General features: G+C 43.9%; 1 protein-coding gene across 1 annotated transcript; it reads right to left on the minus strand.

The window, feature by feature from the left end:
• Window positions 1–804: 804 nt before the first annotated feature.
• LOC122946705 (cytochrome P450 2F2-like) lies at window positions 805–38,746 on the minus strand. The gene is made up of 9 exons (XM_044306484.1): window positions 38,519–38,746; window positions 38,107–38,269; window positions 32,244–32,393; window positions 27,562–27,722; window positions 27,304–27,480; window positions 26,900–27,041; window positions 24,906–25,093; window positions 1,949–2,090; window positions 805–1,108 (listed from the first exon to the last, which is right to left on the minus strand). Exons 1-9 carry the CDS (start codon window positions 38,690–38,692, stop codon window positions 927–929), a joined length of 1,479 nt encoding a protein of 492 aa, XP_044162419.1. The 5' UTR covers window positions 38,693–38,746; the 3' UTR covers window positions 805–926.
• Window positions 38,747–72,089: the final 33,343 nt, after the last annotated feature.

Consider the following 72,089-nt stretch of genomic DNA (forward strand, 5'->3'; position numbering starts at 1 on the left):
AAAATGTTGCACGTTTACTGGTGTGTTTGAGGTTGTTGTCTTGTTGGAACACCTATTTCAAGGGCATTTCCTCTTCAGCATAAGGCAGCATGACCTCTTCAAGTATTCTGATGTATTCAAACTGATCCATGATCCCTGGTCTGCGATAAATAGGCCCAACACCGTAGCATGAGAAACATCCCCATATCATGATGCTTGCGCTACCATGCTTCACTGTCTTCACAGTGTACTGGGGCTTGAATTCAGTGTTTGGGGGTCGTCTGACAATTTGTCTCCGGCCACTAGACCCAAAAAGAACAATCTTTCATCAGTCCACAAAATGTCTCTTTAGGCCGGTCAATGTGCTCTTTGGCAAATTGGAACCTCTTCAGCACATGCATTTTTTTCAACAGTGGGACTTTGCAGGGGCTTCTTAGCTTGGCTTCGCATAGGCGTCTTCTAACTGTACCAGTACTCACAGGTAACTTTAGACCTTCTTTGATCTTCCTGGAGCTGATTGTTGGCTGAGCCCTTGCCATTTTGGCTATTCTTCTATCAATTCGAATGGTAGTTTTTCGCTAGTAAATTATTTGCCATGTAGAAATATAAACAGTGATTGATCAGGTTAGTGATGTCTGACTGCTATTATTTTGAACACAACTGATATGCACCTACCTGATGGGCTGGCAGTGTGCTCATAAACTATGTGCCAGGTTTATTCTTTCATTGCTCCTAGTAGCAAAATTGCACATCTTTTTATGCCAATTTGGCTATTAGTAGTACAGACCTGTAGCTATGCAATGATAAATTCCATAAAGAAGCATATTATGATGACAGATCCGCTTTAATTACAGGGTCATTTTTAAAAGCTAGTGTAAATGAGAAATGCAGACAACATGGTCTATACAAAAATCCTACAGTACAGTATGTCTACCTATCTTATATTCTCAACGAGGAATAAGGCATATTTTGTAAGGTCGTGGAAGATTTCCCAAACCACTGCTCTCAGGAGTAATGTCAATTTCTGCAGGGTCCACAATAGGTTTTGGGTTGAAGTTCTGGAGAATTGTGGTAAAGAAAATGAACAGCTCCATCTGGGCTAGACCTTCTCCAAGGCAGACACGCTTCCCTAAAAAAAAGTCAGCAATAGTATATTTTCATGTCAAAACATTGGGGGTCAATTATGAATAGATATATGCCAATCTTTGGTTTATATCTGTCACAGATTCTGTCGCAAAAGGGGATTTGTGGCCGAATCTGGGACTTATTTCCTAATATCTATCTATCTATCTATATTTGTCTATCTGTCTGTCTATCTATTCACCGTATCTATCTATCTATGTATCTATCATCAATCTGTCTATCTATCTGTCTAGATACTTTCTGTACCTGCAATGTATATTTATATTATTCTTAAAAATAAATTTTCCCATAGCTTCTATATTCTCTATGCTGTATAGATAATTTCATTAAATATTTAAAAATTCCTTAATACATATGAGTTGCAGGCTGCTCGGCCTGTAGCAACAAAGATACACTCTAAAGTTGATTTAAAATAAATACATACAGATTATCATTATCTATATAAAAATATCATATAAAATAGTAAATATAATATTCTCATCTGTATTAAAAGAATCTCCTTTTTGTTAAATATTTTATCCTCATTAGGTTAACGTTAATACTGAATAATAGCCTGACACTTCTCAGCAGTCATCTCATTATCCTCACAATGCCAGGTAACATTTCTAGTACAAAGCTTTAGGTATGTAATAAAGGATGCTTATGTACAGAAATAGAATAAAAATCTAAAATCTCAAAATAAAAAAAAGATTGGACAAAAATAGTTCAGTGACTGGTGCTAATTATTAGTAAAACAAAATCTAGGTGATATATTCTTTTTTAACCAATCGCTTTCTGTCTGACTTTTTATATAAATCCACGCTAATATTATCAAAATAGACAATACCTGCTGAAAATGCCATAAAGGCCTCATTTTTCTTGAAAAGTCCATTTTCATCCAAGAAATGCGTTGGGTCAAATGAGTTAGGATTTTTAAACTTCTCGCGATCGTATTGAGATGTACATATCAAAGTCATGATGTTAAGACCCTAATAAAATAAAGAATATGGAAATGGTTTTGCCAGAAATATTCAAAATGGTCCAGTTTAGTTCTATTCAATGAAGTATATAATTAGTGAACACGGTAAGAGGAGAAGCTGAAATGAAGTAGAATAGAGTTTTGCACCTGCATAGTGTTGATCACGAATATTCGAATTTTTATCGCGAATATAGGTACTTCGAAAATTCGCAAATATTCTGAATATAGTTATATATATTCGTAATTTCGAATTTTTATTGCGAATTTTTCAACTTTTAGACAAAGAAGATTATAGCACTATATTAGCTAAATTGCTCTATATTCGTTTTTTTCGAATATTCGCTATATTGCTATATATTCTTGTTTTAGAATATTACAAATATTCGAAAAAACTGTTATAGCAATATAGCGAATATTCAAAAAATCGAATATAGAGCAATTTAGCTAATATAGTGCTATAATCTTCTTTGTCTAATAGTTGTAAGTTGAAAAATTCGCAATAAAAAAATCGAATCCGAAAATTAGAATTACGAAAATTATTCACAATCATTTCCTTGCCGATTTTTTTCAAGAAAAAAAATCATGAATTTTTCGAATATTCGATGAATATTCTAAAAAATATTTACGAAATATTGCGAATTCGAATATGATCCCTGTCGCTCATCACTTCACCTGCACAGCTATGGGATTTAAAGGGATATTCTAACCCAATATCAAAGATGTTCCATGGCCTCCAAATGCTTAAAAAAAGTTTTACTTGAGTTTTACTTTGAGATTGTACTCACTTGGCCTATCCCTGCCTCTGCAGGTCCAACAGTGCCCTAGTCCTTGCTGTGTTCTATTTAAAAGGGCTTTCTGAGATTTTTTTTATTGATGACCTATCCTCTGAATTAGTCATCAGTATCTGATCGGTGGGGATCCAACACCTGTTACCCCCACCGATCAGCTGCTCTGAGAAGGCAGCTGCTCCCCTGTGAGCGCTGTGGCCTTCTCTTAGTTCAAAAAGCACAGCGCCGTACATTGTATAGCAGTTGTGCTTGGTATCACGCTCAGCACCATTCACTCGAATGGGGCAGAGCTGCTACTAGTCCACGTGACACATAATCTCCTAAGGAGGTGGTGATGGTGAGTACAATAAAAGAATTCAAGAGGGGCCTGGATGTATTTCTGGAGTGTAATAATATTACAGGCTATAGCTACTAGAGAGGGGTCGTTGATCCAGGGAGTTATTCTGATTGGAGTCGGGAAGGAATTTTTTATTCTTCTAAAGTGAGGAAAATTGGCTTCTACCTCACCGGGGATTTTTTTTTTTGCCTTCCTCTGGATTAACTTGCAGAATGACAGGCCGAACTGGATGGACAAATGTCTTTTTTCGGCCTTATGTACTATGTTACTACTCGCCTAGGGAAAGCAGAGAGAAGGCCGCAACACTACTGTGAGCGGCGCTGCCTTCTTAAACGGCTGATTGGCGGGGGTTCTGGGTGTCAGACCCCCACTGGCCGGATACTGATGACCTATCCTGAGGATAGGTCAACAGTATAAAAATCTCGGAAAACCCCTTTAATGCTGACATCTTGACACAACAGGAAATGGCTAGCAGTAACGTTCAGCCTTTCACTAGCTGAGGGGATCAGCATTGCCGCCAGTAATTAGGTGAGTGTCACAATCAGTGTAGGGGGAAACTCCACACTGAACACAGGAGGGAAGGGGAACAGTAACTGAGCCTGGAAACTAGGGAAGAAACAGGTCACCTGCTAGACAGCCCTAATCTGGGCCCTAACTATCTATCAATATGAATAGACCTTGAAGGTAGGAATATTCATATGCAGTATACTTAGGCCTTTATAGCCCTATAAGGCCCTGGAAAAGGTTAGGACCAGAGACAACCCATTCCTCCCCAGATGGACGAATAGAAGTCTCTGTCTCAGGCCCAGATACAAACAACAGGGTATATAACAAACACAAACAAACGTGACACTTAACTTCTGTAGAGACGGATGAGCAGGAACACCAGAGACAAACTCACCCCAGCTCGGCCAAGCCAAAATGAAGCTATCTACCGCATAGTCAGAAGGGTGGGGTCAGACTATAAAGGGTAGAAGTGATGACCACTGAGCAACAGCTGAGAAAAGGGTAGTGGTCATTAACCCTATCAACACTGAATCAAGAGAAATCAAGGAGGCTGTTAGATTCCTCCACCCTCAGCCAATCGCCTTGATTTCCTGACATCAGTCACCTGAGGGACCGTGACAATGAGCAGCATTCCCAGCCATTTCCTGTTGTGTTAAAGCAGGAGAAGGAATTGGAGTGCAACACGTACACGGGCACCATCAGAATGACAGCAGCAGGAGCATGGTAAGGTGAATATAAGCTTATTCATTTGTTTAACCATTTTAACCAATTGGTATCCATGTGCGATTGAAGATAGAAATGGGAGAAGGGCGGTTAGAGGGGTTCTCCCATCTGGATAATTAAGGCATATTGATGCCATAAATGTCCTATTGGTGCCCGTGCTTACTCTGGGACCCGTTCTTATCTCAAGAATGGAGCCCTACTGCAAATGGAGAGAACTGTGTGCATGTGAGGATTGCTAGTGTCCTCTCCATAAATTGGCTATGGGACTCCTGAAAATAGTCAGGCACAGTTGCTTGGCTATTTTTAGAAGTCCCAAAGCAGTGAATGGAGAGGACACTGCACATATTTGGTGTGCTCTCCATTCACGGCAGGCCCTGCTCTTGAACTGGGAAAGGGCTCCAGAGGTGGGACTGATACCTATAAGGAAGGGTTTGCATTGGCGTTATTGAATTCCATTATAGGTTTCATTATAAGAGTTATACTGGAATGTAATGGAATTCTATGACGAAACGCAAAACATAAGCCTTTAGGAGGCATTCTGCTTTGCTCCGTCCTAATACATGTCTATGGGGACACATAACGGTTCTACTTGTTTCCGTTATATATGAAGAAAAAAATTGTCCTGTCAACATTATGTAAAGCTGGCCATACAAAACAGTCTTTTTCTAAAGTGTGTCGGAAGTTTCCAACTGTCCCCCGACACTTCATGTTGGGGAGACAAGGATCAGACAAAATATTTGTGTCTAATCTCTTTGTTCCCCCGGGAGATAAGCCACTATCAGAAGTGTCTGGCAGCGGCTTTCTTCACTTTCCTTGTGGAATTCACATACACTTTCGGACGAGCTGAACTTGATCATGTATGGTGAAGTCGGGAGATAGCTGTTGGCCAAACGATCATTCGGCAGACAGTTATTAAATGTGTATGAGCAGCCAAAGAAAAGCCCACATGCACAATCATGTACAAACTTCATATGTTTGATAAAAAACATGAATTTCACCAATAGATCTTTTGTTGTAAGGTAGCCAGAGACATTAGTCATGTGCACATCAAAACCAATTACTATAAACTGAATGACCTTGGCCAAGGCAGCAAGTCCCATGATGTTTGGTTAGCTCTTCCAGCAAACATCTAATGTCTGAGACCGCCTTAAGACAACAGTAGCACATTTGTACTTTCATAATGCGAGATGATCTCAGCTCACTTCTCTTGTTAGCACAATGATTCAGATGACAAACTCAAGGGCCTGTCCCACACAATTATAATAACTTTTTGGCATCTCAGAAATCTGTACATCTGTTGGCAAACAAATAACCAATTATAATGCTAAAACGTCTTCATAGGGTGTGACACCAATATGCTGCATACTGTACAAACTGTTCTAGCTAGGGTACAACATTTGTTAGCCAAGGACATGTTGACATTTCTTTGGCAAAGCAAAAACTCTATGGTAAATATGTCTTAATGATGTCTCGTAATAATGTCCGGTATACTAATTGACAAAAAAATATAGCACAGCCAGATATAAATATCACATTGCTGCAAAACACGACATTTAGTTGTGTCTCAGGCAAATATCTTAAATCATTATTAGTTTGCAGTTTTTAGCGACAAATTCAGGTTCTGTTTGGGGTCTTCCACACGGGTGGGGTTTTAGTATGAGGCCTCATGGTGAGTACCTCAGTCCCATCTTTATTGTGGAGTGACACACTGCTCCAACAGTTGGTATGATGATCAAGGACAGTCAGTCAGTCACCCCTAGCAGTGATATGGTAGTCATTAACAGCTCGCGGTAAGTGCAGGACATCCTGCCGCAAGATTTATTGCTTCTCACGTCAGGGCTTCCCGCTCGCATTTTTCTGTAGGATATTGCTCACCCACACACAGCAAGGTTTTCCAATAATGTCTCAGCTAGTGTTGATCGAGCACAAAAGTGCTCGGGTGCTCTGGTACTCAAGTAGAACACTTTGGGATGCTCGGGTGCTCTACAGAGCACCAGAACACAATGGAAGTCAATGGAAGAACCAGAGCATTAAACCAGGCACTCCGTGCTCTGAAGAGGGGAGGCTGTCTGGTTCACAGGAAAAAGGTCAGAAATTGTTGGAAACACCACTGAAATGGTTCGGGAACAGCATGGGGAAGATGTCTGGATACATCCTGGATTCCCAGGTCGCTGCTGGGAACGATGTTGTCTGAGTAGTACACCACTTTTACACATTGACAATAATACGCACCAAACCGAAGATGAAATCTATTTTAGAGGAAAAATTGTTAGGAAACATTCTTTCCTGTATATTTACTTGTATATAAAGTGCAAGTGCTGCCAGAAATTACAAGGAAGAGGTACTCCGATACAACCTGTATATCACATAAAGGAGGGCCTCATTCACATTGTGGTACAATTGTTCAGGTAGTTGGACTCCTACACTCATAAAGCCTATGCACTAAGGGAAAGGGCTGCCAAAAATTACAAGGAACCAGCAGTCCAATGCACCCTTTATTACACATAAAGGAGGACATCATACACACCCTTGACTAATTATGATTGAAGGCCTGCTGGTGAGCCTCAGAAACATTAGGAGCAAGGGCCTGCTGGTGACCTTCTAAAACATTAGGGGCGAGGGCCTGCTGCTGATCTGACCATCTAAAAAATTAGGGGTGAGGGTCTGCTGCTGATCTGACCATCTGAAACATTAGGGGTGAGATTCTAATGCTGAGCTGAGTATCTAAAACATTAGGGATGATGGCCTGCTGCTGATCTGACCATCTAAAAAATTAGGGGTGAGGGTCTGCTGCTGAGCTGACCATCTGAAACATTAGGGGTGAGGGTCTGCTGCTGAGCTGACCCTCTAAAACATTAGAGCGAGGGCCTGCTGCTGATCTGACCATCTAAAAAATTAGGGGTGAGGGTCTGCTGCTGATCTGACCCTCTAAAACATTAGGGGCAAGGGCCTGCTGCTGGTCTGACCATCTAAACAATTAGGGGTGCGGGTCTGCTGCTGATCTGACCATCTGAAACATTAGGGGTTAGGGTCTGCTGCTGAGCTGACCATCTAACACATTAGGGACGAGGGCCTGCAGCTGATCTGACCAACTAAAACATTATGGGCGAGGGTCTGCTGCTGAGCTGACCCTCTAAAACATTATGAGTGAGGGCAGCCTAATAAGCATGTTGATATAAAGGAGGAGAATGAGAAAAGGAAGATTGAACCATATACCCTTTTTTGTGGTGGAAGGGGTGCATGGGCATACAGTGTATTCAATACACCATAAAAGACACATTTAAAGTGCCTTTATGTTCAGCCGCTTTCATCTGGTGGAGTAGAGAAGTCACGGGCAATCCAGGCCTTGTTCATTTTGATAAGAGTCAACCTGTCAGCATTTTCAGTTGGCAGGCGGATGCGCTTATCAGTTATTGTGCCCGCAGCAGCACTAAATACCCGCTCTGACAAAACGCTGGCGGCAGGGCAGGCCATCACCTCCAAGGCGTAGATCGCCAACTTGTACCACGTGTCCAGTTTGGACACCCAATAGTTGTAAGGCACAGCGTGATCATTGAGGGCGCTGACACAATCTGCTACGTACTCCACCATCTTCCAAAACTTTTCCCTCCTTGTGACACTAGGCCGTGCATCAGGGGAAGGGTGCTGGCGGGGTGTCATGAAACTGTTCCGGGCCTTGGAAAGTGTTGCCCTGCCTCTGTTGGAACTGCTGTGTGTTCCCCTCATCTCCCCTCCTTGGTTGCCCAAGAAACTATCTGCCGCCAGTGATGTCAGCTGGAAACTTTTGGAGCAATTTTTCCACAAAGACCTTCTGGTATTGCACCATTTTGCTAGTCCTCTCCATCATAGAAATGAGAAATGAGTCCTCTTTGTAGCAGGGGTCGAAAAGGGTGAGCAACCAGTAGTTGGTGTTTGCCAAAATGCGTATAACGCGAGGGTAACGGGAAAGGCAGCATAACATAAAGTCAGCCATGTGTGCCAGAGTCCCAACAGACAAGACTTCGCTGTCGTCATCAGGAGGATGACTCTCAATATCCTTATCCTCTTCCTCCTCTTCGGCCCATTCACGCTAAACAGATGGAATAAACCTGCTATGGGTAAAACCCTCCGTAGCGGAGACAACCATCTCCTGCTCCTCCTCCTCATCATCATCGAATTCGCGCTGAGAAGATGAACTGAGGGTGGTCTGGCTATCACCCTGTGTACTGTCTTCCCCCATTTCCACCTCTTCCACAAGCAAAGCGTCCTCCTTCATTGTGATCAGCGAGCGTTTCAGTAGACACAGAAGTGGGATGGTTATGCTGATAAAAGCGTTATCGCCGCTCACCATCTGTGTTGATTCCTCAAAGTTGCGTAAAACCTCACAGAGGTCATACATCCAAGCCCACTCGTCGCTTGTGAAGAGCGGAACCTGACTAGAAGGGCAACGACCATGTTGCAGTTGGTATTCCACTTCTGCCCTCTGCTGCTCACAAAGCCTAGCCAACATGTGGAACGTTGAGTTCCAGCACGCGCTCACGTCGCACAACAGTCTGTGAGCTGGCAATTGCAAGCGCTGCTGCAGCATTTCCAGACCGGCGGCAGCTGTAGATGACTTTCAGAAATGGGGGCACACATGCGGCGCACCTTCACCAGTAGCTGAGGCAAATTGGGGTAGGTCTTGAGAAACCGCTGAACCATTAAGTTAAAGATGTGGACTAGACATAGGATGTGTGTGAGGTTGCCGAGCTCCAAAGCCGCCACCAACTTACGGCCATTTTTAGACACAACCATGCCTGGTTCTAGGTTGAGTGGCGAGAGCCACAGCTCAGTCTGGTCCCTTATACCCTGCTACAGCTCTGCGGCAGTGTGCTGTTTGTCAGCTAAGCAAATTAGTTTCAGCCTGTTGCCGCTTCCCCACTGCAGTGCTACACTGCTTCCAGCTACTGACTGACGGCTGACTGGTGCTGCAAGATGAGAATTCAGAGGTGGAAGTGGAGGAGGAGGTGGGGGAGGAGAAGTGGGGGTTTGCAGCTACTAACATTGGTAGCACCTGTGCCATCCCAAGGTACGACTTGTTCCCGGCCTCCACAACGTTCACCCGGTTTGCCATCAGTAAAATGTAGTGTCCCTGGCCAAAAGCACTTGTCCATGTGTCAGTCATTAAGTGGACCTTGCCAATAACTGCATTGGTCAGGGCACGGGTGTTGTTACAGGACACCTGCTGGTGTAAGGTGAGGACGGCACACCGGGAAAAATTGTGGCGGCTGGGGACTGAGTAACGAGGGACGGCTGCTGCCATCAGGCTGCAGAAAGCCTCAGTGTCCTCAAGGCAAAATGGCAACATTTCCAGGGCTAGCAATTTGAAAAAGTGCGCATTTACTGCTATGGCCTGTGGGTGGGTGGTTGGGTATTTGCGTTTTCATTCAAAGGCCTGGGGTATGGACATCTGTACGCTGCGCTGGGTCACAGAAGTGGATGTGCTAGCTGAATGTGCTTCCAAAGTCCAGGTGCAGGGCAGGAGGCATCCAGGCCTGTGTATTGGACAGGGGATTGGCCAGCATGTAACACAGGGGAAGAGGAGGCAGTGGTGTGACCTGCAGACACTGATTGTGAACCCAGGCATTCGGCCCACCTATTAGGGTGCTTTGATGCCATGTGGCATATCATGCTGGTGGTGGTGAGGTTGCTAGTGTTTACGCCCCTGCTTATTTTGGTACCGCACAGGTTGCAAATGACAATTCTTTTAACGTCCGCACATTCCGCAAAAAAAACGCCAGACTGCAGAACACCCACCCCAAGGGAGGTTGCCGCAAGGGGGTACTCCAGGGAACAGTTCCAGGTCTGTTTGGTGTGGCCCGCCTTCTCCCTTTTGCTATCCCACTGCCTTTTCCAGCCTGTTGCGGTTCTGCGGATCCCTCACCCTCTGTACTGCTGTCTTCGCCTTGCTTGCCACCTTCCCAGGTTGGGTCAGTGATTTCATCGTCCACCACCTCCTCTTCCACTTCCTCACTCTGGTCATCCTCCTGACTTGTTGACCTAACAAGAACCTCACTTATTGACAACTGTGTCTCATTCTCATCATCCATCTCGTGAAACACTAATTACCGTTCCCCACCGTCATCTTCTTCTGACTGTGGATGCTCAAGAGTTTGGGAATCAGTGCACAAGATCTCCTCATGTCCCTCTTCAAGTGGGCTTGGCGAGAGGCCCAAATCGAGGAATGGAGATGAAAAGAGCTCCTCGGAATATCCAAGTGTGGGATCACTTGTTTGCCAAGACTCTCCATGCTGGGAGGAAGTAGGATCAGGGTGAAGATTCTGTTGACCAGACTCTTGGCTACTGAGACTGGACTTTGTGGAAGACAGGGTGGTGCTTAACCGACTGGAAGCATTATCTGCTGCAATCCAACCGACCACTTGGTTGCACTGGTCTAACTTTGAGACCGTTGTCCTGCGCCTTCCTGCAAACTGGGACATGAAGCTATGTATTGTGGATGATTGTTTTTCTTGTGCTCTGGCAGCAGGCACAGTTTCAACGTGCCCAGGGCCACGGCCTCTGCGTGCACCATCAGCAGCACAGTCACTTCACCGTCCCTTACTGCTTGCCTTGAGCATATTAAATGGTATATATGCTTTCAAGTATGTCACATATACAGTAGCGCAGGTTTTGTAAGTGTATGCGCAAATAAATTAGACTGAATGTCACAGATTTTTAGGATGCGCAAACGTTATACAGGAGATGTAGCACAGGTAATGTCGCTGTCACCAGCGGGGAAAAAAATTTGATTGAATGTGACAGACATTTAAGATGCGCATACGTTATACAGGAGATGTAGCGCAGGTAATGTCACTGTCACCAGCGGGGAAAAAATTTGACTGAATGTGACATATATTTAGGATGCGCAAATGTTATACAAGAGATGTAGCGCAGGTAATTTCACTGTCACCAGCGGGGAAAAAATTTGACTGAATGTCACCGATATTTAGGATGCGCAAAAGTTATAGAGGAGATGTAGCGCAGGTAATGTCGCTGTCACAAGCGGCCAAACAATTGCACTGAATGTGACAGATATTTAGGATGCGCTAATGTAAAACAACAGATGTAGCAGAGGTTGTGTCACTGTCAGCAGCGGCCAAACAATTGCACGCAAATTTAGCGCAGGTTGCGCCAATAATATATATAGCAGCCAGAAAAAACAATAGTCCATAAAAGGACTTTTGGGTCTCTAACACCTTTCAATGCAAAACAATTCCTGTCCCTACACTATCTGTCCCTTCTGCTGCAGCTCTCCCTGACTAAGTCTGAGCCGAACCACGTGTCATCGGGTGCTATATAACACCCGATGACTCGTTCCGGCCAGCCAATCACTGTAATGCCAGTAAACAACATGGCAACAGCATTACAGTGAGTGTCAGTACTTCCCCACATGTTTATTTGCTGTGTAGCAGCCAACAAACATGCGGGAAGGAGACTCGAATATTGCGCTCAAGCACACGCGGTGTTCGGCTGAACACCGCGATGTGCCGAGCATCGCGATGCTCGAGTGAAAAGGTGTTCGGCCGGGCATGCTCACCCAACACTAGTCTCAGCCAAATTGCAACATTCCTTGGAATGCCCACTCACCAGATTTATTGCCTATTGAGCATTTATGGGGCCAGCTAGGAAGCCATCTTTTGCAACCTATGAGTGGGCAAGATCTAGAGTCCCTGCCGCAACATCTGTACGGCAGCCTGGAAGGTCATTTGCAGAGTTTTTCCCAATAAACGTATCCTTTTGCTCTAATATTTTAATCACTTATATTTATCATCATTATATTCTCACTTAGGCCTGTTTCACATTGTGTTTATGTAGATCCGGTAGGCTGTTCCGGCTGGGAACTGCCTGTCGGACCTGTCACTGCTGTGTGCTGCCACGCATTCACAGAATTCTGTCACCGCTCGGTAGTGACAGATCCAGCAGATTAATTTGTTTCCAACAACTCCTTGGAGCATTATTTTTTGACAATGAGTGTCATACATATAAGAATAGATTACATACTGAAGATAATACTTTATTCGTAACGCAAATAGAATGTACTTGCCTTCCATTGGTTGTATTAGTTTTGGGTAGGGGTCTTTTCATGTTTGTTTTGCTTTTTGGGTCATTAACCATTATGGTCTTGTCACTGTGCTGACATTGGACTTCTACTGACTCTTGCTTGATGCCCTTGGACAATTTTATAATGAATCAATCTAGGGTAGGAAGCCCACTTTCATACACTCTAATTAGGGAATTCTGATTTTAGAGATGTTGGGTCCTAATGACTTTTCCTGAGTGGAAACTTTAATTCATATCATGTCTCATTCTTCAAATTTTTAAAAAAAAAGGTTGATTCCTACCCAAATCAATTCATTATGACTTGAAAATGTTCCAATTGCCCTAAAAATTGTCCTTGGACTGGATTTTTTTTAAAAAGATGTAATCTTTTTGTTAACTTTTTACATATGTTTGCTCTTTTTCTCCTCCTCCGACCTTAAAACTATGGCATTGTTGACTATGTGCATAAAAAATAAAGCGTGCTTAAAAATACACTTCACTGCCACATGTTGCGCTTTTTCATATTATAAACTTTCTAAAATTCGGCCTTATACACCACAAGTGTTCATTTTCAGAAAAAAGAGTGTCTTGTTTTGCACAAGCTTTAAAAAATTATGCCTTAACCAGGGCAGAGTGCTGGCCCAACCACGCACAACTGTTACTTGTGAGAAGAAAGAGTGGCTTGTTCTGAACAAGCCTGTAAAAATTCTCCCATTTAATTGGGAGCAACAGCAGTATAGTGCAGAGATGGAAAGGGTAGGGTTATATTGGCCATGGCTGCAATAGTGGAGGCAGCAGTAGCAGCACAGAAAAGAAACAGACAGGGCAGTAGATGTGTGTTGGGATAGTAGTAATCGCAGGTGTGGAGTGGTAATGATAGTGGCAGTAGGGAAAATGATAGTGGCAGAAGGAGATTAGCAGCAAGAAGCAGCAGCTGCAGTTGTGGTGGCAGAAATCACATGGTACGGAACATGATGGTAGGCAGGCAGACAGCAACAGAGGCATGATGACAGCAGCAGTAGCAGCCATAGGGTATGGAGTAGGATCGTAAGAAGGCAGACAGTGGAAGTGGTATGATGGGGCACCGTCAGCGAGGGTAAATCTATTCATCAACCTTAGCCAGGGGAGTGTGAATATTCTAATAGATCCATGATTTGTTCATTTTGACAAAACTGATCTTTTGTACACTGGCAAAGGACAACTTCATCCCTTTGAGCACCACCATGCTTCCCTGCCAAGCTGAAAACTCTTTCAGTGATTACACTGGAGGCTGGACGAGACAGAACAGAGAAAGCTTACTGTGCCAGTTCAGGCCACTATTCCAGTCTGCCTGCCCAAAAGTCTAATAGGTAAGGGAACATGGTATGCACTGGAGATAGCCAAGAGTACAGGTAAGACTGGATCTTGGTGTTCAGGTGGTATGTATCTGCTGATTTGCTTTAATCTGGCGTAGCACATGAAAAAAAAATGCCATCATGTTGATGGTACTGAACTGGCTACTGTGGCTTCTGCTGCATGTGGTAAAAGAGACAGCATGAGGTGAGTGGCAGGTGTCTACTTGCTGAAAGCTGTGGAACCTGCGTACACAGTGTTTCCTGGTAATAAAGCAAATTGGCTTCCATTTTGGCAACAGGAAAACATTTTTCATTTTGGTTTGTTAACAATGGTCTAAAAGTATGGATATCCAGTAATCATCATGCAGTACCCCAGAGGAGGGGGTACTTGTAATTTGTTTTTATGCTCTGTAACCTAGTATAGTAATGTATAGGAGTGACAGAGTTAATCAACTGTGCTATTCTCCCTAGGGAGGCTTAGGTGTGAACTGTTAGCTCCACCCTAACTCAGTCTAGCAGGGAATTTAGAGTTTGCAAAAGAAGTGAGAGGTTGTGTTTTGCCTCAATCCTCAGTACTCGGCCTCCAGCTACAGAGACTAACCATCTCTGCATGATCTACCAAGAGAAAATTATTATTAAATACTCCTGGAGAGAGAAAAGAAACTCCAGAATCTGTAACGGTTCAGAAAACAGAGTCAGTAAAGTGCTGTACACTGCTATCAAAAGCTATAGACATGACTGCTGTGAGTGGAATACAGCTAAGACACCATTTACACTTAGACACAACCCGGTTGGTCATTTACTCAAATTTGTATGCCTCAGTAACGTATTGCAGTTATCTTCCCAAAAAGGTTTATTGTCAGCCTTAGATTCTACAGACCTTTACCCATACAAAACCATCTGGGGGAGATTTGCACTGTACATTTGAACTGTGTTCTGACACTATTGTATAAGTACTAGAGGCTGTTGCCTCTGCTCTGCCACTGTTTTGGCTGTATGTTTCCTCGAGTGCCACTGTTGCTGCCACTGCTCCTACGGCCACCACTGTGGCTACAAGTGCCATTACTACTACTACTACTAATGACCAGATGGCTCACATTCTGACTCCTGGGTTTTACATTTTGCACTGTTCTGTTTTCAAGACATTTTATTATGAGTCCTATACATGAAAAGCCATTGGTTTCTAATTTAAAAAAAAATATTAAAAATTGCAAGTGTTTTTTTGCAATTTAAAGACAGGTGTGCAATTAAATGTCCCTTTCCTGTTACAAACACGCTACACACTGGTATAGACAATTTATTTTGGGAATAATGCAAAGTGCAATGTTTGTGTCGAACTGACTTTCAACTAGTTATGTAATATCACTTGTTCAACAATTACATTTTTGTACTTAAACGTCTATGAAAATACCATCTGATCTCTGATGCATAGAACAATTCAGTGATTGTAGCAAATTGTCTTTAAACTAGGCGTTCAATAACATGGGTATAGAAATGCCATTATTGTTATAAAATGCTATAATGCAATACATTTAATAATATGGATATAATGCCCCCACAAAAATTTGCAATTGCTCAGTCTTTGCAGCAAAATATTGGTTTGCTGAGCTGGCAATAATAAATTGCAGTAACCTGAGATTTTGAAAAAATATATATTATTTTTTTTGCAAGGGGCTGATTTTGTAATGCAGAAACGCTAGGCTTAATTGCTACAGTAGCCAGCAGTTGAAGCATGGTATGACCAGTAGTGTTGGGCGTGAATATTCAAAAAGCAAATATTAATCGCGAATATCTGCACTTCGAGAATTCACAAATATTTAGAATATTGTGATATATATTCGTAATTTCAAATATTCTAGATTTTGTTTTCATCAGTAACCTCCCTTCTTGCTTGTGGGTCAATGAGAAGGCTGCAATATCTTTTTCTGAACTTAGCAACATCCCTAGCAACCAATAGGAAAGTTGCCTACCCCTTACTATATAAGAACCTCCCCAGTATTTTGCAGATCTGAGAGAGACAGCAGTGTTATTGCTGTGCTCTCTGCTTTCCTGTGTCATTACATTAGATAGTTAGTTAGTTAGTTAGTTAGTTAGCTTATATATATAATACAGATAATTCACAAATATATGACTAATATTCTACCAAATAGTCGCGAAATATCGCAAATTCGAATATTTCCCCTGCCGCTCATCACTAATGACAAGCCCCTCAAAGCTACCCCTGATCAAATTCCCTAAAATCTCACAATTATATCTTTCTGTTCTTTCCCTATAATCTTACTACCAGACTAAAATAGTTGTATGTGACTCTGTAATTGTTTTGACTCTACCTGATACACTCATTCCTGGTCAGAAGCTGAACACACCATGGCACTTCTGCTGCTTCAGCATAGACAACTCTCTGCCTACTGCCCCTCTGGTTGGCTGATGAAGTTGTTTTTCAGCTTCTGAGCCAATCTGGGAACGCCTTCCCCCCACTTCCTCCCAGTGTCACATGACCCTCTGTCTTCTTCCTCCCTTATGGTTTTTCCCCACTAATATTACCAGTGAATTGGCGCTGGGTGCTATTTTTACACAATTCATCCAAATCTAATCTCAAAAGCTTCGGATTCATTTGGCAGATGAATCTTTGTGAAGTATGTATTGAATCTCACTTGTTTAAAATCAATTTGCTCATCCTTACTACAGACTTTGATAGAAAATGCAGTTTAATTCTGCCAGATCCTGCTCCTGCTAGTGCACTGGAACCATGCTTCACTGTAAGGTGCTCTCTGTACTAAGCGGCTCAAAACCCCTCCCCTCTGTTCTGAGTGACAACTGTACCATTCAACCTGGAGACCATTACAGCTGTCATTCAGAGCTGAGGGCAGAGGCTATCAGAGCAGAGGATGCTTCACGTTGCCTCCTGGGCACTTGCAGAAACACAACCTGGCAAAAAAAAGTTCATATTCACATTATTTCTGATAATATTAGCTCCAAAAAGGTATGCTTTTTCTGCTTTCCCAAGCAGCTACCTTGTGTTGTTACCAGTTTAGCATAGTTAAAACTGCTGACAGGTTCCCTTTAACGTCCATGGCCTATAATAAGTATTAGATGACCAGCAATTATGTGATTGGCCAGTTCTGACAATTAATATCTAATGTCTTTAACCACCTTTGAACAGTTATACAATTAACAGTAATATAATTATTTGTTGGAAGAAATTGTCCTCATCCTAGGAACCCCAGCAGTCAGCAGTTTTGTGTTGGGAATCCTGGCAGTAAGTGTTCAATTTCCCTGCAGCACCACAAGTGAAATGAGGCATCTAAAAATCAATGTGTGGTCCTTGTATTGTACTGTAAGACAGGTCCTCCAGAGCAGTGGCGGATTACAATTGGGGCATTTGGTCGGCAGCCCCGGGCCCAGCACCGGGCCCAATGCTGACCCGAATGCCCACATACTGTGGCAGGGAACGGGAGCGCATAGTTCCCTGCCCCGCCTCCGATCGCTGCCAAAGGTTTCAGGCCTAGTAGGCCTGAGGCCTGTGCGTAAGTGAAATCCCGGCACAGGCGGGAGTGATGACGTCATTGCTCGCCTGTGCCGTGACGCAGGACTGTGACGTGTGCATGCCTTCCTCTTCGATCAAGCGCCTGGCCCTGGACATAGGTGAGTATTTAGCTTTTACATTTTTTCATTTTTTATTTTTTTATTTCATGTGTCTACTTTGGGGGACATGTGGGATGGGGACACACAGGAGAACATATTAGTGAAGAGGCATCGAGTACATCGGGAAAAATTACTATATTGGGGCTTCTGTATGGGGACAAATTACTATGTGAGGGAAAATTATTATGGAAGGATTACTATTTGGGGGCTGTGTGGGGCCAAATTATTATGGGAGGGACTACTATGTGGGAACAAATTACTATGTGGGGCAGTGTGGGGGAAACTACTGTGTGGGGGAAATTACTATGTGGGGGCAGTGTGGGAGCAAATTACTATGTGGGGACAGTGTAGGAAAAATTTATGGGGGCAATGTGGAGGCAAATTACTATGTGGGGCAGTGTGGGGGAAACTACTTTGTTGGGGCAAATTACTATATGGGGCGATGTGGGAGAAATTACTATTTGGCAGAAGTGTGGGGGAAATTACTATGTGGGGACAGTGTGGGGAAATTATTATGTGGGGGCAGTGTGGTGGAAATTGCTATGTGGGGGAAATTACTGTGTGGGGAAAACTACTGTGTTGGGGCAGTGTGGGGGAAATTACTATGTGTGGGCAAATTACTATATTGTCATGGAACCATGAACCAGACGTACAACAAGAGATGAGTGGAAATAAGAAGGCTTTATTGAAAATAAAGCTGTAAGGCAAAAGTCCAAACGGATGGCTAAACCGAAGCAGGGTCTTGCGAAACCAGGGATCAGGAACCAGAAGGGTAGTCAGACGAAGCCAGGATCAGGAATCAGCAGGGTAGTCAGACGAAGCCAGGATCAGGAATCAGCAGGGTAGTCAGACGAAGCCAGGATCAGGAATCAGCAGGGTAGTCAGACGAAGCCAGGATCAGAAACCAGAAGCAGCAGCAGTCTTAGAAGCATGTGAGCACAAGCATCCAGCTCCTCCCAGTGGGAAGGAGGAGCCGCAGGGTGGGAGGCTACAAGAAACCCAGAAACCAAGATGGCCGCCAGCACATGTCAAACGAAGGAGAACAGCAAGGAGGTAAGACCATGACAGTACCTCCCCCTCAAGGGCCCCTCCTCCGCGGAGTAAGGAACGGTTTCTGAGGGAAGCGTGCGTGGAAGGCTCGGAGCAAGGCAGGAGCATGGACATCTGCGGAGGGAACCCAGGAACGCTCCTCTGGACCATAACGACGCCAATGGACCAAAAACTGCACCCGGCCGTGGACCAGGCGTGAGTCCAGGATATTGCTCACCTCATACTCCTCACGATTGCCCACTTGGACCGGACGAGGCCGAGGAATCGAGGAAGTGAAACGATTACACACCAGTGGCTTCAGCAGGGAGACATGAAACACGTTGGAGATCCGCATGCCAGGAGGAAGCGCAAGGGCATAGGCTACCGGGTTTACCCTGCGAAGCACTCGGAAGGGACCAACAAAGCGAGGCGCCAGCTTGGGAGTGGGCACTCGAAGGTTGAGGTTGCGGGTGGACAACCATACGCGGTCTCCGACCTGGTAGGAAGGAGCGGGCGCTCGTCTGCGATCAGCCTGGAGTCTCTGGCGCTGCGCAGAGACCTCAAGGGACCTCTGGATCTGTACCCAAGAAGCACGTAGGACGGAAAGGTGATCCTCCACAGCCGGAATATCCTGGGGAGAGAATACCTCCGGTAACACGGCAGGTTGGAACCCATAATTGGCCATGAAGGGAGACGTCCCAGAGGAAGAGTTCACCGCCGTGTTCCTGGCAAACTCAGCCCAAGGCAGGAGGTCAACCCAATTGTCTTGGTGATCGGAGACATAGCAACGAAGGAATTGCTCCAAGGCCTGATTGGATCGTTCTGCGGCCCCATTGGACTGAGGGTGGTAGGCCGAGGAGAAAGAGAGATGAATCCCCAACTGGGAGCAAAAGGCGCGCCAGAACCTGGACACAAACTGACTCCCCCGATCCGACACAATCTCCTTGGGCAAACCGTGCAACCGGAAGACCTCCCTGGCAAAAATCGAGGCCAACTCTTGTGCAGAGGGTAACTTCTTGAGGGGAACACAGTGGCACATTTTGGAAAACCGATCCACTATCATGAGAATGACCGTATGGCCTCGGGATGCAGGGAGGTCCACAATGAAATCCATCCCCAGGTGTGACCATGGACGCTCCCCGGTGGCTATGGGTTGCAAAAGGCCCAACGGAAGGTGCCGAGGGGACTTACTCTGGGCACAAACGGAGCATGCCGCTACATATGCGGCGATGTCGGAACGTAGAGAAGGCCACCAGAACAGACGTGAAACAGCCCAGGACAGCTGATTCTTTCCAGGATGCCCCGCGGCCTTGGAGTTATGGTAGGTTCGCAACAACCGAGTGCGCAACTCCTCAGGCACAAAACACCTGCCGTTGGGTCTCCCAGAGGGAGCACCAGATTGAGCCGCCAAAATCTGCTCACCCAGGGGAGAGGTCAGGCTGGTGCGAATGGCGGCCAGGATCTGATTCGGAGGTATGACCGAAGTCGGAATCGACTCCTCCCCGGACAGCTCGGAGTACTGCCGTGATAAGGCATCCGCTCTGATGTTCTTGGAACCGGGTAGGTAGGAGACCACGTAATTAAAACGTGACAAGAACAGAGCCCATCTGGCCTGACGTGGTGTCAATCTCTTGGCCTCAGAGAGGTAGGTCAGATTCTTGTGGTCCGTCAGGATGAGAACCGGAACCACCGAGCCCTCGAGCAAGTGCCTCCATTCTTTAAGGGCCTGCACGATGGCCAATAACTCCCTGTCACCAATCTGGTAGTTGCACTCCGCGGAAGACAGTTTCCGGGAGTAAAACCCACAAGGAAGCAGAGGACCCTCTGGTGTTCTACGCTGAGACAGGAGGGCGCCTACTCCCGTCTCAGACGCGTCCACCTCGAGGACAAACGGCAACCCAGGGTTGGGATGCGACAGAATCGGAGCCGACACAAAGGCGGACTTTAGAGCCTCAAAAGCTCGGATGGCCTCGGGCGGCCAGACCTGGGGATTACTGCCCTTCTTGGTCAGATCCGTGAGAGGCTTGGCTAGCATGGAAAAGTCCCTGATGAACTTCCGATAATAATTGGCGAAGCCCAAAAAGCGCTGCAGGGCACGAAGACCACTGGGCTGGGGCCACTGTAAGACAGCCGAAACCTTCTCAGGATCCATGGAGAACCCCTCAGCGGAAATGATGTAACCTAAGAAGGTTACCTGGGATCGGTGAAATTCGCATTTCTCAAGCTTACCGAACAGCTTGTTCTCTCGTAACCGTTGCAACACTCGTCTGACATCCAGAATGTGGGCCTCCATGGATTCAGAATATACCAAGATGTCATCCAAATAGACCACCACACACTGCTGCAACAGGTCACGGAAAACATCGTTGATGAATTCCTGGAAGACTGCGGGCGCATTGCACAACCCAAAGGGCATAACCAAGGATTCATAATGACCGGTCCTGGTGTTAAACGCGGTCTTCCACTCATCGCCCGCCTTGATCCTTACCAGGTTATATGCCGCCCTCAGGTCGAGTTTGGTAAAGACTGTGCCCCCTTTGAGGCGATCGAACAGCTCGGAAATCAAGGGTATCGGGTAAGCGTTCTTGATCGTGATGCGATTGAGACCCCTGTAATCGATGCAAGGCCTCAACTCACCGCCCTTCTTTTTCACAAAGAAAAATCCAGCCCCTGCCGGGGACGAGGATTTGCGAATGTGTCCGCGTGAAAGCGCCTCCCTCACGTACTCCTCCATGGCCTCATTCTCCGCTACCGACAGTGGATAGACTTTGCCACGAGGCGGAACGGCACCAGATTGTAACTCTATGGCACAATCGTATGGGCGGTGCGGAGGTAGGGGAACCGCACGCACCTTATCGAATACATCCCGGTACTCCTCGTATTCAGGAGGCAACAGAGAGTCCGAGGAAGTACACAGCAACTTGACAGGCCCATGGATGCAACTAGCCCCACACTGCGGTGACCACGAGAGGATCTCGGCCGATTTCCAATCGAAAGTCGGATTATGCTTCTGGAGCCAGGGGTACCCCAAGACCACCGAGTAGTGTGGAGACGAAATAACCTGGAGACAGACCGACTCTCTGTGAACGGCACCAATGGCCATCCCCACTGGAAAGGTCTCATGAGTCACGTGTGGCGGCAGAAGGGGTCTGCCGTCTATCGCCTCAAGAGCCAGTGGGGAACCTCGAGGCTGCAGAGGAATGGAATTGGCAGCAGCAAACACACTATCAATGAACAAACCACCAGCACCAGAGTCCACCAACGCCTGGGTCGTCACCGAGCGCCCGACCCAGGAGAGGACAACAGTAATCAGTGGTTTGTCAACACGGGAAACCGGGGACGAGGAGACTCCACCCAAGATCTGCCCCCGACAGGATCTCAGGTGCGAGCGTTTCCCGGACGGTTCGGGCATGCCAACCGAAAATGCCCACCGAGACCACAGTACATGCATCGGCCCTCGCGTCTCCGGAGTACCCTCTCCCCCTCGGACAGGCGAGCAAACCCCAGCTGCATGGGTTCACCCCCAGACAAGTCATCCCCAGGAGGCGTGGGAGGAGAGGGAGGCACGGGTGGGACAGCAAACGTAGGCGCCAATCTGTTAGAAGGCCTCCGCAGGCTCTCCTTAAAGGAAGGTCTCTCCCTGAGTCTGGTGTCAATCAAAATCAGGAAAGAAATAAGAGACTCGAGCTCCACTGGTAGGTCCTTAGCTGCAACCTCATCCTTCAAGGCATCCGAGAGACCATGAGAGAAAGCAGCGACCAGAGCCTCATTATTCCAGCCCACCTCTGCTGCCAGGGTACGAAACTCAATGGCGTATTCAGCTACGGATCGTGAACCCTGTCTGATGGACATAAGGAGCTTCGCAGCAGAGGCAGCACGAGCCGGCACATCGAATACCTTTCGAAGAGAAGCAACAAAACCAGAAAACTCGGCAACCACCGGATTGTTGTTCTCCCATAAAGGGCTGGCCCAGGCCAAGGCCTTGTCCGAGAGCAGCGAGATCAAGAAGCCCACCTTTGATCTCTCAGTAGGAAAGGCATGTGGCAGCAACTCGAAGTAAATGCCCACCTGGTTAAGGAAACCTCGGCACTGAGTTGGCTCTCCCCCAAAGCGCTGTGGAAGGGGGGCAGAACCGGTCATACCCCGAAACACCGCAGGCGCAGCAACAGGTGTCGGGGTAGACTCTGGCGCAACAACCGGAGCGGCAGTAGGAGCGGGCCCAGGAGCGACAACCGACCCATCGGCAACGGAAGCTAAATGAGCCGTGCGTTCAAGCAGGGTTTGCAACGCCACAGCGAACCGACCCAACAGGTGATCCTGCTGATCAAGTCTGGCAACCAGCGTAGGTAGCGAGGATGGCCCTGTACCGTCAGAATTCATGGCTTGGTCCTAATGTCATGGAACCATGAACCAGACGTACAACAAGAGATGAGTGGAAATAAGAAGGCTTTATTGAAAATAAAGCTGTAAGGCAAAAGTCCAAACGGATGGCTAAACCGAAGCAGGGTCTTGCGAAACCAGGGATCAGGAACCAGAAGGGTAGTCAGACGAAGCCAGGATCAGGAATCAGCAGGGTAGTCAGACGAAGCCAGGATCAGGAATCATCAGGGTAGTCAGACGAAGCCAGGATCAGGAATCAGCAGGGTAGTCAGACGAAGCCAGGATCAGGAACCAGAAGCAGCAGCAGTCTTAGAAGCATGTGAGCACAGGAGGACCAAGCAAGGAACTGAAGCCACAGACCTCCTATATATATAAGCTAGGCATCCAGCTCCTCCCAGTGGGAAGGAGGAGCCGCAGGGTGGGAGGCTACAAGAAACCCAGAAACCAAGATGGCCGCCAGCACATGTCAAATGAAGGAGAACAGCAAGGAGGTAAGACCATGACATATATAGGATAGTGTGGGGAGCAAATTACTATATGGGGTAGTGTGGGGGGGAAATTACTATATGGAGCAGTGTGGTGGCAAATTACTATGTGGGGGCAGTGTGGGGGAAATTACTATGTGGGGGCAGTGCAGGGGAAATTACTGTGTGGGGGCAATGTGGTGGAAATTACTATGTGGGGGCAGTGTGGGACAAATTACTATGTGGGGGAAATTACTGTGTTGGGGCAAACTACTATATGGGTCAGTTTGGGGGAAATTACTGTATGGGGGCAAATTACTATGGGCTGATAACTATGTGGGGGCAGTGTGGAGGAAATTACTATATGGGGGCATTGCTATTGGGGAGGCACTGTAGGGGCAATTCTATTATTTTTGGCGACACTATACAGGGATTATTGCCTGGAGCACGATATAGGGTGTTATTATTATTGGGGGCACTCTAGAGAATATTATAGCTGCTATGGACACTATAGGGACATTTGGGGTAATATTATCAAACTGGCGTAAAGTAGAACTGGCTTAGTTGCCCATAGCAGCCAATCAGGTTCCACCATTCATTTTTGACAGCTCTTTTGGAAATCCAGTTCTACTTTACACCAGTTTGATAAATTACCCCAATTATGTCTACTGGGGTCACAAATTTTTCAGCAATGTAGTACCTGGGGCATTGGGGAGCACTACAGGCACAGTATTGGGAGTGAAATCAGGATGACAATGTAGGGACACCAGGATGGGGAGGTTGATGGAAAAATTGAGAAATCTAACGTGTCTGTGTTACAAACTCTGTAGAGAATTTGCCATGGCGGTCTGGTTCAAATGGAGGAGAAGAGGAAAGAGAAGGTCTACATGAGAGAAGATGTCACTGGATATAAGAGGTATGTGGTGCTATATTCTCCTCCATGTCTTTTTATTATAATTATATGTTTTTTTAAATTTGGCAACCACATTTTTCAGTTACGGTAAGTAATTTGGAGTATTTTTTTTGTCTACAGATGTCATATAGTCTAGAAAGAGACTGTGGCACTCACGAAGCACCACAGCCTCTTCATACAAAAAAAATAAAAAAATCAACTAGAAATGTAGGGAGGGGCCCAGGTTGGGTATACAACCCCGGGCCTATCATGCACCTAATCCGCCCCTGCTCCAAGGTGAGAGATGCTCTCCACTGAGAGTAGAGATGAGAATATTGAAGAGGGTGCTTTCCTATATTAGTTTAGAATTCCTTTATATGGTATATTAAATAGTTTTTCTAAACTGAACAACCACTTTACGTCTGGTCATATGCTTCCACAGCTATCACTTGTTGGAGAGTTTTTTTTCCTGCAATTTTTGTAAGCTCTGAACCAGGCATGTCCAAACTGCGGCCCTCCAGCTGGTGCAAAGCTACAACTCCCAGCATGCCCTAATAGCTGTAAGCTATCCAGGCATGCTGGGAGTTGTAGTTTTGGAACAGCTGGAGGGCCGCAGTTTGGACATGCCTGCTCTGAACTAAATTCTTAATCTATGAAATATACAGTACCTCAGGTAAACTGTAGCCACGAAATACAATATCCCTTGTTACAGTATGTGGAACACTCATAGGAACTATGTCTGCAAATCTCAGAATCTCATAGATAACAGCTTCCGTGTAGGGCATCTTGCTTCTATCATCCATGCATGGACTTCTGTCTCGACCAATAACTCGGTCAATCTCTTCTTGAACTTTTTCTGTGTGGAAACATTACCATTGTGGTTAATGAAATTTATGGAACATTGGCTATATCAAGAATTTCATATTAATGTTAAAGTTCCATTCTGTGGTCGATGGTGGATACATTGCATTGTATATAGAATTTAAGCTCTGTTCACTTTGACTTAGGGGCATACATCTTTTTCTACATATTTTCTTCCATATAAACTCATAGAGTATATGTTTGAATTTTATTTTTTGCTATACTGTAGGTCATATGACTTTCCAGTCTATGCTGAAATGGTGTTGTGCCATATGATATACAAGACATACTGTACATGTTGCATGCTCAAATTAATATTATAATACAGGAGTTTGCAAGACTCATTTATTGTGCAAAACATGTAGATAGATAGTTTGGAGACAGACTGGAAAATCTGTTAACTGGGGTGTGGTTGACATATATGTTGGATAGATATAAGAAACATGGATGAACAGATAAATAGAAAATGTTTGTAGAATTTTACAAGCCCACCCGCGCTCCCTGATTCACTGAAATCTTAAGTGTCATACAGAGGATTCGCTGCGAGGTTCACTGCCACGGTCTGCTGCAGTGACCGTAATAGGAAAAAGTTAGGGAGGTCTGATTTGAATACAAATCAGAATCGGAACCTGCGCTGATTCCAATCTGTGTCCGAGTATTAGCTCACAGTACGAGAGATAGGGGAAAAGAAAGTTTCACAATTTTCTAGTGAGAAAGACAAGAAAGGATGTATTCACAGTAGTTTTTTCTGGTGGTTACCTTATTTGACAGGTAATTTATCTGTCCGTGGAGTATAATTCTTTTCGGATCCGGTGGGTTGGTTTACAGGTCGCCTTCAAGTTCAACCTCTAGTGTGGGTGGTGCTCCGGCCGGCAGCAAATCACTCACACGAGGGAACCCTAGTTGGAGTCCGGGAGCTTGGCGTGTGACGTCACCGCACTTGAGAATGGAAGCCTTCAGGGGACAGATTCAATCCGACGCGTTTCTGAGCCTAAACGGGCTCCTTCTGACGAAGGAGCCCGTTTAGGCTCAGAAACGCGTCGGATTGAATCTGTCCCCTGAAGGCTTCCATACTCAAGTGCGGTGACGTCACACGCCAAGCTCCCGGACTCCAACTAGGGTTCCCTCGTGTGAGTGATTTGCTGCCGGCCGGAGCACCACCCACACTAGAGGTTGAACTTGAAGGCGACCTGTAAACCAACCCACCGGATCCGAAAAGAATTATACTCCACGGACAGATAAATTACCTGTCAAATAAGGTAACCACCAGAAAAACTACTGTGAATACATCCTTTCTTGTCTTTCTCACTAGAAAATTGTGAAACTTTCTTTTCCCCTATCTCTCGTACTGTGAGCTAATACTCGGACACAGATTGGAATCAGCGCAGGTTCCGATTCTGATTTGTATTCAAATCAGACCTCCCTAAGATAAATAGAAAAGATGAACCAATTTTTTTGCATTTGATTCTGGTCCGATTGGCTGACCAGCTCCCTGATTTGACTAGAGTCCCATTTCCTCAAAAACTTTCTTTCTTGGTCTTATTATATTCAGAATTGTTAGAAAACTTGTAGTCAAATTTCTGAACTTCAGAATCAATTTGCTCATCTCTAATAGATACATAGATAGATAGATAGATACATAGATATATCCTGCAGATAGATATTAGATGGATACAGAGGAGATATAATAATAGAGAGAGAGAGAGAAAGAGATAGATAGATAGATAGATAGATAGATAGATAGATAGATAGATAGATAGATAGATAGATAGATAGATAGAACATGTAAGAATCATATTACCTGCTACTTCTGGGTGCTTCAACATGATTAGGAAGCCATACCTCAAGGTAGACCCAACTGTTTCAGTACCAGCAAAGAAAATATTGACTGTGGTTTTCAACATTGTCTCATAGTTGAAGTGCGAATTTAAGTTTTTCTTTTCCTTCAAGGGAAGTGAATAAAAATGTATTATTGTCTATCATCTATAGTTACTGAAGAAACATAAGGGATAATGTATGAAAGGCTTTCTAGTTTAAAAGTGGAAAGTTTTAAGAACTGGCATGCCACATTTGTTAAATTTGTCGCAAAAAGACAGTCATCAGACTCGTCCAAAAATTACTTTCATTTTTACCCTCATAATAAATTGGCATCTGAAGCATTTTCAATAGTAAATCTGCTCTGGGTCTAGTTAATAAGACACTTACTTGCTCAACCTTTATTAGAAAGCAGTCAATGAAGTCACGTAGATTGTTTGGGTCAAGCGTTTCTTTATTCATTCGAAGTCTTTTGGCTACAAAAGCCCCAAGTTTCAGATAGTTTTTATAAATTTGTCTATGTGGACCTGGAATATGCTTCATGATTTTTGGAAAAACAAAGAGAAGCTGCAGAAAGAAAAAAAAAATAGAGGTTTTATTGGGCTCACTCTAAACCATTTTGGATGAAAATTCAAAATTTCATCTAACCTGCCCCCAAGTGGAGCTCATTAAGTGCCAGCTGTTGTTGATGAGATAAAGCAAAGTCAAAAATTCTTCATCTCTGTAGTCAAACCTCTCCCCAAAGACCAAAGAACAAATTATATTGGAGCCAGCCGAGCTGAAGCCAAAAGTTGGGTCCACAGGCTTCCCTGTTAAAAGATCAAAACTGATGAATACATTAAAAACATACTGTAGGTCTTAATATTCTGTTCTGATTTGTTTAGCAAATTTTACTTTTCGAAAGGTGCAATTTTATGTGAGTTCCATAAATTATCTTTAGAAAATAAATTTATTTGTTTTGAATAGTAAAACAATATGTATTAAAGGGGTCTTTCTAACACTAGAAATGGGAATTGGGGACATTGACCTTACCACATGGTACCAAGTGGGGATTAGAAATGTTGCACAATTGGTGGAGGGTAATTCAAAGAAATCCTTTGAATCAATCTGAGCAGCCTTCCGGATTCCACACAGGGAATTCTACAATTTCTTGAGAATACAACACTTTCTAAACCTACTTCTCCTCTCCCCTCCCAGACTCAACTCAGACATACTCAGATTGTTCCAGACCTCTTTGCTCTCTACTAAAACTACCAAAAACACTTATTAAAACTCCTCCTCTTCTAGCATGGGAAGCTGACTTACAGTTTGGGTCAAAACTCTGGCCTACCTAGCTACCACATTCAAATGTACATCACATTATGAAGCGGTTATAAGTACACTCCTCCGCTGGTATTTCACTCCACATAGATTAAGTAGAATTTACCCAGGTGTGTCTGTATGCTGTTGGAGAAAATGTGGACAAACAGGAACCCTACTGCATACTCTGTGGAGTTGTCCTAAACTAAAGACATACTGGCAGGAGATATTTGTATTGATATCTGAAATATGTGCTGATGAAATATTGCCATCCCCAGCCCTGCATTATTATTTCTACATCCACCAATTTGCACCATCAATAAGAACACTTATCGGCCATATAGCCCTTAGTGCCAAACTAGTGATCACTCTCCACTGGAAGGAGACAGACCCTCTGAAAGTAGATGAATTGTATCAAACTCTGAACACAACATATCGCTACGAGAAGATTTTACCGGATACTAGGAGAATGGTGGAAAGCACATGGGAGCTATGGACGAAACATCCCAGATATACACCTTGACTCTCATAAATAGATACTCACAAACAGACCGAACATTAACCCTTTCAGGACCTGGCCATTTTTCACCTTTCTGCCCAGGCCATTTTTAGCAAATCTGACATGTGTTACTTTACAGTATGTGATAATAACTTTAAAACGCTTTTACTTATCCGAGCTATTCTGATATTGTTTTCTCGTCACATATTGTACTTCATGACGGTGGTAAAATTGAGTAAAAAATATATTTTTTATTTACAAAAAAATACCAAATTTACCAAAAATTTCCAAATTTCCAAATTTAAATTTCTCTGCTTTTATAATAGATAGTAATACCTCCGAAAATAGTTATTAATTTACATTCACCATATGTCTACTTCATGTTTGCATAATTTTGAAAATCACAATAATTTTTTTTGTGACGTTAGAAGGCTTAGAAGTTTAGAAGCAAATCTTAAAATGTTTAAGAACATTTCCAAACCCCAATTTTTTCAGGACCAGTTCAGATATGAAGTCACCTTCTGGGGCTTACATATTAGTAAACACCATAAATCACCCCATTTTAGAAACTACACCCCTCAAGCTATTCAAAACAGATTTTACAAACTTTGCTAACCCCATGAGAATTAAATGAAAATGGAAATGAAATTTCAAAATTTCACTTTTTTTTGCAGATTTTAAATTGTAGTCTATTTTTTCTTCAACATATCAAGGGTTAGCAGCAAAAAAATCTTAAAAATCTATTGCCATGAATCTGGAGTTTACAGAAACACCTGTGCTGCATGTATGCTCAAAAAATGCTGTATGAGCGCAAGGAGAGTGGAAGGAGCACCATATGACTTTTGGAAAGCAGATTTAGCTGGAATGGTAATTGGGAGCTATGTCGCATATGAAGACACCCTGAGGTGTCCCTACAGTGGAAACCCCCAAAAAGTGACCCCATTCCAGAAACTAAACCCCTCAAGGAATATTTTTAAGATGTATAGTGAGCACTTTGACCCATTAGGCGTTTCACAGAATTAGGAAACGATTGACTGTGAAAATGAAAAATTCTTTTTTTTCCAGAAAAAGTTGCTTTACACCCATATTTTTCACATTCATAAAGGGCAACAGGACAAAATGCACCCCACATTTTGTTCCCCACTACCCCTTGAATACATCAACACCCCATATGCGCTAAAAAAAGGATGCTTGGGTGCATGGCAGGGTTCAAAAGGAAAGTAGATCCATTAGACTTTTGGAGGACAGATTTTGCAGTATTGGCTTTTGGGAGCAATGTCGCATACGAAGACACCCTGATCTACCCCTAGAGTGGAAACCCCCAAAAAGTGACCCCATTCTGGAAGGAATATTTCAAGATGTGTAGTGAAAACTTTGTCCTCAACAGTGATTCATGGCATTGGCTGTGAAAATAAAAAATTGCTATTTTTTTTCCAGAAAAATGAACTTTAGGCCCATATTTTTTACTTTCACAAGGGGGAAGTAACTGATTAAAGCAATACCCCATATATGCCTGTATACTGCTATATGAGCGTACCACAGGGGTCAGAAGGAAAGGAGCACCAAATGGCTTCTGGAAGGCAGATTTCACCAGAATAATTGACAGGCGCCATCTTGCAATTGAACACACCCTAAGGTACCACTAGAGGGGAAACCCCCCCAAAAGTTTATCCATTCCATAAACTACACCCCTCAAGGAATATTTCAAGGTGTGTAGTGAGCACTTTGACCCATCGGGCATTTCACAGAATTAGGAAACGCTTGGCTGTGAAAATGAAAAATTAAAATTTTTCCCCAGAAATAGTTGCTTTACACCCACATTTTTCACTTTCAAAAGACAAAGTACACCCCATATTTTGATCCCCATTTCCCCCCGAATATGCCAACACCCCATATGTGCTAAAAAAATTATGTATGGGCGCACAGTAGGCTACAGAGTGGAAGGAGCACCACATGGCATTAGGAGAGCGGATTTAGCTGGAATGGTAGCCCTACAGTGGAAACCCCCAGAAAGTGACCGCATTTTGGAAACTACACCCCCAAGGAATATTTCAAGGTGTGTAGTGAGCACTTAGACCCATCCGGCGTTTCATAGAATTAAGAAACGCTTGTCTGTGAAAATGAAAAATTTCAAAAGTTGCTTTACACCCACATATTTTCATTTTCACAAGGAGTAACAGGACAAAATGCGCCCCACATTTTGTACCCCATTTCCCCCTGAATACGCCAACACCCATATGTGCTCAAATAATGATCTATGGGTGCATGGCGGGGCTCTAGAGTCAAACAGCTAAATATGGATTTTGCTGAACTGAATTGGCTGAAATGTATTTTAGGTGCCATGTCGCATTAAATAAATTCCTGAGGTCCCCAGAAAAGAGCACCCCCGTACGAACATTTTAATGGTGGAAAGGGTACTTTTCAGTAAACAGGTGTCTCACAGAAGACAGAAATACTGGTGAAAGAATTTCAAAGCACACATTTGTAAAAGTGAAAAATCAGACCCCAATTTTTCACTTTCACAATGGGTTAAAAGAGAAAGTGCACCCCAGTGTATGTTCCCCATATTCTCCACCAATCACACATTGATAATAGTCTCTTTGTGCTCTCAGCCCAGCTGTTAAGGAGTTGATCAACTATCCTATTTAGCTGGGCTCTGGTTCCACCTCTTCGCCTGAGCTTTGAAGTTGTCTAGTCTCTAATAACCAGTGAAGGTAATCTCTTGTCTGAATACCCATAAACCGTATCTTGCCTGTCGATTCTGCTCCTTGCCGCCAGCCCCAACCCTGGAGCTGTGACCTGGACTATGTACATTCTCTGCCTGACCTGACCCTGGAATTGCTATTTGGAATATGCAAGTATAGCCTGCCCTAACTCTGGACTGTGTTCAGATTATGCTTTTTGCCTGAATTCTTGGTGCTTTGGCCACACTGGCCAACTACACCAAGACTATTCCAGGAGTTAGCAGCATGGTTGGTTCCCTATGGCAAATTCCAGATGCCTGTACAAGGGTTAAAGGGTGCATACCAAGGATCTGTAAGAACAACGCCCTTAGGTCTAGCCCAAAGTAAAACTGGTTAGTTGGCACAGTGGGTCCATACCGATTGACTGTTACAATGGGTTGATCTCAGTGGAGACCATCAAAGTTGGAAATGAACATTGGTCATGGAAACCTTCAAGTGCTATCACCCAGATGTTTCTATAAATTTCACCTTTCATTTCTAAACAGAGACCATGATCACTTTTTTATAGATGGTGGCATCAGGACGAGCCCATTCTGAGGACTGCCATGGTCCCCAAAGTTAGCACATCCTTCGGCAGTATATGTGCCAGAATAAAATTTACGGCAGCTCAGAACAGTTGGCCTATGCCCACTTCCCAACCTCGCCACCCACCTTCTCAGAAAGTGGTGAGGGCTGTTACAAGCGGCCTTAAAAAATTTGCACACGTGCACTTTTCTGGTGCAGGGAGATGATAAATCTCCCCCATTGAATAACTCCTTTAGCTAAGCCTCTGTTACACATTTGAGTACCTTCACTCTTTTTGAACTCAGCTATCAAATACTGGGCCTCTTCTTTTACTCTCTCCTCCAGACTTCTCTTTCCCATGCCAAAATTCTTCAAAGTGGAAATAGCAAAACGTCGAAGTTGCCTCCATCTTTCTCCTGTCCCGTAAACAATACCTAAACAGAGAGAGTTGGATATGCTAAGGTAGTAAAGGCAAAATTGATTTATTTTCCATACCTTCTATAGCGCCAACACATTCTGCAGCAGTGTAAGGGATTGTCATCATTCGCAACGGTCTCAGATGTACAAACTAGGGGCAGTTTCATATGAAACAAACTTACCTGTCAATACGTTTTTGGAGTGTAGGAAGGAGAAATACACAGCTGGACTGATTTCTTAGGGAGTCAACTTTTCTATCAATATGTTTTCGGAGTGTAAGAGAAAACCCCATAAAATACTTACGTACTTTGCAAAGATGCTGCTCTTGGTCACTTATGAACTAACAGGGGTTGTCCCATGAAAAATATTCTACAGTTTTCAAACCAGCACGTGGATCTGAATACTTTCGTATTCACATGTAATGAAAAAGTTATTATAAAAGTTATTTTAAAAAAACAAACGGACATTTAACATGCAACTCCAGCTGCCTGTGATTTTGCTTTTGTAATGAGAGGTACACTTTAAAGAGGCTCTGTCACCAACCCTATTAAACCAGACTTAGGCCTCTTTCCCATTGGCGTGTGCGCCCCGTGGTCATGCTGCGGCCCGCAAAATGCGGGCCGCAATGCACGGGCACAGTCCGTGGGGCAGCCACAGCGGATCGCGGACCCATTCACTTGAATGGGGCCGCGATCCGGCCGTACCGCAAAAAGATAGGACATGTTGTATCTTTTTGCGGAACGGAAGCATGGGACGAAACCCCACTGAAGCACTCCGTAGTGCTTCCGTAGGGTTCTGTTCCGTAGTTCCGTTCCGCACCATTACGCATCTCCGGATTTGCGGACCCATTGAAGTGAATGGGTCCGCATCCGTGATGCGGAATGCCCACGGAACGGCGCCCGTGTATTGCGTATCCGCAAATGCGGCCCGCAATACGGCAACGGGGCGCACACACCCGTGGGCCTTACTGATTTAAACTATAGGTTTCTTTTGTCTGTATGCCAAGACAGCTGCAGAGAAATATGCCTTTTTATTTATATGCAAATAAGCATGTTTGAGCACCAGAAGATGGGACTGAATCTTTTGAGCATTACTTTGTAACACCCCTGTGCTCTGCTCACGTCCCCTCCTCTTAAATTACACGGCTAGACATCAGCATACTCTGGGCAGAGTTGAGTCCTAGAATCTACATATCATATACTCTATAGCAGGCATCCTCAAACTGCGGCCCTCCAGCTGTTGCAAAACTACAACTCCCACAATGCCCTGCTGTAGGCTGATACCTGTAGGCTGTTCGGGCATGCTGGGAGTTGTAGTTTTGCAACAGCTGGAGGGCCGCAGTTTGAGGATGCCTGCTCTATAGCTTCACCACACTGAGATCTGCTCAGGAAGCTAATCTACACATTACTCCTTTATTTACCAGTACAATATATGATTGTAAAGACACCAGTAATGTGAACTATAGGTAATGCTATAGATTTACATAATCAATAAACAATAAAAGGCCTTACTATATTGAGTATTGTGGTGTTTTTTGTGCTCAGAAACTTAAAACCTATTACTATTTTTTTCACAGTCACAATATATGATTATAAAGAAAACAGTAATATTTATTAGCTTCTTAAACCTAAAAACATACCGTAATTCTAATTACACATATTTATTTACAGCCGCGTTTTAGACACCGGTCTTAATAAGCCCTTTCGCTGACATTGGATTGCCAAAGTTATGAAGAGGCGTCGGCTTCTACATAACTTCGGGGTATCCAAAGTCCATGTCATTCTAAACGTAATACAGCTTCCATTCTGTCTTAGGCTACTTTCACACTTGCGGCCCTATTATAGTCAATGGGGACAGAGCGGCAGTCCGGCAGCACGCCGAAACAGCGGAAGGACGGATACGACAGGGTGAACAACCTGTCAGATCCGTCCTGCCGCAAGTGTGAAAGTAGCCTTACACTTAGACCATTTTATACACCTAAACCAGGTGTAGAAAATTATGACTGAGACGGACCTGTCGGCCTGTCCCCTTCCCCACCCACGCCACACCCTTTTTTAGACCTGGCATGAGTGGGGAAGAAGTTGCAGTTTCTGCCGCAACATGGCATGCGACAGAGTCTGTGCCAGATATACGCCCGAAAAGTTGTAAATGACTCCCATAGACTTTTATTATGGGTTAAATGTGGAAGAAAAAAACCTGGAAGTTTTTCCCAGGATTCAAACCGGGGATCTCTACATGCAAAATCAAGCACTTAACACTAAGCTATAGGATTACCATATGGTAAAGACTGTTTTTTCTATGTTTGAAACCTAACACACATGAATCGCTTGTTTATTCAAGTTCTTGCGCTCTGTTTATATTGCTACGTTTTCTTTTCTTCAAGCGCGTTTTGAAACCTACAGGGTTTCTTATCAGTGGTCAAAAGTATAATGAGGACAAGGGACAAAGTCATTCTTTATATAAAGATACCATGATCTTTTAAAACCTGAACCAGACTGTATCGGGACGCTATTACCTGGACTGGACTATGAATTATCTGTTGTTCTATATGCATTATTCAGACACTGCGATTTATTTGCCCAAACTGAATCGGGCCAGGATTTTTATTTGAAACTTGGACCAAACTATAAATCATCAATTGTGCTTCCTAATATTATTACAACATTGTATTTTATATAGTATATATAGATACATCTTGTGACGGACGGAACCGTCACTGGGGCTGCTGGAGATGCCTGAGGGTCAGCCTCCTTCCTACAGACTATGGACCGAGAACTATGGAGACCCCCTCAGACCTTTTGGGGTTACAAGGAACTATGAACCCTGATTTATGTGAGTAATTTATATGCCACATATTTCCTATTGCCCATTAAAAAGGCATTGTGTGGATTCAGCAACACAAAAAGGGTTAACTCTGCACTGGGGCTCCCACTGATTGTGTTAGTGATGGGATTAAGATAGTTGATTATAATAGCAGCCGACTCCTATGATACACTCAGGAGATAATCCCATCACATGTGTCTCCTGTTCCCATTCATTCATTATGGAGGGGGTGAAGATATATGTTTGCATGTTCATTGTTGATTGTGTCAAAGACAATGCCAGTGTGTTTATTAATTGCGTCACAGACAATGCCAGTGTGTTTATTAATTGCATCACAGACAATGCCAGTGTGTTTGTTAATTGCGTCACAGACAATGCCATTGTGTTTGTTGAATAGGGTTAGTATTGTGTTTAAACTGTACAGGATTGGCCTCTATGTCATGTCCTCAGTATGTCATGTGTATATAAGTCAATGCTGTGTGTTCAGAAAAGAGTTCCTGTTTTACCCTTCATCGTGTTGAGGCTGGTGTTTGGGTAACTGATCGACACTGGGGATTGCTATACGCTGAAGATTTGCTATACTCCCCTGGCTATACTATTAGCTCTTGTAAGAGCTGTTCCTGGTTCCTGTGGTGGTTTTGGTGTAGAGCGGAGTGCTTGGAGTCCTCGGGAAGCACTAGGAGCATCTATCAACGGAGGTACCCGGTCGGGTTGCCAGGAGATCCGTTACACATCCATTTTTATTATCTGCTATAAAGGAAGCACAATTGATGATTTATAGTTCGGTCCAAGTTTTAAATAAAAATCCCGGCGCGCAGTGTCTGAATAATGCATATAGAAATATCGGCCCGATACAGTCCGGTTTAGGTTTTAAAAGATCATGGTATCTTTCTATAAAGAATAACTTTGTCCCTTTCCCCTCATTATACTTTTGACCACTGAAGAAGAAACCCTGTAGGTTTCGAAACACGTTTGGAGAGTAGAAAATGCAGCAATATACACAGAGCGCAAGAACTTAAATTAAGATTCGATTCGTGCAGTTACAGAGCACAGCCAGCGTCCCAAAGCCTTCAACCCGCATGCGCGCATAGAGCACCAGCGCGCGCACAGAGCGTGGGAACAAGCGGTCTGAGAAGCAGATGGACACATATGAGAAAGATCACGTATGTACTAACCGCTACTAGACATATCAACCAGCATATCGGGATTCTAGTAATCAGACAACATCGTATTTCACCCGATCTGAATGCATGATAGTTATGCTATCTAAGGAACTGAGCTACTAAGTAGAAACCATAAGACTACATAATTACAACTGCATGATATATATGGAATTGAGCTACTAAGTAGCAACTACAAGATTATATAATTACAACCACATGACATATAAAGTAGCCAAAACAAGATCGTGCTAAAATAACCAATAACGCTACTTTGAGCAACCTAACAACAATAGAATATCTTGCTGACTCTCTCAATATTGCTGTGGAACTTAAATATCTCAACACAGTGTGTGATCTCCACACTAGTAATAAACAGAGGGACTGTGACTATAAATTATTTTATGTTACTGATTATATGCACAATTTTTTATTACCTTAAGGATATTAAGTTTTTTTTTAATTAAATACATAGGGATTTTTGCGTTGTATGTATTGTATATTACTTCATGTACATTATATATTTTAAAAGGATTCAAAAAATAAAAGGAGATATATTTTTCATACAGAACCGGCCATTTATTAAATATTATATTAAAACAGCTAGGTGGTATGGCAGACTGAGCTACCTTCCGGGGAGCATCCACATCAACATGAAATTCGACTGCATGCCTATTTGCTGGGTAGTTGCCGAAGATCAGGAACCCATTAGTCAGTGCCAGATCCAGAGAGCTCCAGCCGACTGTTCTCTAACCGAATAGCCTGCCAAAGCTTATAACGTAAGTGTGAAAGAAGCCTAAGCCAGCCAAACGTGGCTACAAAGCTAGACAGATGTGTCTATCCCTGCACTAAATTTATAAGACAGCCTGAGCCCCTCTGGTTTGGGTCTAGACAGCTTTTCTGAGGGGGTACTGTATCAAGTGAGCTCATTTTGCATGTTGTCTCAGTCGATTAGGTATTTGTGTCAAATTTAGGCAGCATTTGCACCATACTTGGCAAATGGCTTTTTCAAAGGGTTGCTGAGACATTTTGTAGACAGGGTTTCATAGAGATGTCAGTGTGACATTTTGAACAAAAAGTCACAAGTCACAACAAAAAGGTGCACGTGCTCTCCAGTCTCTCTAGTCCCCAGTCAGAAAACTCTCTAATAAGTGAGGTTAGACTTTAGATTGGAAATCCCAAAGGTATTCTGTAACAAATGATGTGTGAAAGCAACAAATGCAACCCAATGATAGACACTCAATAAAAATGAGAGCAAAAAGTTCCATGTTAACCATTACACCTTAAATTTACACAATCCATAGGACTAGTAAATCTGCCCCGTATTCTTTACTGGAGCACAATGGTACGAAATAGCCATCACAATTAGGTGATGGACAAGAAATATCATGCAGTACATCAAATAAACCATACTGCGACCCAAATCAGGTCACTGATTAATATCCACATTATACTATAACGCAAGTTACAGTACAAGGCCCATGTAAGGGATCACACCATACAAAATTAACCTAGTTGTGACAGGATACTCCCAAAAATTCAGACAGCCCCCAGCTCAAGACCCTGACACACTTTTCGCCATCAGTTTTTTCAACGAGTATCTAGATAATGTAGCCATGCTACATCAGCTACTACTAGTTAGACGTAAGTGATTTTAGCAATGAAGCTGACATACTGTATATTGCACGTATACATATATCCACCAGTATAGATAACTTTTTGTAACAAGGTAAATAATTGGACTCACCATTTCCCTTGCTGTACATCTGAACTGCAGGAAATTCTCCTCTGCCACTAAACTCCTCAGCGTAGTCAATAAGGGCCTCCTTCAGCACCTGGTACCCGCACAGTACAATAGTTGGACGTGACCCCAGATAGAAAGTATACATAGGACCATATTTTTTGCTGAGCTATTGAATTGAATAGGAAAATAATTCTATGTAAAGTGCACTGACACCAAAACATACATCTTATAAGCTATCTATCTATCTATCTATCTATCTTGATATTATATTCACATAAGTCATCTGTCAAATCAAAGCAAGTACACAGAGAAGCTCCATCTATTGAATATGCTTTTCACACGTTAAATTTGATTTACAAGACCAGAAGTTGGAAATACAGTATCCCAAAAGACCTTCAAGAATTGGATAACTCACCTCAACCAAGGACTTAATGAGGTCATTCATCTTAACCTGGTGCATGTTCCCAATAAATGGAAGTGGAGTAGGCCCAGGGGGTAATTTCCCTCTCAATTGGTTTCTCCTTTGAGATAGAAATAGGAGGGCGACCAGAAAGATGAAAACAAGAATAAGGATTCCACTGAGGTCCATAGTGACTGGAGAAAGGCTGACAGAGTCTACAGCGATGACAATCTATACTCGGGCTCTAGGACAGTTAATGGCTGTCATATAAACTAAGAATTTCAACACTTGTTGAGCAAACATGTTTCACTGTTACAGATGTCACGAGGTCACTGTGCTTGGTACTGTGCCATCTTTGTACAGGGAATCCTTAAAGGAAACCTGTCATCAACTTTATGCTGCCCATACTACCAGCAGCATAAAGTAGAGACAAAGCGATATGTTGGGACCGCACTGCTTCAATGGTGCAAATAACATTATCCTCCGGTGCAGTTAACCCCGTAGTCAGACACAAGATACTGATACTCTCAGGCTAGATTTCCATCCAGCTTTTCATGGATTCCTCTGCAGAGCATCAACAATCACACAGTAGTGAAGTACCTTCAGTGCAATTAAATAAATAGGGTTTTTATTATACTTACAAACTGGTTAAAAATTGAAAGCATATCATAAAACAAGTCTCTTTCATATCCTTCGTATCGCAGCCTGACCCAGGTTTCGCACAAGACTTCGTCAGGGACGAAATCTGAATCTTCTCTGAGACGTACCTTTTTATTCCCAGACCCTCCCCTCATTACTGCTACAGGAAACCACATCATGCCCTAAAAAAACACCTAAAATCGCTCTTAAAATTACTCAAAATACACCCATATTTCCTATATATTACATCTTTTCACTCCTTAACAGCTTATACATTAAAACTGGCATACTTTAAGACAACACTCAAGTAGTTATGCAAATATGTAACATCCACATATATAAAATAATCACACTATATGGATATACACACTTTAAGGTATCTATCCCCTATTACATGTCAATACACTTATTTCACTACGGAGTTCCTTCTAATAACAAACCAGCCCACGCCATTCATTCATATTATGGTCACATGTTCATTTCAACCAATCAAGAATTCTCCCCACACGTAGTACTACTTTGAGTCATTTCCAGCCTATCATAGGCTACACTCATCCAAATTCACATTCAATGTCATCCCGTAATACACTTCAACCGGTAAGAAGACAAACAGTTATTTCCCCTGTTAGAAATGTAATCTTAGGGTGGCTCTACCTTCAAGTGGATGATACCGGTGCTCGTATCGTGACTAAATGCCCTCCCAGTCACTAGTAACTAAGTAAACTAAAATTCTTAGATAGGCACTCGGACATCTAGTGTACATGCAGCACACACAATTTTAATCACAATAACAAAACAACAATCTATAAAAACAATTAGTATATATTGAGAAAAGCTCTACCAGCAAACTACTGGAGCTCAGCCTGTCAGTAACCAACTGAAAAAGAGCAAATAATAATAATATAGGCTGGCTCACAATATTTTTGCATATAAATTTATTAATACACTTAATAAAACAAACACCAACTTAGTGTCGACATATCAGCATAAATACATTAAATAGGTATATAAAGTGCGGAGCTCACGCACAAAACCTAAGAAGCTGGAGTACTCCAAAATAAATAAGACCTTATGACTAGGGTGTAACTGCAAGAATCATTCAATTGTATCACTCAAATGTCCATAGAATTATATGCCGATTTACCAATTTGTTGGAACCATATGGTTCAGGGAATGTCCTTACTGCAAACTCCTACAACGAAAGCTCTGTTCTCAGGTGCCGTTCAACAGTAGTACTTACATCGCTTTCAATCAATGGCGCGCCACTTACTTTTTTCATCCGGAGCGAGCTTCCGACCTGTTCTCACAGCATCCCACGTGACCAGATAGATGGTATTCGCTGGTTGATGATGTAGGCGCTTGGAGTCGTTGGGTTAGCGGAAGCTGATGTAGCTGGGTTCATAGTTGTTTGAGCCCGTCGAATTAACGGAGGTTGTTAAAGCAGAGTTTGCTTAATACTGTTCGGCAAAATTAGATATATCCACATAAGTTTAGACCACCTTATCAGTGATCAGCAGATAAAATCTTTAGAAGGGGTATAGGACTTCTCCCAATACTTGAAAAGAGTTCTTTTCTTGCACATATAAAAAAACCGCACCAGTAGCCAGGTCTTTGTCCACACTAGACGCGTTTCGGAACTATGTTCCTTCCTCAGTAGGTGTGAAATGCTGAATGAAGACATGTTGGTTGTATCCTTTTATACCATTGTAGGTTTAGTAAAATAGGTGGTGTGGATTCCGGATCTCAGATTGATTTTTTTCACCTGTGGGGTCCTGATCCACTCTCAATCAATATACTACTTAAAATATCAACTTTTTGACCATAATATATATTAAAACCGACATTGTGATATGTCATAAATCCATTAAAATTGTATATAACTATAACATAAATATATTAAGATTATATAACAAATCGTATATAATTATACAAAAATACATATACAAAATGCAAATAAATAAACTATAAACTATTAGGACTTCTGGCTTTTGAGGGAATAGAGAGGAGAGGGGGAGGATGCAGATGGAGTCGGTGCGCCGCTAAACAGCCCGGCAGCAACTCCATGTGTATACCAACCCATCTCCCCTATAGGAAACCAAAGATTTCCATCTCCGAGTTTAGACCCAAGGGCATCAGGGATCCAAACTCGAAGATTTTCTTGGACTCCTGTCTGGACATCTTAGCCACAAAATCTCCTCATCTCCAGTCTTGTTTTATTGATTGTATTGCTACAAATTTCATTTTGCTGGGATCTCCTTCATGATGTAATTTGAAATGTTTGGACAGAGGGTGCATTTCTGACAGTTTTTTAATATTATTAATATGTTCAGCAATTCTATTGGTACGCCCTACATATTGCTTTGGGCATGGGCATTGAATAACGTAAATAACCGCTTTGCTGTTACATGACAGGATTTCCTTGATTTCCCACTTAAAATTGTTGGAGGTCGAGGTTATTTCTTTTATATTTCTCTCAAAATGTGTTTGTCTGCAATTTTGGCAGCAGCCACATCTGAAAAAAACTTTTAGGTTAGACCATGGGGTTGTTATTGATTTAACTTGCTTTTTCCTTATTGTAGGAGCCACTTGGAGTCCCAAATTAGGGGCTCTAGTATAGACTATTGGAGGGTGGGTTGGAAGAATAGAACAGAATAGAAATTTTATCATCTTTTAATAAGTGCCAATGTTTTTGGACAATCTTATTTACCATCCTGTAATCCTTATTGAATGGTAAGATTATTTTTGCTGTCATGACCTCTTGTTCGGTACTATTTATACTTTCCTTTGCTTTAAAAAAGGAGGATCTATCTAGTTGCCTCACTTTTTGGATTGAATCTTCCAATAGCTCATTCGGATATTCTTTCATTAAAAATTGTGCTTTCATATATTGCGCCTCCAGCTCAAATTGGTCTTGTTCAGTACAATTTCTTTTAAGTCGCCTGAACTGGCTAAAAGGGACATTCAAGAGCCATTTTGGAAAGTGGCAGCTTGAACTGAGAATAAAACTGTTTCTAGCCACATCTTTTTGGAATGTGCTACAGATAAAAGTTTCCTGTTTCTTTTCTATACGTAAATCCAGAAACTCTACCATGTGTGGATTAATATTAGCTGTAAACTTGAGATTGAGCTCATTAATATTAATATCATTTATAAACTGTAGTAATCCCATGTGTGACCCCCCCCCCCCAAATTAATAAAATGTTATCAATATAGCACCGCCATAGGACCAGGTCCCCCCCAAGTTTCGGGATGATGGTATCCTGTTCCCATGCTGCCATAAAAAGATTGGCGTAACTTGGGGCGAACCTGGTACCCATGGCGGTGCCAGTGATTTGTAAGTAGTAGCTGGACTCAAATTGGAAATAGTTGTGGCCCAGTACAAAGCCAATTCCATCCAATATAAATTGGAGTTGCTCCATTGCTAAATTGCCTTTCTGTGATAAAATCTTGGATACTGCCTGCATGCCCTGATTGTGATTGATACTTATATACAAAGAACTTACATCCAATGTAGCAAGTATCCAATCTGGACAGCAATGCATGTTCTCCAATAATGTTACCACTGCTGTTGTATCCCCAAGATATGAAGATGTGTCCCTGACATAGGGCTGCAAAAACCTATCCAAATACTGGGACAGGTTAGATGTTAAAGACCCTATGCCAGAGACAATTGGTCTCCCTGGGGGATTGACCAGATCCTTATGTATCTTGGGGATACAATAAAACATGGGCAATCTCATCTGAGTGCCCAGGATAAAATTGTATTCTGTCTCACTCAGAATGCCTCTTATTTTTGCTTTATTACACAGGGCCGATAATTGTCTAGAATAAAGATCTAGGGGATCTTCACTTAGTTGTCTATAAGTTGTACTGTCTGATAGCTGTCTTATGCATTCCTTTTTATACATTTCAGTATCTAAGATCACAATCGCTCCTCCTTTGTCGGCTGGGCGTATTGTGATCTCCAGATCCTCCTGTAGTTCCTTTATCGCCTGTAGGTTTGTGTTATTCTTCTGTTTGGGATTAAGTTTCCTTATATCCGCCTCCACTGCTCCTCTAAATGTAGCCATTTCACTACTCAGTTCTTGTTTGGGATACATTCTAGATTTGAGTCTCATATCAACGTGCTGGTACTCGGGTATTACTTCATCCAATTTATGATAGTTATTTTTCATAAAATATTTTTTACAACATAATTTTTTTATATATTTTTCTATTCCTATATAGGAATCAAATTTATTGAGCTTAGTGCTAGGGGCAGATTTCAGACCTTTAGATAGTAATGATTTTTGAGAAAGGGTTAATTCTTTGGTGCTCAAATTAACTATATTGTGATTTCCCTACTTTTATCTTTGGACCCTCGTTTAGTTCTACTTCTTCGTGTTCTCTTTTGCGTGAGTTTGTGTTGGATATTGAAAATGGATTGTGTACCTGTGCTTGTGCTGTAAATATTTTTGGTTGCATGTTCAATATTGGGTCTATTTTGTGTATCTCTGAATTGGTCTCCTTGTGTGTCTCTAGTGATGCATGTGATTCCTTGGTTAGGGAGAATGACCATGGAATGATTGACTTTGGTGTTTGTTTCCCTATCATGTTCTTTTGTTGTTGTGATTGTGAGTGTGAATGAGCCCCTTTCTGCTGTTGCTTCAATACCTGATGGTTGTTTTTGTATTGGTGTTTTGTACGGTCTGGTTTCTTCAATCCAGGGCTTTTCCCTAAAAAAGTCGCTGGAGACTCGACTCTATTTGTAGTTCCGCCCGTACTTGATTTATTGGTATTATTTGGACAGTTTTTTGCCAAAAATGAATTATCATTTTCGCTTGTTTTGTTGTAATTATTATGGCCCCATTTTTAGCCGGAACATATTTCTGAGCATTCATATATTTTTTTGATGTTAAATGATGAATAATATATTAAATAAATTATTTTATAAATATTATACAAATATGAACAGTTCATCAAATTATAGTTGATCCACCCTGGGATAGATAGTTGCTTATTTCATTATTGCACATAACTCCTCTTACTATTCAGTGCCTTTCATTATGTAGTCCATCCACTATATAAATGATGACATAGTTCAATTAAATAATTCAATGGAATAGTTCTCCTTTATGTATCTTGTTATATATAGTTTTGATTAATATGGCCCTTTTATTTTTTCTTTCAAAGTTATAGCGTTATATCCTAAGTAGAGTTGAGCGAACACCTGGATGTTCGGGTTCGAGAAGTTCGGCCGAACATCCCGGAAATGTTCGGGTTCGGGATCCGAACCCGATCCGAACTTCGTCCCGAACCCGAACCCCATTGAAGTCAATGGGGACCCGAACTTTTCGGCACTAAAAAGGCTGTAAAACAGCCCAGGAAAGAGCTAGAGGGCTGCAAAAGGCAGCAACATGTAGGTAAATCCCCTGCAAACAAATGTGGATAGGGAAATGAATAAAAATAAAAATTAAATAAATAAAAATTAACCAAAATCAATTGGAGAGAGGTTCCATAGCAGAGAATCTGGCTTCCCGTCACCCACCACTGGAACAGTCCATTCTCAGATATTTAGGCCCCGGCACCCAGGCAGAGGAGAGAGGTCCCGTAACAGAGAATCTGTCTTCATGTCAGCAGAGAATTAGTCTGCATGTCATAGCAGAGAATGAGGCTTCACGTCAGCCACCACTGCAACAGTCCATTGGCATATATTTAGGCCCAGCACCCAGGCAGAGGAGGGAGGTCCCGTAACAGAGAATCTGTCTTCATGTCACCATAGAATTAGTCTGCATGTCATAGCAGAGAATGAGGCTTCACGTCAGCCACCACTGCAACAGTCCATTGGCATATATTTAGGCCCAGCACACACACAGGCAGAGGAGAGAGGTCCCGTAACAGAGAATCTGGCTTCATGTCAGCAGAGAATCAGTCTGCATGTCATAGCAGAGAATGAGGCTTCACGTCAGCCACCACTGCAACAGTCCATTGGCATATATTTAGGCCTAGCACACAGGCAGAGCAGAGAGGTCCCGTAACAGACAATCTGGCTTCATGACAGCAGAGAATCAGTCTGCATGTCATAGCAGAGAATCAGGCTTCACGTCAGCCACCACTGCAACAGTCCATTGTCATAAATTTAGGCCCAGCACCCAGGCAGAGGAGAGAGGTCCCGTAACAGACAATCTGGCTTCATGTCAGCAGAGAATTAGTCTGCATGTCATAGCAGAGAATGAGGCTTCACGTCAGCCACCACTGCAACAGTCCATTGGCATATATTTAGGCCTAGCACACAGGCAGAGGAGAGAGGTCCCGTAACAGACAATCTGGCTTCATGTCAGCAGAGAATCAGTCTGCATGTCATAGCAGAGAATGAGGCTTCACGTCACCCACCACTGCAACAGTCCATTGGCATATATTTAGGCCTAGCACACAGGCAGAGCAGAGAGGTCCCGTAACAGACAATCTGGCTTCATGACAGCAGAGAATCAGTCTGCATGTCATAGCAGAGAATGAGGCTTCACGTCACCCACCACTGCAACAGTCCATTGGCATATATTTAGGCCTAGCACACAGGCAGAGCAGAGAGGTCCCGTAACAGACGATCTGGCTGCATGTCAGCAGAGAATCAGTCTGCATGTCATAGCAGAGAATGAGGCTTCACGTCAGCCACCACTGCAACAGTCCATTGGCATATATTTAGGCCCAGCACCCAGGCAGAGGAGGGAGGTCCCGTAACAGAGAATCTGTCTTCATGTCAGCAGAGAATTAGTCTGCATGTCATAGCAGAGAATGAGGCTTCACGTCACCCACCACTGCAACAGTCCATTGGCATATATTTAGGCCTAGCACACAGGCAGAGCAGAGAGGTCCCGTAACAGACAATCTGGCTTCATGACAGCAGAGAATCAGTCTGCATGTCATAGCAGAGAATGAGGCTTCACGTCACCCACCACTGCAACAGTCCATTGGCATATATTTAGGCCTAGCACACAGGCAGAGCAGAGAGGTCCCGTAACAGACGATCTGGCTTCATGTCAGCAGAGAATCAGTCTGCATGTCATAGCAGAGAATGAGGCTTCACGTCAGCCACCACTGCAACAGTCCATTGGCATATATTTAGGCCCAGCACCCAGGCAGAGGAGGGAGGTCCCGTAACAGAGAATCTGTCTTCATGTCAGCAGAGAATTAGTCTGCATGTCATAGCAGAGAATGAGGCTTCACGTCAGCCACCACTGCAACAGTCCATTGGCATATATTTAGGCCCAGCACACACACAGGCAGAGGAGAGAGGTCCCGTAACAGAGAATCTGTCTTCATGTCAGCAGAGAATTAGTCTGCATGTCATAGCAGAGAATCAGGCTTCACGTCACCCACCACTGCAACAGTCCATTGGCATATATTTAGGCCTAGCACACAGGCAGAGGAGAGAGGTCCCGTAACAGAGAATCTGTCTTCATGTCAGCAGAGAATTAGTCTGCATGTCATAGCAGAGAATGAGGCTTCACGTCAGCCACCACTGCAACAGTCCATTGGCATATATTTAGGCCCAGCACACACACAGGCAGAGGAGAGAGGTCCCGTAACAGAGAATCTGTCTTCATGTCAGCAGAGAATTAGTCTGCATGTCATAGCAGAGAATGAGGCTTCACGTCACCCACCACTGCAACAGTCCATTGGCATATATTTAGGCCCAGCACACACACAGGCAGAGGAGAGAGGTCCCGTAACAGACAATCTGGCTTCATGTCAGCAGAGAATTAGTCTGCATGTCATAGCAGAGAATGAGGCTACACGTCACCCACCACTGCAACAGTCCATTGGCATATATTTAGGCCCAGCACCCAGGCAGAGGAGGGAGGTCCCGTAACAGAGAATCTGTCTTCATGTCAGCAGAGAATTAGTCTGCATGTCATAGCAGAGAATGAGGCTTCACGTCAGCCACCACTGCAACAGTCCATTGGCATATATTTAGGCCCAGCACACACACAGGCAGAGGAGAGAGGTCCCGTAACAGAGGATCTGGCTTCATGTCAGCAGAGAATCAGTCTGCATGTCATAGCAGAGAATCAGGCTTCACGTCAGCCACCACTGCAACAGTCCATTGGCATATATTTAGGCCTAGCACACAGGCAGAGGAGAGAGGTCCCGTAACAGACAATCTGGCTTCATGTCAGCAGAGAATCAGTCTGCATGTCATAGCAGAGAATGAGGCTTCACGTCAGCCACCACTGCAACAGTCCATTGTCATAAATTTAGGCCCAGCACCCAGGCAGAGGAGGGAGGTCCCGTAACAGACAATCTGGCTTCATGTCAGCAGAGAATTAGTCTGCATGTCATAGCAGAGAATCAGGCTTCATGTCAGCCACCACTGCAACAGTCCATTGGCATATATTTAGGCCTAGCACACAGGCAGAGGAGAGGTTCATTCAACTTTGGGTAGCATCGCAATATAATGGTAAAATGAAAATAAAAATAGGATTGAATGAGGAAGTGCCCTGGAGTCCAATAATATATGGTTATGGGGAGGTAGTTAATGTCTAATCTGGACAAGGGACGGACAGGTCCTGTGGGATCCATGCCTGGTTCATTTTTATGAACGTCAGCTTGTCCACATTGGCTGTAGACAGGCGGCTGCGTTTGTCTGTAATGACGCCCCCTGCCGTGCTGAATACACGTTCAGACAAAACGCTGGCTGCCGGGCAGGCCAGCACCTCCAAGGCATAAAAGGCTAGCTCTGGCCACGTGGACAATTTAGAGACCCAGAAGTTGAATGGGGCCGAACCATCAGTCAGTACGTGGAGGGGTGTGCACACGTACTGTTCCACCATGTTAGTGAAATGTTGCCTCCTGCTAACACGTTGCGTATCAGGTGGTGGTGCAGTTAGCTGTGGCGTGTTGACAAAAGTTTTCCACATCTCTGCCATGCTAACCCTGCCCTCAGAGGAGCTGGCCGTGACACAGCTGCCTTGGCGACCTCTTGCTCCTCCTCTGCCTTGGCCTTGGGCTTCCACTTGTTCCCCTGTGACATTTGGGAATGCTCTCAGTAGCGCGTCTACCAACGTGCGCTTGTACTCGCGCATCTTCCTATCACGCTCCAGTGCAGGAAGTAAGGTGGGCACATTGTCTTTGTAGCGTGGATCCAGCAGGGTGGCAACCCAGTAGTCCGCACAGGTTAAAATGTGGGCAACTCTGCTGTCGTTGCGCAGGCACTGCAGCATGTAGTCGCTCATGTGTGCCAGGCTGCCCAGGGATAAGGACAAGCTGTCCTCTGTGGGAGGCGTATCGTCATCGTCCTGCCTTTCCCCCCAGCCACGCACCAGTGATGGGCCCGAGCTGCGTTGGGTGCCACCCCGCTGTGACCATGCTTCATCCTCATCCTCCTCTACCTCCTCCTCATCCTCGTCCTCCTCGTCCTCCAGTAGTGGGCCCTGGCTGGCCACATTTGTACCTGGCCTCTGCTGTTGCCAAAAACCTCCCTCTGAGTCACTTCGAAGAGACTGGCCTGAAAGTGCTAAAAATGACCCCTCTTCCTCCTCCTCCTCCTCCTCCTGGGCCACCTCCTCTTCCATCATCGCCCTAAGTGTTTTCTCAAGGAGACATAGAAGTGGTATTGTAACGCTGATAACGGTGTCATCGCCACTGGCCATGTTGGTGGAGTACTCGAAACAGCGCAACAGGGCACACAGGTCTCGCATGGAGGCCCAGTCATTGGTGGTGAAGTGGTGCTGTTCTGTAGTGCGACTGACCCGTGCGTGCTGCAGCTGAAACTCCACTATGGCCTGCTGCTGCTCGCACAGTCTGTCCAGCATGTGCAAGGTGGAGTTCCACCTGGTGGGCACGTCGCATATGAGGCGGTGAGCGGGAAGGCCGAAGTTACGCTGTAGCGCAGACAGGCGAGCAGCAGCAGGATGTGAACGCCGGAAGCGCGAACAGACGGCCCGCACTTTATGCAGCAGCTCTGACATGTCGGGGTAGTTGTGAATGAACTTCTGCACCACCAAATTCAGCACATGCGCCAAGCAAGGGATGTGCGTCAAATTGGCTAGTCCCAGAGCTGCAACGAGATTTCGCCCATTATCACACACCACCAGGCCGGGCTTGAGGCTCACCGGCAGCAACCACTCGTCGGTCTGTTGTTCTATACCCCGCCACAACTCCTGTGCGGTGTGGGGCCTGTCCCCCAAACATATGAGTTTCAGAATGGCCTGCTGACGTTTACCCCGGGCTGTGCTGAAGTTGGTGGTGAAGGTGTGTGGCTGACTGGATGAGCAGGTGGAAGAAGAGGAGGAGGAAGCCGAGAAGGAGGAGGTGGCAACAGGAGGCAAAGAATGTTGCCCTGCGATCCTTGGCGGCGGAAGGACGTGCGCCAAACAGCTCTCCGCCTGGGGCCCAGCTGCCACTACATTTACCCAGTGTGCAGTTAGGGAGATATAGCGTCCCTGGCCGTGCTTACTGGTCCACGTATCTGTGGTTAGGTGGACCTTGCCACAGATGGCGTTGCGCAGTGCACACTTGATTTTATCGGATACTTGGTTGTGCAGGGAAGGCACGGCTCTCTTGGAGAAGTAGTGCCGGCTGGGAACAACATACTGTGGGACAGCAAGCGACATGAGCTGTTTGAAGCTGTCTGTGTCCACCAGCCTAAATGACAGCATTTCATAGGCCAGTAGTTTAGAAATGCTGGCATTCAGGGCCAGGGATCGAGGGTGGCTAGGTGGGAATTTACGCTTTCTATCAAATGTTTGTGAGATGGAGAGCTGAACGCTGGCGTGTGACATGGTTGAGACGCTTGGTGACGGAGGTGGTGGTGGTGGTGTTGGTGGTACATCCCCTGTTTGCTGGGCGGCAGGTGCCAACGTTCCTCCAGAGGCGGAGGAAGAGGCCGAGGCGGCAGCAGCAGAATAGGCCGAGGCGGCAGCAGCAGAAGAGGTAGCAGGGGGAGCCTGAGTGACTTCCTTGGTTTTAAGGTGTTTACTCCACTGCAGTTCATGCTTTGCATGCAGGTGCCTGGTCATGCAGGTTGTGCTCAGGTTCAGAACGTTAATGCCTCGCTTCAGGCTCTGATGGCACAGCGTGCAAACCACTCGGGTCTTGTCGTCAGCACATTGTTTGAAGAAGTGCCATGCCAGGGAACTCCTTGAAGCTGCCTTTGGGGTGCTCGGTCCCAGATGGCGGCGGTCAGTAGCAGGCGGAGTCTCTTGGCGGCGGGTGTTCTGCTTTTGCCCACTGCTCCCTCTTTTGCTACGCTGTTGGCTCGGTCTCACCACTGCCTCTTCCTCCGAACTGTGAAAGTCAGTGGCACGACCTTCATTCCATGTGGGGTCTAGGACCTCATCGTCCCCTGCATCGTCTTCCACCCAGTCTTGATCCCTGACCTCCTGTTCAGTCTGCACACTGCAGAAAGACGCAGCAGTTGGCACCTGTGTTTCGTCATCATCAGAGACATGCTGAGGTGGTATTCCCATGTCCTCATCATCAGGAAACATAAGTGGTTGTGCGTCAGTGCATTCTATGTCTTTCACCGCTGGGGAAGGGCTAGGTGGATGCCCTTGGGAAACCCTGCCAGCGGAGTCTTCAAACAGCATAAGAGACTGCTGCATAACTTGAGGCTGAGACAGTTTCCCTGGTATGCATGGGGGTGATGTGACAGACTGATGGGGTTGGTTTTCAGGCGCCATCTGTGCGCTTTCTGCAGAAGACTGGGTGGGAGATAATGTGAACGTGCTGGATCCACTGTCGGCCACCCAATTGACTAATGCCTGTACCTGCTCAGGCCTTACCATCCTTAGAACGGCATTGGGCCCCACCATATATCGCTGTAAATTCTGGCGGCTACTGGGACCTGAGGTAGTTGGTACACTAGGACGTGTGGATGTGGCAGAACGGCCACGTCCTCTCCCAGCACCAGAGGGTCCACTAACACCACCACGACCATGTCCACGTCCGCGTCCCTTACTAGATGTTTTTCTCATTGTTATGGTTCACCACAACAACAAATATATTATTTGGCCCAATGTATTGTATTCAAATTCAGCGGGATATAAATTTGAGGCCTAGTATTTAGGCGCTGGGTGACCGGTATGGATTTAGTGACAGAATTAGACTTGGAAATGCACAGAAGCGTGTGTGTGAAGTTATTCTGAATGACCCTATGTGCACCTTCAATATGATCTACCCTTTTAGGGATAGATTTCAAATAGCTCTGATATAGCAGAAACCACTAAATTATGAAATTGCTAAATTGGGAATTGTATTTCAACCCAGAACAAAAAATGTGCTTTGACGGACACTAAATAACTTTCCCAGCCACAACAGGACAGCGGTAACGAGAGATTTAGCGGGATATAAATTTGAGGCCTAGTATTTAGGCGCTGGGTGACAGGTATGGGTTTAGTGACAGAATTAGATTTGGAAATGCACAGTAGCGGGTGTGTGAAGTTATTCTGAATGACCCTATGTGCACCTTGAATATTATATACCCTTTTAGGGATAGATTTCAAATAGCTCTGATATAGCAGAAACCACTAAATTATGAAATTGCTAAATTGGGAATTGTATTTCAACCCAGAACAAGAAATGTGCTTGAACGGACACTAAATAACTCGCCCAGCTACAGCACTAGGGACAGATTTAGCTGGATATAAATTTGAGGCCTAGTATTTAGGCGCTGGGTGACCGGTATGGATTTAGTGACAGAATTAGACTTGGAAATGCACAGAAGCGTGTGTGTGAAGTTATTCTGAATGACCCTATGTGCACCTTCAATATGATCTACCCTTTTAGGGATAGATTTCAAATAGCTCTGATATAGCAGAAACCACTAAATTATGAAATTGCTAAATTGGGAATTGTATTTCAACCCAGAACAAAAAATGTGCTTTGACGGACACTAAATAACTTTCCCAGCCACAACAGGACAGCGGTAACGAGAGATTTAGCGGGATATAAATTTGAGGCCTAGTATTTAGGCGCTGGGTGACAGGTATGGGTTTAGTGACAGAATTAGATTTGGAAATGCATAGTAGCGGGTGTGTGAAGTTATTCTGAATGACCCTATGTGCACCTTGAATATTATATACCCTTTTAGGGATAGATTTCAAATAGCTCTGATATAGCAGAAACCACTAAATTATGAAATTGCTAAATTGGGAATTGTATTTCAACCCAGAACAAGAAATGTGCTTGAACGGACACTAAATAACTCGCCCAGCTACAGCACTAGGGACAGATTTAGCTGGATATAAATTTGAGGCCTAGTATTTAGGCGCTGGGTGACCGGTATGGATTTAGTGACAGAATTAGACTTGGAAATGCACAGAAGCGTGTGTGTGAAGTTATTCTGAATGACCCTATGTGCACCTTGAATATTATATACCCTTTTAGGGATAGATTTCAAATAGCTCTGATATAGCAGAAACCACTAAATTATGAAATTGCTAAATTGGGAATTGTATTTCAACCCAGAACAAGAAATGTGCTTGAACGGACACTAAATAACTCGCCCAGCTACAGCACTAGGGACAGATTTAGCTGGATATAAATTTGAGGCCTAGTATTTAGGCGCTGGGTGACCGGTATGGATTTAGTGACAGAATTAGACTTGGAAATGCACAGAAGCGTGTGTGTGAAGTTATTCTGAATGACCCTATGTGCACCTTGAATATTATATACCCTTTTAGGGATAGATTTCAAATAGCTCTGATATAGCAGAAACCACTAAATTATGAAATTGCTAAATTGGGAATTGTATTTCAACCCAGAACAAGAAATGTGCTTGAACGGACACTAAATAACTCGCCCAGCTACAGCACTAAGGACAGATTTAGCGGGATATAAATTTGAGGCCTAGTATTTAGGCGCTGGGTGACAGGTATGGGTTTAGTGCCAGAATTAGACTTGGAAATACACAGTAGCGGGTGTGTGTGAAGTTATTCTGAATGACCCAATGTGCACCTTGAATATTATATACCCTTTTAGGGATAGATTTCAAATAGCTCTGATATAGCAGAAACCACTAAATTATGAAATTGCTAAATTGGGAATTGTATTTCAACCCAGAATAAAAAATGTGCTTTGACGGACACTAAATAACTTTCCCAGCCACAACAGGACAGCGGTAACGAGAGATTTAGCGGGATATAAATTTGAGGCCTAGTATTTAGGCGCTGGGTGACAGGTATGGGTTTAGTGACAGAATTAGATTTGGAAATGCACAGTAGCGGGTGTGTGAAGTTATTCTGAATGACCCTATGTGCACCTTGAATATTATATACCCTTTTAGGGATAGATTTCAAATAGCTCTGATATAGCAGAAACCACTAAATTATGAAATTGCTAAATTGGGAATTGTATTTCAACCCAGAACAAGAAATGTGCTTGAACGGACACTAAATAACTCGCCCAGCTACAGCACTAGGGACAGATTTAGCTGGATATAAATTTGAGGCCTAGTATTTAGGCGCTGGGTGACCGGTATGGATTTAGTGACAGAATTAGACTTGGAAATGCACAGAAGCGTGTGTGTGAAGTTATTCTGAATGACCCTATGTGCACCTTGAATATTATATACCCTTTTAGGGATAGATTTCAAATAGCTCTGATATAGCAGAAACCACTAAATTATGAAATTGCTAAATTGGGAATTGTATTTCAACCCAGAACAAGAAATGTGCTTGAACGGACACTAAATAACTCGCCCAGCTACAGCACTAGGGACAGATTTAGCTGGATATAAATTTGAGGCCTAGTATTTAGGCGCTGGGTGACCGGTATGGATTTAGTGACAGAATTAGACTTGGAAATGCACAGAAGCGTGTGTGTGAAGTTATTCTGAATGACCCTATGTGCACCTTGAATATTATATACCCTTTTAGGGATAGATTTCAAATAGCTCTGATATAGCAGAAACCACTAAATTATGAAATTGCTAAATTGGGAATTGTATTTCAACCCAGAACAAAAAATGTGCTTTGACGGACACTAAATAACTTTCCCAGCCACAACAGGACAGCGTTAACGAGAGATTTAGCAGGATATAAATTTGAGGCCTAGTATTTAGGCGCTGGGTGACAGGTATGGGTTTAGTGACAGAATTAGACTTGGAAATACACAGTAGCGGGTGTGTGTGAAGTTATTCTGAATGACCCAATGTGCACCTTGAATATTATATACCCTTTTAGGGATAGATTTCAAATAGCTCTGATATAGCAGAAACCACTAAATTATGAAATTGCTAAATTGGGAATTGTATTTCAACCCAGAACAAGAAATGTGCTTGAACGGACACTAAATAACTCGCCCAGCTACAGCACTAAGGACAGATTTAGCGGGATATAAATTTGAGACCTAGTATTTAGGCGCTGGGTGACAGGTATGGGTTTAGTGCCAGAATTAGACTTGGAAATACACAGTAGCGGGTGTGTGTGAAGTTATTCTGAATGACCCAATGTGCACCTTGAATATTATATACCCTTTTAGGGATAGATTTCAAATAGCTCTGATATAGCAGAAACCACTAAATTATGAAATTGCTAAATTGGGAATTGTATTTCAACCCAGAACAAGAAATGTGCTTGAACGGACACTAAATAACTCGCCCAGCTACAGCACTAAGGACAGATTTAGCGGGATATAAATTTGAGGCCTAGTATTTAGGCGCTGGGTGACAGGTATGGGTTTAGTGCCAGAATTAGACTTGGAAATACACAGTAGCGGGTGTGTGTGAAGTTATTCTGAATGACCCAATGTGCACCTTGAATATTATATACCCTTTTAGGGATAGATTTCAAATAGCTCTGATATAGCAGAAACCACTAAATTATGAAATTGCTAAATTGGGAATTGTATTTCAACCCAGAACAAGAAATGTGCTTGAACGGACACTAAATAACTCGCCCAGCTACAGCACTAGGGACAGATTTAGCTGGATATAAATTTGAGGCCTAGTATTTAGGCGCTGCGTGACAGGTATGGGTTTAGTGACAGAATTAGACTTGGAAATACACAGTAGCGGGTGTGTGTGAAGTTATTCTGAATGACCCAATGTGCACCTTGAATATTATATACCCTTTTAGGGATAGATTTCAAATAGCTCTGATATAGCAGAAACCACTAAATTATGAAATTGCTAAATTGGGAATTGTATTTCAACCCAGAACAAGAAATGTGCTTGAACGGACACTAAATAACTCGCCCAGCTACAGCACTAGGGACAGATTTAGCTGGATATAAATTTGAGGCCTAGTATTTAGGCGCTGGGTGACCGGTATGGATTTAGTGACAGAATTAGACTGGGATATGGCCAAAAAATAAACAGACTATTGCTGGTTAAATGCACTTGGTGTGACAGCTTCACCCTGATGTAGGCTTTAGCCAAAAAACAACCACACCATTGAGGGTTAAATGCACTTGGTGACAGGCGCAGCTTGCCCCTGATTTAGTATATGGCCAAAAAATGAACAGACTATTGCTGGTTAAATGCACTTGGTGTGACAGCTTCACCCTGATGTAGGCTTTAGCCAAAAAACAACCACACCATTGAGGGTTAAATGCACTTGGTGACAGGCGCAGCTTGCCCCTGATTTTGTATATGGCCAAAAAATGAACAGACTATTGCTGGTTAAATGCACTTGGTGTGACAGCTTCACCCTGATGTAGGCTTTAGCCAAAAAACAACCACACCATTGAGGGTTAAATGCACTTGGTCGCAGCTTGTGCTGGCGCACCACAAGACACAAAATGGCCGCCGATCACCCCAGAAAAATGTGACTGACAAACGGTCTGTGCAGCCTAAAAACAGTGAGCAATTGAGGATCAGCAGCTCAATGATCCACAGCTGCAGATCGATCAGTTAATCAAGTCCTTTGGAGTAGTTAATCTGCCTAATCTCGCCCTACTGTCGCAGCCGCAACCTCTCCCTACGCTAATCAGAGCAGAGTGACGGGCGGCGCTATGTGACTCCAGCTTAAATAGAGGCTGGGTCACATGGTGCTCTGGCCAATCACAGCCATGCCAATAGTAGGCATGGCTGTGATGGCCTCTTGGGGCAAGTAGTATGACGCTTGTTGATTGGCTGCTTTGCAGCCTTTCAAAAAGCGCCAAGAAAGCGTCACAAAAGCGCGAAGAAAGCGACGAACACCGAACCCGAACCCGGACTTTTACGAAAATGTCCGGGTTCGGGTCCGTGTCACGGACACCCCAAAATTCGGTACGAACCCGAACTATACAGTTCGAGTTCGCTCATCCCTAATCCTAAGGAGTTAGTGGATCTTATCGATCTAACGGCATATTCCTCGCAGAGACCGACCAAACAGAGAGTATCTCTGGAATATAAACGTGTGATACCGATAATGCATATGCCGTTAGATCGATAAGCTCCACTAACTTCTTAGGATATATAACGCTATAACTTTGAAAGAAAAAATAAAAAGGCCATATTAATCGAAACTATATATAACAAGATACATAAAGGAGAACTATAAAAAAAAAAAAAAAAGAAATAAAAAAAATATATATAAAATTGGATTAAAAACATGGTTAGCGAAATCTCCCCTCTTGAAAAAAAAATACAATGGTAATAGGTGAAATTCAATTAATCGTGGTCATCACAGGTGTTAAATTCCTCTAAGATCCATGCCTCATTCATTTTTAGAAATGTGAGGTAGTCGTGAGCTAGGCGAGTGCGCTTATCGGTCACGATCCCCCTGCTGCTCTGAATGTCCTTTTGGACAGGACATTCGACGAGGGGCAAGTCAAGAGCTCCATGGCGAATTGTAAGAGCTCTGGCCACAGGTCAAGCCTGCACACCCAGTAGTCAAAGGGTTCCTTGCTTCTCAGAGCGTCTAAATCGGCCGTTAACCCGATGTAGTCGGACTCCTGTCGGTCTAAGCGTTCCCTGAGGCTGAATCCGGAGGGGGCTGTCGAAGTGTTTTCTGCAAGAATGATCTCATATCTGAAGTGACCAACACATCTTCAAACTGGCCTCTTCTTGCATGCGCGGTAGGATGGGTACCCGCAACAGTTTCTCTGTGGGTCGAAATTCCTCTGCCAGCGCCCACAACAGCAGAATGCAGCATCTCTCGAAGCAAGGCCTGGAAATGCAGCATTCTGACAGCCCTCTGTGATGCTGGAAACATGTCCACCATTTTTTGTTTGTACAAGCATGAAGCACTAATTTTGGAAGCGGTGGAGCGGCCTGGCTCCTGCTCATCGCCCAGGAGAATGTCATCCTTGGTCTCCTCCCCCATCCACAGACAACACCAGGGATCCCAGAAAAGTTGAAATCCTGCTCTTATTGCTACTCCTCCTCCTCCCCCCAGGCACCATCCTCCTTTGACTCCTCTTCAGACTTCTGCTGACTTGTCTCAGATGGAGTAGCCCCCCCATAGAAATTCATTCAGCATTGTGACTTCCTCATCTTCCAGCTCCTGCGCCTCGACGGCTTGATCAATGACATGATGCAATGCACACTCCAGGGAAAAGGCATAAAGTACGATGTCACTGATGGTGCCCTGGCTGCGACGGACCAGTTTGGTGATCTCATCAAATGGGCATCGTGCATGAGCAGCCACTGACGCGGTAAAAAAAACAAAAAGCGGGGGGTGGAGCCTGCACCGGAGCTAGATGGCAGCTTGAAGTGCAGCTCTGCTGTATAATTAGCCTTCACAGCCTTCTCAACCCTGCTTTTTGGACCCAGAATGGTCAAAATAGGTGGCCAGAGACCCGTGGACACACAAGGGACCATCAAAGAAAAGATCCCGACAGAAGAAATGGATAAATTTCTAAAGAAAGCGGCTCAGGCACACGTTGCTAAAGAATCCAAGATGGCGCCCGGAACGCCGAGAGCAGCAGGGAGCAATGTGAAAAATGCAGCGACAGCTGAGAAGGTAAGGGAGGTTTCCCCTGGAGCTGACTCCCTGCCTATATCAAGATCATTCTTGAAAGAAGCTCTGTGTGAAGCGCTGGTCCCTCTGAAATCAGACCTAACTTCTATAAGGGAAGATATGCGGCACATTGGGAGGAGGGTGGAAGCGCTTGAAGAGTCACAAGTTGCGATCGTATCGCATCAAAATGAAGCGGCCTCTGCACTGTCCCTGCACCAAAGACACCTCAACTCCCTTTACACACTCCTGGAAGATCAGGAGAACAGAGGGAGACGCAATAATCTGCGTTTTAGGGGTATACCTGAATCGGTGGGAGCAGGAGAAATACAGGAAGCTGTGGTAAATATCTGCATGCAGCTGCTGGGCCCAGATTCCTCTCATGAGATAAACATAGAGAGAGCACACAGGGCACTGCGCCCTAAACCCTTACCTACTGAACCACCAAGGGACGTGATCTGTAAATTTTTACATTACCCTGTCAAAGACGCTATCCTGACCAAAGCAAGGATTGCCCCACAAATAAGTGTGGATGATTGCCCTATTTCTATATACCAGGACTTAGCTCAAACCACATTAAAGAAAAGAAGGGCCCTAAAACCGCTGACGGAATGGTTACGTAACAACAAAGTGATGTATAAATGGCTTTTTCCGTTTGGTTTATCCTTTGTGTTCAATGGTCAAAGATTCTCCATCTCCACATTTCAAGATCTGAACAAAGCCTTCGACGTCCTACAAATTGACCATCTACACATTGAAAACTGGGACGTTATTCAAGGTAATATCTGTTCAACCAATCTCCCATCAGCGGTCCCGTGGGAAACTCCTCGTCCGGCCAAGTCTCAAAGATCAAGAAGAGGTCGCAACTCCTCCACGCCAAGACGTCTTCCCCTTAATGAAGATTGAAGACTCCTATTCCACATCTGGAAAAGACAGCTCCATTTACTGTGGACTTCCAGTACAGTTACCATTAAGTATTCTATGTGATACCTTATACCTCTAGCACCTTATATGTTTTTTGTCCTTTTAGTATAATGCCTTAAGCCCCCACCTATTCTTGTACCTAGTAGGGGTCCTTCCTATTAACCCATATGAAGGTGAAGTACATGGTCACATGATATTGTGTACTACTTCCCCCCCTTACCCTGATGTGAGCTTGAAAGCTCTAATCTCTAATTTGATGACAAACATTTGTTACTACTGTTACTACTGTTCTCATGTTTGTATTGTTCTTTTTGCTAGGATGACAGGTTATTCCAACTGCCTAAGACGCTTCTCCATAGAGAGGGGGGGCGTTTCTGGAACCCGGATGCTCCGCCGTGAAAGGATAAGTACCCTCACATTAAACTCTTATGAGATTTCACAAGACTTACATAGGTCAATCATCCCTATGAGCAATGGCTGACTTATGTGTTGCTTCGTTTAATGTTAAAGGGTTCCATGCCCCCTCTAAACGCTGCCAAATATTCTCACAAATGAAGAAAGAGAACTGCTCTGTACTGATGCTCCAGGAGACCCACTTTAAATTTAATAAATACCCCAACTTATCCAGATCTCTGTTCCCAATCTGGTTTCACTGTGGCTCTAACTCAGCAGCATCTAGAGGCGTGAGCATCGGGTTCCGGAAGGGCCTTCCCTTTTCCTATATATCGCATATTCAGGATGTAGAAGGTAGATACATATTTTTAAAAGGAACCATCGCCAACCAATACTATACCTTCGCTAACATTTACGCACCTAACGTCAATCAGGTACCTTGGATTGTAGAGGTTCTATCTCTTTTAGAATCTTATAAAGAGGGGGTAGTGTTGTTTGGAGGAGATCTAAACATTGCAATAGATCCGCTACTAGACTCGTCTTCCAAGAAGTCTGCTATTTCCTCTAAGGCTCTCAGACACCTTAAGAGTAAATTACAGCTAAGCGCTCTGTTGGATGTTTGGCGTCTACTTAACCCCGCCAGCCGAGATTATACTTTCTTTTCTCCACCCCACCACTCCTACCATCGTTTAGATTACCTGTTAATCTCTAAGGAGCATCTTGGCTTGTGTACTCGAGCACACATAGGCAACATGTTCCTCTCTGACCATGCACCCATTTTCTTGAATCTATTGGCTCCATCATTGGCTCCACGTGCCTTTAGGTGGCGGCTAAATGAGCAGCTTATCACAAATGAAGAAAACCTGAAATATGTCCAGCCATTATTAGAGGAGTTCTTCTTGCTTAATTCTCTCCCTGAAACTTCTCCTCATATTTTGTGGGATGCCCATAAGGCATATATGAGAGGTCAGTTTATTAGTCTGGGAGCGAGACTTAAAAAAAAGAGAAAAAAACAAGTTGATGCCTTGCTGTCCCAGATCCAAAGCCTAGAAACCCTTCACAAAAAGTCCCTAACACAATCCCATCTTGATGAACTCACAGACATGAGGTCTAAATTAAAAAACATCCTCAATACTTCTTCGGCGAAATATTACCTCCACACGCAATTTAAATATTACGCACATGGAGATAAGGCGTCAAAATTCATGATGCAGCGTATAAAACAGAGAAAGTCACATAACTATATACATAAGATCAAAACCACGGACATAGACGAGGTGTTTTCTACCCCAGAAATAGCAAATCGGTTTCAAAAATTTTATTACTCATTATACAATCTAAAAGATGCGGATAAGCTGGAAAATAGTTCCCCACCTCCATCCCCGGAAAAATCTGCCGCGGCCTTTCTTAAATCCTTATCCTTACCATCTTTAACGGAAAGTCAATCCCAAACTCTCCAAGCCCCAATAACACTAGAAGAAGTCTTGTCTACAATCAAACAATTGCCAAACGGGAAGAGTCCTGGCCCCGACGGTTATCCAGCTTTATATTATCGCACCTTCCAAAACATTTTGGGCCCATATTTGCTTAACATCTTCAATAGCTCCCTGTCTGGTGTTCCGCTCTCCCAAGACATGACTAGGGCAAATATCACACTTATCCCAAAAGAAGGGAAGGACGCCTCTTTATGTGCTAACTACCGCCCTATATCCCTACTGAATATTGACTTAAAGATTTTAGCTAAAATATTAGCCTCCCGCCTGTCTAACCTTCTTCCGGCCCTAATCAAGGGAGATCAGGTGGGGTTCGTCCGTGGTAGGGAGGGTAGAGATAATACGGCTAAAGTCTTAAACGCTATATACTACGCTAAGAGGTTAGGTCGCCCTCTCGTCCTCCTTAGCACGGACGCTGAAAAGGCTTTTGATAGGGTCAGTTGGGAATATATGGGGGATGTTCTTCAAGCCTTCAACTTCCCAGACCCATATATCAAAGCTATTTTCTCACTATACTCCCACGCATCAGCTTCCATCATCATAAATGATACCTTGTCCCCACCCTTCATTATCCGGAACGGCACCAGACAGGGTTGCCCCCTCTCTCCACTAATATTTGTCTTAGTCATGGAGACATTATTACAGTCAATTAGGAGAGAACGAGGGATTGAGGGTATTAAAATTGGCCAACAGGAACACAAAGTAGCTGCATTTGCAGACGACCTATTGATATTAAACACTAACCCGAATATAGCCTTGCCCCTGATATATAGAATTGTGGACCAGTTCAGTATCCACTCAAATTTTAAAATCAACATGAGCAAATCCCACATATTAAGCATAAATCTTCCTCCCCCTGTTAGAAACCTATTAAAATCCAGCTCCCCTTTTAATTGGGACTCTCCCACTATAACATATCTTGGAGTTAAAATTGGCCCAGACCCCGCCTCATTATTTGATATGAATTACACCCCCTTACTGAAATCAATAACTGACCAATTATTATTACTGAGGAACCCCTCACTATCATGGTTTGGCAGGAAGAATATTGTAGCCTCCTTAGTCTTGCCCAGACTTACCTACCTTCAACAGGTATTGCCTGTCCCAATTCCCAAAACTTACTATGATAAAATTAAGCGTGAAATTAGCTCATTTGTCTGGGACGGGAAGAGGGCTCGACTCGCTCGCTCTGTTCTCTGCAGGCCCAAGGCTAAAGGTGGGATAGGATTACCGGATCCTGATCTTTATGGGAAAGCGATACTACTGTCAAGAGTGGTGGAATGGTTGACGTACCCTGTACACAAGCCTTGGGTCTCCATGGAGCAGAATGATATGGGTTCGTGTCTCTCAGGTCTTTTAGTAGGCCAAGCTAAGTTTCCTACCTTGAATAGACCTCTTAATCCAATTGTAAAATCGACACTGTCAGTTTGGAAGTGGTTTCAATCCTCACAATTTGCAATCCCTCTCCCTTCCCCCTTACTACAAATAAAAGATGTAATGGCACACGCATCTCCTACCTTGAGGGACTGTTTACCTACATCGGTAAAGTATTCCACGACCCAAATTCTCTCTCTATATAGTGAAGAGGGAACACTATTAAGTAATGAGGAGATTCTCCTTCTTTTGCCTGAATGTAAACCCTTCCCTCATTTACTTACCTTTCTTCGTTCCTTTGTTATTAACAATGTTCCGTTGGAAGCCTTATTACGGCCAATAACGTGGTTTGAAAGCCTTCTAGTACATACCTCAAAACACACCAGACTGATCTCCAAACTATACAAAAAACTAATCACACCGTTAAATATGGTCAAACCGGCCTTTATAGGCCATTGGGAGAAAGATCTGGAAGTGACATTCTCCCAAGACGAGATATCACAGCTACTGGTTTTGCCCCACAAATCATCTAGATGTGTCCGAACCCAGGAAAATGGTTACAAAGTTTTGACCCGATGGTACAGGACCCCAGACATCACCTCTCTATATAGCCTGAATGGGTCGGACAGTTGCTGGAGATGCGGAGTCCAAAGGGGCTCATTCTACCATATCTGGTGGTCATGCCCAGTTGTGCAGAAGTGGTGGATTGAGATATTTAGATTAGCCAACGATATATGTAAACTGGAGATCTCGGTATCGCCTCAATTGGCACTGCTGGGTTTCCACCCTTCCTCCTGTACTGGGACCCCCTCCCGCCTATTTTATTGCATGCTGAGCGCAGCTCGCCTCCTTATTCCGAAACTCTGGCTATCGTCAGATGTTCCTTCCATAACTCAATGGACGGAGAAACTAGATCAAATATACAGGTTTGAAGAGATCTCGGCTTGGGAGAATAGGAGGATCACCCCCTTTAGGTCCACCTGGAAGGCCTGGGCCTCCTTCAGGAAGTTTAACTAATATAGCTGACTTTTATTGTTTAGTCTTAGCATTATAATCCTATTCAGAAAACTCAAGGTGGGGTACTATATCAATTTAAGCTGGGTAGTTGGTATATAGAGAATGTGAGTCTAACCAGATATAAAGCTCATTGTGCCTCTGTATCCAAAATATGTATATTGAGTTTATTATATTGCTAACCTGTCATCCAAAAGACAAAAGATAAATTTGTATAATTTGTACAAGTTATGTTATTTTAATAGCATGTACTTTATATGTACGTTCTCAATAAAACTCTTTTAAAATTAAAAAAAAAAAAAAAAAAAAAAAAAAAAAGCTCCCCAGAACCTGTCCTGCCGCAGAGTTCGTACAGGTAGTTGTTAACAGCACGTTTCTGATGGAGCAGCCTATCAAGCATATACAAGGTGGAGTTCCATCGCGTCAGGCAGTCACAAATCAGACGTCTGATGGGCATGTGGTGTTGCCGCTGAACGTCAGCAAGGCGAGCCATGGCCGTGTAAGATCTTCAAAAATGGGCAGAGATTTTCCTGATCTGCCACAAGACATCCTGGACCCTGGGGTATTTGGCAACGAATATCTGCACGACTAAGTTCAGGAAGTGTGCCATACAGGGCACGTGTGTCATTTTGCCCTGTTTCAGCACGCTCAGCAGATTGGCCCCACTGTTGCACACCACTTTACCAACTGTCAAATTGAGTGGGTTTAGCCACTGATCGGCCTGTGACCGCAGAGCTGAAAGGAGTGCAGGACCTGTGTGGCTCTTGGCTTCTAGGAACAACAGCCGCAGCACAGCATGGCAATGTCTCACCTGGCACGTCAAATCGTTTCTGGGGAGCTGGGGGGGGTGCAGCGGAAGAGGCGGTAGCAGTGGAAAAGGAGTGGTCAGCCAAGGAGAAGACGGAAGATAGAGTTGGAGGAGGAGAAGAAGAGGCAGGCCTGCATGCAATTCATGGTGGTAACACCAAATCCACAAGGGTGCCACGGGTTGCATGCTTGACAGCGATCAGAGGGTTTAACCAGTGGGCAGTAAAAGCTATGTACCTTCCCTGTTTGTGTTTGCTAGACCACGTGTCTGTGGTTAGATGTATCTTGGCACTGACAATGTGTGCCAGAGATACATTCACTTGCCGCTGAACATGGCCATTTAGCTCTGGGATGCCCTTCTGGGAGAAATATTTCCTTCCGGGGACCTTCCATTGCGGTGTGCCAATGGCCACAAATTTTCTAAAGGCCTCCGAGTCCACCAGTTGATATGGCAGTAGTTTGCAGGCTAGCAGTTCCAACAAGCTGGCGGTCAGCTGTTGGGCAAGAGGATTATCCGGCTTCATCAACTTTTTACGTTCAAACATTTGGGCCACGAAAGCCTGCCTGCGTTTTGCCAGATGAACGCGACGACGGCACGGTGGAAAGTGGAGTGGAGGACGAATGGGAGGAAAGAAGAGGGAGGACATGGAACACCGGGAGTGTGGCTATCTGGGTTCTGATGGTGTTGGGCTCGGTGATGGGAGGCCAGGTGCATTCTTAAGGCGGTCGTCGCTAGGTGAGTGTAGGGCTTACCGCGACTTATGTGTTGACAGCACAGGCTGCAGATGGCAACACTATTGTCAGCAGCGGACACGTTAAAAAAAGCCCACAGTGCAGAGCCATGTGCTGGCGTTCTGCCTGATTCTCCTACTTCTACTCTCTATTTGCTGCTTTGTCTCCCTCTGAAATCCCCTCCTTTTCCTCTCTTGTGGGCACCCACGTGACATCCATCGACACGTCATCATCGTCACCTTCTCCACCACTGACATTAGAGATCTCAGAGTAGGCAGCAATAGCGGGGACCTCCGTCCTTGGGCTGATCTGGGTACTGCCGTGAGATCTGGGTGGCGGCCGTTGCTACCTCCTCTTCCTCATCCGATGCCAAGAATGGCTGTGCATCGGTAACGTCTGTATATGGATGGGAAAATAATTCCTCTGACTCAAGTAGAGGGGCTATGGTGGTGATGGTGGTGGTGTCTTTAGGGGTGCACATAGCAGAGAGTGAGGTGGGTGCAGATACAGAGGATGAGGAGGATGCAGAAGCAGAAGGCTGAGTGAGCTACTCAACCAACTCTAGCGCGTCCTTTGACATAATCGCACGCACCTTCTCCAGCTTCCCACTTAGGCTCCGGCCTGGTGCACCTGCCCGACTGCCTTTTCCTCTGCCTGTCATTTTCAATATTACCCTTTGACATATTCCCTATAGAAGAGCAGTATTTGTGGAAGCAGGTATATAGAACCCCTTAATGATAATTTGCTGGAAGCAGGTATATTAAACCCCTTATTCAGTTTTTTTGGGGCAACAGGTATATAACACCAGTTGCAATTATTTGTTCAATTAGCGTTTGTCCCTCTGTATAGCTGCGGTATCTCAGCAGAACCACACACAACTGCTGCACAATACAAATGCACTATATAGAAAGTATATTATAGGTATATCACACCCCTGCCTCAATCATTTTTTTGGGGGGGCAATTGGTATATACCACAAGTTGCAATTAGTAGTTCCAATAGCGTTTGTCCCTCTGTATAGCTGTGGTATTGCAGCAGAACCGCACTCAACTGCTGCATAATACAACTGCACTATATAGAAAGTATATTATAGGTATATCAGACTCCTGCCTCAATCAGTTTTTTTGGGGGGCAACTGGTATATCACTCCCATTGCAGTTAGTTGTTTCAATAGCGTTTGTCCCTCTATCTAGCTGCAGTATCGCAGCAGAACTGCACACAACTGCTGCATAATGCAAATGCACTATAATATACTTTCTATCACCCTTCTGTATGTCACACCTATTGAAAGCACACCTATACCACACAGCAACCTCTCCCTACACTTGCAAAAGACTGAATGTAAAATTGTGGCCAGATGGGGTTTATTTATAGGGTGGGGGGGTGTCCATGTGCTGAAACGTCTCAATTGGCTGTCCTGGAAATAGCCGAGCCAGCGATTGGCTATTTTTAGAAGCCCCATAGGAATGAATGGAGGGCACCTTGCTGGCTGTGTTTACTAGATAGGTGCGGGTCCTAGAGGTGGGACCCGCACCTATCTCGTAAACACAGCCAGCAAGGTGCCCTCCATTCATTCCTATGGGGCTTCTGAAAATAGCCAATCGCTGGCTCGGCTATTTCCGTTGGCCCATAGAAATGAATGGGAGCAGTGGCGGCACAAGCACGGTGTGCTCCAATTCACTTCTATGGGTAGAGCACTTAGTGGTGGCCGGACCCGCGAAACCAGCTACCACTTTGTGGGATTCCTTCTCGATAGTGGGACCCGCACCTATCAGACAATGGAGGCATACCATAGCGATATGCCCCCATTGTCTCAGATGGGAATACCCCTTTAACACTCCAATAGATGTATGCCTAATTTTGTGTTTTTACATTTTGTTTGTACAATTGTGTGAATGCCACAACATAGAGTTATAAGAATAGATGCTCCAGAATATTTTTTTTCCATGGGGAATGCAAGCAGTTAGTAAAATAGACATGTTAGGAAAGGTTCTTGTTCCTTGAGGTTTCTCCCTTGTTCTTGGCATAAGTTTGTGTGAAATTTGTCATGGTGCCACACCTCATTCTTTGGTTTTACTCACAACACAGGACTAAGGAGATTTTTTCTCTGAAGCAAGCATTTTCAAGATGAAATCTGACAATTTGGTGGCACCTGACTGCACTGAATCTGTCCTGAATGTGATGTGCTTTCTTAGGCCTCTTTCACACGACAGTATGTCCATTTCAGTGTTTTGCGGTCCGTTTTTCACGGATCCGTTGTTCTGTTTTTTGCTTCCGTTGTGGTTCCGTTTCCGTTCCGTTGTTCCGTTCCGTTTTTCCGTATGGCAAATACAGTATACAGTAATTTCATATAAAAAATTGGGCTGGGCATAACATTTTCAATAGATGGTTCCGCAAAAAACGGAACGGATACGGAAGACATACGGATGCATTTCCGTATGCATTCAGTTTTTTTGCGGACCCATAGACTTTAATGGAGCCACGGAACGTGATTTGCGGCCAAATATAGGACATGTTCTATCTTTCAACGGAACGGAAAAACGGAAATACGGAAACAGAATGCATACGGAACACATTCCGGTTTTTTTGCGGAACCATTGAAATGAATGGTTCCGTATACGGACCGTATACAGACCGCAAAAAACGGCCCGCAAAACGGAAAAAAAAAACGGTTGTGTGAAAGAGGCCTTAGGGTACTTTCACACTTGGTTTGTGAGGATCCAGCAGAAAGTTCCGTCGCTGGAAATCTGTATGCAAACGGATATCATTTGTAGATGGATCCGGATGCGGATCCGTCTGACAAATGCATTCAAAATATTGGATCCGTCTCTCCGGTGTCATCCGGAAAAAACTGATCCGGTATTTATTATTTTCACAGTTTTAAAGGTCTGCGCATGCGCAGACTGGAAGACTGGATCCGTCAATGTGGCAATTTTAATTAATGCAATTAATGCAAGTGTTTCGGAATTTTGAACTGAGAAAATACTGCAGCATGCTGTGGTATTTTCTCTGGCCAAATACTGTAAGAGGGACTGAACTGATGCATCCTGAATGGAATGTTCTCCATTCAGAATGCATTAGGATTAAAGTGATCAGTTTTTTTCCGGTATTGAGCCTCTAGGACGGAACTCAATACCGGAAAAGAATAACACTAGTGTGAAAGTACCCTTACTTATCTCAATCCTAGTCCTCGTTGTGTTAGGTAGACCTGTTCCTGATCTTTTCCAAACTTCTTGAATCCCAGTCTTGGCTTGTTGAATCCCTGGTCTTGTACAAATTGTCTGGTCCAATCAAATGGTCTTTTACATAGATAACCCATTTCTATTGCTGCCCCACTACTTCTATTAGGATAATTATTCATTAAACTACAACTACTCCCATTTTGCCATCACCACCACTTTCCTCCTCTCCCTGTGCTTTGTGCAGTTGCACGGCAGCCCCTAATTGTTAATTTCCTTCTACTATAAATGCTGCTCTGCTCTCCCACTGTTTGCTTGAGTTTAAGTTCCTAGTTTACTAGATTAACCAGTGAATGTGTGCTGTTCTAATTTTCTGCCCATGTTCTGAACTGCTGGCCTGGTGACCTATGTACTCTGATACTCTGCCACCTGCCCTGACCTCTCTACTGTAACAACCCTTAGAAGACCTTAGATTAAAGCGGTATTCCCATTTCAGACATTACAGCATATCCCCAACATATACCCCCAATGTCTGGTAGGTGCAGGTCTCACTTCTGAGACCCCACCTAAACTCAGAACATAGTTTGCAAAGTGCCAGAGGGTTCACCACGCATGCATAGCTGCCCTCCATTCATTCTTATGGGAGCTCCGAAAATAGCTGAGCACTGGCTCGGCAATTTCTATAAGCCCCATAGATGTGAACTGAGCTATGGCCGTGCTTGCGTGGTCTACTTCTGCATTCATTTCAAGACTTACGAAAATAGCCGGATGTGCTGCTTGACTATTTCCAGCACTCCTGTAGGAATTAATAGAGGGTGGTCGTGCATGCACTGCGCACCCTCTGGTACTTTCTTGGCACCGTTCTAAGTATAGGTGCAGGTCCAAAATGGAATCCTGCTCCTATCAGACATTGGGCCATATCCCAACAATATGCCCTCAATGTTTGAGATGGGAATACCCCTTTAATTTCACGGAATTTCACAAACTCTGGCTGAATTCTTGATGGTTAGGACTGGTGTCTCTGACCCCTGCGGGTCAGCTGCCATCTACACTGGGATTATTCCAAGAAGAAGCAGCCTGGTGGGTCTCCTGCAGCGATGGCCACATCCCTGTATAGGGATTAAAAGGCTAAAAACCAAGGTATTGCCAGGATAATGCCCTTATGAGTGACCCAAAGTCAAACCGGTACAGTTGATACAGTGGGTCTACACCCACTGTCCGTTACATGGTCCTATCTGTTGGCCATATCCAGTGTTTTAAGATGTACAGTAGGTATATATTTATTTACTACCTCAGAGGAGGCTACACACTGTAATAGTTTTAAAGCCTGTTTATATACAACACATAATAATGCCATATCAAATTCCATAACATCACAATAAAATAGTGAACAGTAGAATAGTGAATATATATAGTTAGCTCCGGGAAAGAGACACTCTCAGTCCAGGTTTCTTCAACCAAACAAATGCTAGTAGTTTATGTCCAGCCAACAATAAAGTCCACTAGTCCATGAATGAAGCTCTCTTTAGCTTGAAACAAACAATTAACATAAATATGCTTTACTGAAGCACAAAGTCCATATTAAAACACAGTCTTTTTCCTTTTGGTAGTAAGGCACAGTTCACACCTTGTCAAGACTTTGTCCTCACCATTCTAGAGGTATATGGTTTCTCCTGGTTCACAGTCCTCTGAGTCAGTAGCCCACCATCTCCAAGTACTGCTCTATCTAATATACCCCACCTGAGCAGTTCCTAGGGGAGCTTTTATTTGTCTGCACCTGTGGGTGGAGCAGTTGCCAGGTAAACCTCTTAGTACCCGGTATATAATATATCTCCCTTGCCAAATTAATCTGCTCATTTTATCATAATATATTTACATATAATAAAATGATAATAAAGTATCAATGCTTGTGTAATGGCAATGTTGTCAGTTCTTGGGTCAACCACAATTCCTGCAGAAGTTTTTATATTAATAACCTAGGTAAAAAAATACAAAAATGTAACTATGAAAATACTTTCATTGTCGTAGATATTAAAGGAACACTAAACACAGATTGCACAAAAGCTTTTAACTCCAGGGGGCCCCTGTCACATTACTAAGCCCCCCCCCCCCCCTTATTAGCCAACTAAGCCTCACCCTTAAAAATGCAACCTGGGCAATTCTGCTACTGATATGTACAGTATTCCCTGGTGTAGGTGTCTTTTTTTTGCCAAACTCTTGAGCCAAGAGAGGGACTCTGTCTCTGGGGCTACATGAATTTGCTTGATATGCATGGTGGTAAACTCCTGGTCAATGGAGATCATGTTGGCTTGCTGGTGTATAGCAGCAGTATGGTCCTGGGTTCCAATCTGACCAGGGACAACAACTGCATGGAGTTTGTATGTTCTCCCTGTGTTTGTTTAGGTTTCCTAGGGGTTCTCTAATGCAAAAATAGGCAAGTTGGCTTCCTATGAATTTGACCTTAGTGTGCGTTGGGATCAAGGGCCTATAAGGCAGCCAATGACTTCCCAGGGAGTTGCCCCAGCCACAAAATGATTCTTGCGCTTTGAGTCCCAGTGAGAAAACCACTTTACAAATAGTTGTCATTTAGTTCCGCTTCACAAATCTTCGATCATATTTGTCTCTAGCTGTAAGGCAATTGGCTATAGCAGAAGCAATCTCCCTTTGCTTTGACTCTAATATAAGATCAGGCATACTGACTCCTATCCTTTGTGTTAAATCCCTTCCTTTACTGATACAGGAATGTGCAGAAATTCTCTCAAGCCGAAAACAAGTGTTTTTCTCCTGCTTACTTGTATCACACTTTAATATGTTTAGTGTTCCTTCAATATTGACTTTGCTTATCTCTAGCTGTCAGAACATACCGGATTGCTTAAAAATTCACAAGTGTTGTCATAAGGACATAGGACTACTCTAGCTTCATAATACATAATATACTAGATTTATAAAGTAAAGATCTAAAGATTAACCTGACGTGTGAGGGTGTTTGGATGTTTATAATACCTTTATATAAAAATGTTAAAATGAGTAAATAAAAAACATATACTTTGTTAAATTAAATTTGGTTTTTATATGTCACATTGTTTGTGAAGGGCAAAGTTCATAAATATTTTCTTCCGTCGAGGAATGCCTCGGATGAACGTGGTTAGATGATGTTTAGTTTGCTTTTTTGACTATTGTGAGCAGTAATGTATCTCCATGTAAAAGGCTCATTTAGGTACTATATGGACACCACTAGTGGTAAGTGTAGGTCAGATGTATAGCTTAAAAGTCTTGTGCCGACAGACATCCTGGATAAGTTGCAGCAGGCAGAGAGGTGCTATTCCAGAACAAACAAAATCTCATTCTGTGTTGGGCTGTGAATGAGGGTGGATGGGTCTTGCAGAGTCTGGCAGAACACAATTTTAGGGACAGTGTACAGTCACAATCAAGCTTCTGTTTTACTGTCAGAGACAATGAGGGGAAATGCTTGAATTAAAAATTATGTACTACAGGGAAAGGCAGGAAAAGCTGTTAGCCAGGGGGTGAGAATTGAGGAGCTGAGACTGGATGTGTCTGCCAGTACATGCTAGCTGCAATTACTCTCTTAAAAACGCAGCTGATGCAGAACATCAAAAGCCATTTTAACCAGCAGCCACCAGGCTGCTGGTTTCTCCTGGTTCACAGTCCTGAGTCAGTAGCACACCATCTCCATGTACTGCTCCATCCAAAATACCTCACCTGAGCAGTTCCTAGGGGAGCTTTTATTTGTCTGCACCTGTGGGTGGAGCAGTTGCCAGGTAAACCTCTTAGTACCCGGTATGGAACATATCTCCCTTGCCAAATTAACCTCCTCACTTTATTATAATATATATATGCATATAATACAATGATAATAAAGTATCAATGCTTGTGTTATAGCAATGTTGTCAGTTCTTGGGTCAACCACAATTCCTTAAGTAGTTTTTTTTTATAAATAACCTAGGTAATAAAATACAACAAATTAACTATGAAAATACTTTCATGGTGGTAGATATTAAAGGAACACTAAACACAGAATGCACGAAAACTAAAATAAAACTCCTGGGGGCCCCTGTCATATTACTAAGTCGTCCCCCCTCCCTTATTAGCCAACTAAGCCTCAACCTCAAAAATGCAGCCCTGGCACTTCTGCTAATGATATGTACAGTAT

This window comes from Bufo gargarizans, chromosome 9, assembly GCF_014858855.1.
Source record: "Bufo gargarizans isolate SCDJY-AF-19 chromosome 9, ASM1485885v1, whole genome shotgun sequence".
Classification (NCBI taxonomy): domain Eukaryota; kingdom Metazoa; phylum Chordata; class Amphibia; order Anura; family Bufonidae; genus Bufo; species Bufo gargarizans.

Bases quoted from the DNA above. Each gene is read 5' to 3' on its own strand.
- LOC122946705 (XM_044306484.1), bottom strand. From the start codon at position 38,692: ATGGACCTCAGTGGAATCCTTATTCTTGTTTTCATCTTTCTGGTCGCC. The intron at 27,481-27,561 runs GTTAGATGAAAT...TTCTTTCTGCAG, and splicing joins TGAGCTCCACTTGGGGGCAG to CTTCTCTTTGTTTTTCCAAA. The intron at 27,042-27,303 runs GTAAGTGTCTTA...CTTCCCTTGAAG, and splicing joins TTCTAATAAAGGTTGAGCAA to GAAAAGAAAAACTTAAATTC.